Genomic DNA, 72,089 nt, shown 5'->3' on the forward strand with positions numbered 1-72,089 from the left:
GCTTAAATCACTGTTATGGATCAACACATTGCATTCTCTCTTAGGGCATATTAATGGTTTGGGTCACCGGGAGCACTTCTAAAAAGTGCAATAATACACGTCCATTCTGTATTTTGATTTGAAAAGGACATAATTTCTGTTGTTTTCCTCCTCAAATCTCCACTATTCACAATGGCGGAAGTTTTGCTGTTCTATTTCATCCTGTAGCTAATCACAATAGGATATATAACATTTACGACCTTACATGAACAATGAAGACATGTCCGACGGTCTTAACACCAATGTCCTTCCACAACGTTGCCTACTCTGCTCCGCTGGTCTAAATTTAGCCAGTCTATCTCTCAGCTCAGTTTGTGAGTCTGGTAGAACCAGCCAAGCCAGTATCCCGCCCCTCAAAATAAAATTAGCTACCAGGAAATGAAGTGGACAGCCGAGATAGACACACGTCAGTCAGCAACTGGGGCTATTTATTAACGCAAGTCCGGTGATAGTCGGCCAGAGGAGAGAGAAAGTACAGTGGCACGCAGGCTCAGTTTCACATAGCGGCAGCCAGACCACCTCACCGTCCCCAGCTCGGCCTCTCGCCTGCGGGTGAGAGATTTCCATGAGGTCAAAAGCATAAGGAACTCGTGAGTGAGGACTGTCGGAGGTGGGTCTGTGATGAAACGAGCAGATAGCATTACCCTAGTGTCGTCACTACCAGGTGTGATGGGCAGGGATGAAATCCTCACCATTGGAGAGAGGGGTGGGGTGGGAGAAGAAGCGGTTCCTGTCGCAGCTGTGGCTTGCGACCAAAATGATTATATGGGGGGTCATGTGCTTCAGGGCATCTGAAGCATGTTGATTATTCTATCTATTAGATAATAGAGGCAGGAGTTACAAACGCACAGCCTGTGTGTGTACAATAGCTTGTTTGTCAATAATGTAACCTAATCATAAACAGATAATTGATAGATTTCTAAGCTTCTATACTGTATCCCCGTGTTTTATAGATAGACTATACGAAAAATGTGAGTCGCATAATTGTGTTAGCGCAACAGTTGCATGTCGGCGGCCACATAGAATGGACTCGCGAATTTTAGACTATTCTATCGCCTGACCTAGGGACACCAGTTTTCCTCGTCAAATAATAGCATTCATTTTAAACTAACTCCGCGGAAATAAGCTTAGACCTAGTCTGCCCTTCTCCTCCTTCCCTGCACTGCCAGCTCCCCAACTACTGCATCTACATCTGGATTCCCTCAACTGCAATTTCTGTCCATCTGGTCAGACACGCTCCAACGTCATTGCGCGCTGGGGCGGCGCGGACTCCCGGAGGTGTTTCCCGACTTTAAAAGAGCAGGAGACTTCTCCTCTCTCAAGCAGTGCGTCATTCAGACCCGGAGCGACTGGGATCCCAAAAATAAAACAGTTATTTTAGAAAAAGAATTTCACGGTTTGTTTCTGTGGTTAACCTATTCAGGACACCCAACTGTATCTTTCTCTTTTTCACCACGAGCATCACTATAACTTACTGGGATTGCTTATTATATTTTTTATACAGAAATCCGTCTAATTGTCGACATTTTGGGGTCGCTGTCATTACACGGATGTAGGATAATATCGTGTCTGGATACATTGGCGTGAACTTTGGAGAGCGTTTCTCAGACTGCACGGGGAATCTCAAAGGAGCATCCGCAGCCAGCTCACCAATATGAAATCTGCCGAAGAAGGTAACCGTTATGGCATAACCTGCCATCAGACTTTGATGTTTTGTAAAACGTAAAATACTCTCATTATGACAATAATGCTGTGCGGCAGATATTCTTACAGTTGCCGCTTCTGACGTGGACTAGTCCTACTTAGGCTACAGTAGACCCTAACCTCCTTAAGCTCTTCGCCAATAGTTTATCCTAAAATGAGAGGTAGGCGGGGTTCTCATTCAGAACCCTGACAGCAGATTGAGCGTCACGGTCAGAAGTTTTAAACAGTTGAGAAGAGCAATATACAGTGTGTTGAGACCATCTGTGCTTTTAATTGGAAGAACTCAGCAGGAGGAAAAAGTTGCATGGCCGTGGACAGGACAGTTAGCTTTTGTCAGAATACTCGTTGTGGATTGTCAGTTTGGCATTTGCTGACAGTCCTATGGAGGGACCCCACCCCATTCTCACATTTTATAGGGCCACTTCAATTACAGAGACCATTATGCTTCTGAGAATAAAGTATCAGAGTTACAAAAAATGTACCAAAGAAAAAAATAACAGAAGAAAAGTGGAGTGGTGGCTCATTGTGGTGAAATGTTTATGGACCTAGTCTATTTTAGATGTAAAATTGGTATTTTAACTTCGCATAAAAAAAAACAACTTGTAAAATTGCTTTTCAAAAGAATCTCTACCACGCTTTTACAACGCACTCAAATCCAAACAGTCATTAGCCATTACAACCAGGGAGTGTCTGTCGGGTAGCTGCGTCTTACTGTCATGACAGGACAGTCCATGCTTCTGTGTCCTGAGCAACAACTGAGTACAACCTCGCTGTTACCAGTCTGCTAATGAGACAGTGTGTTTGCAAGTGCATGTTGCCTTAGAATCCAGTCTGCTCCAGGGCTCCTCGTCTTCTTTTGTGGTCGGGGTGATATTTTTACCTCAGTTATTTTTGGCACATCTCACCTTGCTCTCTGTTGGGACTGGAGGTTGGGTTTATCAGCACAAACGCGGTTTGGGGTGGAATTGATTAGTCTTTCTAGAGAGGGGACTGGGTTCAGTGTCTTCAGGAGGAGTGTGTGTGTGTGTGTGTGTGTGTGTGTTAGCACTAACCAAAAATGGGTTTGGAAATCTCTACATGAGCTTAGTCACGTGAGTCTTGTGTTACAGTGGAACTGATGTGGGTTGCCTGGTATGTTAGTGGTATGATTTCAGCTGGGCTCTTGTGATTAATGTAAGTAGTGGTGGCCTCCCAAGAGATATATCTCTCTCTCCTCCCCAGACGCATACAGCTACCCTGCCAGTGCCAGCCTCTCTCTGCCAGTCAGCAACCCATACTTGTCCCCTCAGTACCACAGTCCTCATGGCGGTCCGTCTCTATCTGTGGCCATCACACCTGCATCCAGCTATGGACATCAGGAGAACAAAGTGACCTTGGGCTTCTACACATCCCCTGGCATGCGTCCCAACAGCACCCCAACCCTAGAGAGCCCACGGATCGAGATAACGCCCTACAGCCAGTTCCCTGACGAAGAGGAGGAGGAGGAAGGTGGCAGCGAGGGTGGCACGCCGGTGGGCAACCGGATCATTTCCGTGGCAACGCTGACGCTCCCCAACGCCGACGGCTACCGCGACCCCAGCTGCCTGAGTCCGGCGAGCAGCGTGTCGTCACGAAGCTGCCACTCCGAGGCCTCGTCCTACGAGTCAGGCCTCTCGTGCACCTATGACACGTCCCCGCAGAACTCGCCTTGGCAGTCCCCCTGCGTCTCCCCCAAGGGGGGCTCTTCCTCGCTGCACTCCTGCACGCTGGCCGCCTCCCCCCAGCCCTCACCCTCCGGCTCACCCCGCACCTCCAGCCTCACCGATGACACCTGGGCCACCTCCCGCCCGGGGTCCTCCCCGCAGCCCAGCTCCCCCTGTGGCAGCAAGCGGAAGTACAGCTTCAACGGTGGAGGAGGGAGTGGCGGCGGGGCCTACAAGTTCCCGTACTCGCCCAACCAATCACCCAACCCGTCCCCCCACACCTCTCCACGCCTCAGCATGGCTGAAGAGACATGGCTGGGAAATACCAACCAGTACACCAACTCGGCCATCGTGGCAGCCATCAACGCCCTCTCCACGGACGGGGCAGTTGACATGGGGGAGAGCCTCCCGCTGAAGACCCGCAGAACCGGCCTGGAGCCCTGCCCGTCCCTCAGTATGAAGGTGGAGCCCAGAGGAGAGGAGCTGGTGTCAGGAGAATACAGCACAAGTGACTACGGCTCCCCCTCCCACATGCTCTTCAAGAAGGAGGGCTACAGTGGAGGCTTCCTGGATGTGCCACAACACACCTACTCATGGTCTAAGCCAAAGACATATATCAGGTAAGGATAAAACATACATTTAACTGTCCAATGTCCAATCTACAGACTATATCAACATATTTATCTTACAAAGTAGTTCTCCTCCTCATTTCAAAATGATTCAGTTATTTGGGTGTCAGACGTGTCAGATCATATGTGATAACAATGTAAAGTCTTTGCATTTGCAAAAACTCCTTCCACACCATAGTGCTAACTTGTATTGATTAATCTGACAAGGAAATCAGTGGTCTAAGATGCATGATCTGATCTAAGATGCGAGGTGAGAGTGCAGAAAGTTATTTTGTTATGATATCTAATTAAATGTAGACCTTGTCTAGTGAATTCCCTCTGTGATGTTCCCCAGTAGGCATCTAATGCTCCATGCTATGCCCAACATGCCCTCATCCGTCCTCTCTGTGTTCCAGTCCTTCTCTGCCCGCTCTTGACTGGCAGCTGCCCTCCAGCTCTGGACCCTACACCCTTCAGATTGAGGTGCAACCCAAGTCTCACCACCGCGCCCACTACGAGACCGAAGGCAGCAGAGGGGCAGTGAAGGCTCTTTCAGGAGGGCATCCAGTTGTGCAGGTACCCCTGCTGTACATGTAGTGTTTATTTACTGCAAATATACTTCATGGTAAAATTCCTGTAGACAAAAGTGATTTAAGTGAGACAGATTCTCCAACCTTAGTTCCCTTCCTTTTTTGACGACTCTGCCAGTGGTTGGCATGATTTTGGTGTAAGTTAAATCATATCACAATGACCTTCTAAACACATTCAGCGCATATTAAATATTCCTATAGTCAGTTTATAGTGTCACTTTACCATTTAGTCTATGAAAGAATGGCACCTGGTGAAGGGGATCTCAGCTGCTTTTTCTGCACGTTAACTCTTTGAGTGTGAGCAGTGTGGTCCCTAAATGAGCTGCTAACGCTAAATGTGGTTGTGCCAAGTCATTTCAATACACCAGCCACTCCCATATCTTAACCTACTCCCCAGAACCACGTCTTTGAGGCTTTGCATTGTTTTTGTTGTTCCTTTGTTGTACTTTTTGTTTTTGTTGTCTCGGCTTGTGTGGTTTAAAGTCTCCCTGTCTGTGGTACCAGGGTGGTTCAATCCCAAAGGGTGTTATTGTGTTCAACCCATGCAGTCATTTGTTATTATGTTCAAACCACTTTGATTTCTCATTAGTGAGATGTTCCTTTGTTAGTAAATGCCAGTCACAAAACTCTACTTGTAGGAAACTGTTCCCTTGACGATGCACATGATAATCACCTCCATCCTATACATACACCCTCTTCTTTCACCTCTGATTGAAATCCTTGTTGTCCATAATCTCCCACGAGTGTCAATACAGGCAAATCAAAAGGCTATCTGGACTTACAGACAGAGCATACTTGATAACTGATTTGGAATATAGAATTAGAAGGAATTTGCATATTAAATGTAAAAGCAATGTAAAAGCAATTTGTTAGAATTAGAATGGTCTCTGGGACTCTCGTTATGTTTGTAATTTGGACCTAATTTTTTACTTCTTAAGACCAGGTCTAGCAGGAGTTAGCATTATTTTTTTTCAGTGAAAGTTTGTATGACCTTTGCCCGCCTTTACGTTGCCCACCAGTATCTAGCATCACAGGTATTTCTTCAAACCACACTGCCTTGCTGACGCCTCAGTCCACTCTGCCAGACGCCAGTGACTAAGTGGTTTCCGCTTTGAAACTGACTCATGGAAGTTTACCATTTCAATTTGGGAGCCAAACAGGAGCTAGTCTGTGCGGAGGGTATAACTCACACTGGCCAAAAGGGGATTTAAGACAAGAAGTCAGTGTCATTTGATGTGAGTGAGGCGCTGACCGCACACAGGAGTCAAGGGATAACGATCGCTATGACAAAGTGAAAGTCTCTTCCTGAATGGTTTTGAAAGTACTTTCACAAGTTAATGCTCAAGGAATTGACATCTAAAGATGCTGACTGACTTTTTTAGAACCCCCCCCCCGCCCCCCTAAACACCTCAAGCATTTCGCCTCTCCCAGTACCTCTGAAGCATCTCCAATGTCATGCACAGATGCGTGTGTACATCTGACTTAATGAGGTGCTTACGACCCTTAACACTGGGAGCTGTACATGTGTTGCTCTCATTTTTCACTTTTTTCTCCTCGTCTGGAGCTCTGAAGTCTCTCCACCACCACCGCAGCTTCCGGTCGAGCGCACAGGCAGGCTTTTGTTCCGGAAAATTCCCAGTGCTGCTCTGACATCATTCTCTGTACCGCTCGACAGAGGCGCTCGGCCCGACCGCACACGTTTCTGGCAGACTAGCGCCGCACTCCTTCAGCCAGGCCCCAAAAAGGCACCAGCTCCTCCTGTTAACCACCAGATTACAGAGCGCTCTCCTCCACAGACTCCTTGCCCCTTAGAGGCTCCCCTTCCATTCAAACCCCAACACCACCACCACGCCCTTTTCCTCCAAGTGGTCATAACTGCAATCCCCATTCATACTCGAACGTCCCTTCAGTTTGTCGGTTTCCACCCATAATTGAATAGAATCATTAATTCAAGAAGCATTTTGTGATGGCATGACTTGCTGGTGGACAACCAACCACTCGTGCCATGAAGAAGATGGAGTCATCTTGCGCACAAAATGCCTAACTGAATGCCTGTCTGCACCACAGCTATGCACCGTGCCCGGTGCTCCTTGCGTATGTGCTTTTTCTTTGACTGGGAAAATAAATCCTGCCCAGAGAAAGGCTGAAAGACATGGTAACTTTTGTGACTGGAAAATATGATGTAATGGCTCAGTGGAGACACTTTGAGGTTTTTCTTCGGGGTTCCTGAAGAATTCGTTTGACGTTATTTGTGCAGCTTAATAAGACTGATCTGAGAAAGTCAATGTTTTTACAATCTTAGTAGCATTATGTAAATATAATTTTGCTGAATATTTCCCAAAGGGAGTGTGTCAGTCAATGAATGGAAGTTTTTATTAAACCCACAGAAGAGATTGCGCTACCAAATGGTTACCCTTTTCTGACATTAATTTATCAATAAACAAACCATTTCTTAGATACAATAATTGTAATTTCCTTTTCTTTGATTTAGCTGATATGAGGGCCCACATACATGATGGTTTCTCATTGTGCCTGTCCAAAGGAGAAATTCTCTGCCAGTGTACTAGCCGCTCAGTTGTAGGGGGTGGTGTTTGATGGGCCGTCCAGCTGAAGGGCACTGAGTGCAGCAGAGTCTTGACATTCCTCCACTGGGTGATAGTAGGACGGAGAGGGAGGGGTAGCACACTCGCTCACCCCCCTCCTCTGGAGAATATAGGGACAGCTAAGGCAGCCAGGCACATGTTTTCTCATGTAAATATAGACCCATGTTGTCCTTTCTATGTAAAGCCTCTTGTCACTATGTAATAGAGATACAGGCCACCAGGTTTTTTATTTTATTTTTTATCCTTAAAACCCTTAAATCCTATGGAGAAACATTTTCAAGTCATCTGAAGGTCAGCGTAGCTCATTCTGGTTGTCATTTTTCATTCAAAATGGCCATTGTTGGTTACCCTGTTGTGTAGGTTTGAGCATGCATGTGTGCGTGTTACATTTACATTTAGTCATTTAGCGGACGCTTTTATCCAAAGCGACTTACAAGGATGTATACACATTTTTTACATTTACACTGATGGCACACTGCACATCAGGAGCAATTAGGGGTTCAGCGTTTTGCTCAAGGACGCTTCGACAGGGAATCAAACTAGCAACCTTCTGATTACTAAACGACTTCTCTACCTCCTGTACCACTGTTTGATGTTGTTGCGTGTCTTGTTCCTCAGTTGCACGGCTACGTGGAGAGTGAGCCCCTGACTCTTCAGCTTTTCATCGGTACTGCGGACGACAGGATGCTGCGGCCGCATGCTTTCTATCAGGTCCACCGCATCACTGGCAAGACCGTGTCCACGCCCAGCCACGAGGTGCTTCAGAACTGCACCAAGCTGCTGGAGATCCCCATGCTTCCTGAAAGCAACATGAAGGCAATGTGAGTGTGTGTGTGTGTGTGTGTGTGTGCGTGTGCGTGTGCGTGTGCGTGTGCGTGTGCGTGTGCGTGTGCGTGTGCGTGTGCGTTTGCGTGTGCGCATGTGTACTTTATGTGCATATGTATGTGTCTGTCTCTCATGTGTATACATGCATCATTAGTATGTAGCACCTTCACATCTTTACATTTTTAATTAAAAGTAAAACCACATAACAAGCTAAGAAGGTTTCCCCTCAGCATCTAGCATCTCTGTATAAACCCAACCAAATGACCAAATGACCAAAGCCCCTTGATTGAGAATGGAAGGAGGGAGGATGAGGAAGGAGAATTAGTTTCACTATTTACCACTTGCTACTCTCCTGCTCAGCTCACAGCTCATAGGCTCTGTAGCATTTTCCCAAAATCGTTTAGGGTTTCTTTGGGCTTGTCCTCAAAGGAGAAAAAGGATCTTCCTGGAGGCATTAAAGATTTTAAGAACAATTCAAGAACTTTGCAGTGGGAACAACCACTCTGTTTTGGTTCTGTTTTGAAGACAAGTGGGAGTGCATGGATACAGTGTCATCACATGACTCTGATGTCTGTGCATGTCTGAGAGAGAGAGAGAGAGAGTGAGAGAGATGAATGTTGGTTTGTGTGGTTTTGTCAGTTGTTGTAGCTGGGTGGGTTTACTGTGCGCGGGAGCTCCAGAGCTCAGGTTACCGGGGGCCCCATGGATCCCCCAGAGTTTGTGGAGAGGCTGCGGGCCCTGGCCTCAGCTCTAGGCAGTAGCAGCCTGCTACGCTCAGCAATTTCTCTCTCTCTCTCTCTCCCTCTCTCTCTCTCTCTCTCTCTCTCTCTCTCTCTCTCTCTCTCCCTCAGTCTCTCTCTCTGCATTTTTAATGGATGTAACACTTCACTAAATGTTATATAACCATCAAACTTCTGTATTTGGTTTCACCCCTTTTGGGAGAACATTCCAGTCTGTGTGAAGACTGCTGGAAGTTGCTTACATTAGTAATATATCCTAAAAGGTCCTTATATTAAACGTGTATCCATTTTGCTTGAGTTTAGGGATTCTGTTTCACCATTTTGTCGGCGAGACGTTTGCGTAGATTTGAGCGGCGCAATTTTGCTTAGCCTTGACAGCCTGTAATTTATTCAAAAGGCTTAAGTTTTCATTTTCAGAGCAGTTTCACCGTTTCTGAGGCCAGTCCAACACAAGCAGTGGAGGTTTGTGGGGTTGGTTGGTTTTACAGCGTATGCCAAGTGCCATAGATCTTCAGGTTTTGCCTGTGTTCAATATAAGGGACTCAAGCTGTTCTCAGGCCCACTTCAGAGTCAGTTTTACTTCAAAAGTTAATTCTGACCAACTATTTCAATGTTGGCTCAGCCGCTGTAAGTGAATGACAGAGATCTGAAGTAGCCAGTGTTAAACCTAAAATATACAAATATGTTGTATGTACTGTAAGAAAATTACTGGATTCATAGGAACATGTGATTGAAAATTTTAGTAACTATGTAAAAAGTATTAAGATCCATGATAGATGAATGGTTTAAGCTTTAATATGGACAGGTAAACTTTGTCAGACTGGCTATTGCCCAATATGAATTTCGAATATTTTGGAGAGTTACTCATGTACTCACATCCAAACCTGTGCATACTCTCCTATCTCCATCAGAATCGACTGCGCTGGTATTCTCAAGCTGCGCAACTCGGACATCGAGCTCCGGAAGGGCGAGACAGACATCGGACGAAAGAACACCCGTGTGAGGATGGTGTTCCGAGTACACATAAGCCAGCCCAATGGAAGAACCATCTCCCTGCAAGCCTCCTCCAACCCCATCGAGTGCTGTAAGCAGACCTCCCAGCATGCACTTTTGGTCAGCTTGTCTCTTTCAACTTGAAAAGTTGAAAACTAGTGAATATTCAAAACTACTATTATTATTATTATTATTATTATAGTTATTATTATTATTCTGCATTGGCTCTATTTGGCCAACAGAGGTATAGAAATTGCTATTTTAAACTATAGTTATTTCCAATGTATTACTTCCCTAAAATGTAGAAACATATTTGTTCTGATTTCCGTTAGTGGAAGTTGCTCTTTCCACTATTCTTGGTAGTGGAAAGAGCAACTATTACTGCTTAATTCTACATATTTACATTGCTGTATTTACATTGCAGTCTGGCAGCAGTCCTACTTTATAAACGTTTTGATAGGAAAAGGTGTTTATGAAGTAACTTTATGCTGACAAGAGATTATGAACTAGCTCATAAATGTTATGAACAGGGCTAGTCTAACACAAGTCAGCACAGACACAGTCATATTTTTATGATCTAGAACACAAATATATCATTTAGTAAAAGGGGCGTTTCTCGCTCTTTCAGGAAATATTCTCCCTGCCTGGGGACAGTTTGGCCCCCACTATATCAGGGCATTACCGGGTCATTTCTTTGTGTATTTATTTTTGAGGGAATTACAGTTCTGACACTCAATAGCCAGACAGTGTGTTAGCAGAACACCCTAAAGAGAAGACAATAAATAAATAACAGATGAAGTTTCCATGTTTTAATGCTGACATAAAATTGAACAGCCATGTTCTTTTTTTTTTACAAACCTTGGCCTGGAAAACAGTGTGTGGGGAATGGTCACATCTGACCCTTGTTATGAGGATTTAGTTTTTTGCCTGACCAAAAACGCAGAAGCAGCCATCTTTCAGTAAATCTTGCGAGCTTCCAAAGGCAATCACTAAATCCCGGCAGAGTCACTACAGTTTGAGAAAGTGTTACGCTACCAAAAGGTCAGGGAGAAAAACTCACTGAACCTTGTCCTCTGATAACAATTATTCTAAAACAAATAAAGAAAATGTATTTGGGTGGCACAATGAAATAATGCTAAACAAAAGAATCAGAAGTGGGCAAGGAAAACCCACTATGGTTCGAACTGTTTGAGAGAAAGAAAGAAAGAAAGAAAGAAAGAAACAGTTCTTCAGAATTAGTGTGAACAGGTGATGTCATGATTGGAGAAGTAGGACTGGATGGTGAATAGGTCATCCAGTCTCGTCACAGTCCTCCCTGCCTCTCTCCCCCAAATACCACACAAGTTTAACTAATTACTCGTACTATGACATGTTGGCCTTGTAGATCTTCTAGGATAAAGTAAATGAATCCCCAGCCATAAATGAATCCATGAAGCCATAAATTATTTGTCCCTTTAGTGTATGTTGATGTTTCTCAGTGCGTGGAATTTGTCATTCCTCCCTGCAGCTCAGCGATCGGCGCAGGAGCTTCCCTTGGTGGACAAGCAGAGCTTGGACAGCTGTGTGGCCACAGGGGGGAAGAAGATGCTCCTGACTGGACACAACTTCCAGCTCGACTCCAAGGTCGTGTTTGTGGAGAACGCCCAAGGTAGGGGAGGCTCGCACTGCCCGCGAAAGAAGGAAGCCCTGAAATCTGGAAAGTGTCTCCAAGTGAGGGAGAGAGAGAGAGAGCGAGAGAGAGAGAGAGAGTGTGTGTGTGAGTTTGTTAGTGTGTGTTTGTGGGAGTGTGTGTGTGAGTTTGTTAGTGTGTGTTTGTGGGAGTGTGTGTGTGAGCAAAGGCACTCCTAGGTTCAGTGTGATCTACCACATGTTTATGTGAGCATATGTGTTTGCTAAAGTTTAAAAGTAGAACTACTTTCTTTACGTAACAAGGAGTTTGACAAGCGTGTGGTGTGGATGCATGTGTGTGTGCACATTTTGTCTCCCATCCAAAAAGAGAACCCCCCCCCAGAACCACTACCTCCTTCTCCTTCTCCTTCTCCTTCTCCTTCTCCCTCTTCCCTCTCCCAGCCGTCAAAATATCCCTCGATCCGCCAGCAGTCCACATGTGGTCGGCATTAACTGCAGTATTTTTAACTCCACGGATTTACATTTGCCCAACTTTCCATTGCCTGCACAGCCCAGGAATGGCTCCCAAACACAGAATCTGCCGTCTGCTGCAGTCCCCACCACTTGAGTGTTTGTTTAGATTTCTCTTTCTCTTTTTTCATAAGTCCTTTTTTCTTCTTTTCTCTCTCTCTCTCGCTCTCTCAATCTCTCTCTCTCTCTCTCTCTCTCTCTCTCTCTTTCTCTCTGGTATGGAAACAAGGAGTGCCTCTCCTTTCCCCAGATGTGTATAGAGGAGGTTTACAAACAGCAGTTTCCTTGATTGGCTTAAAAAAAAAATGTGAGCGCCGCGCGGGCCAAGGCCGAATGGAGTAAACACATTTAATAGTGTACGCGGAACACGTGGAACCGCTACAGGAAGGGCTTGCATTGTTCCACCTGTAAGGGGCGGAAGGGTGCCATTGACTATGTGTTCAAGAACAATCTAGAATCCGTTGTTGGAAATAGCCTTCTGGGTGTGAATATTAGGATGGTGGTGTTTTTTAGTTGGCCACTTATTTAGATGCCTCGCTGCTTTACGGATAAAGTGAAGTACATTTAAAAGCTTTCTGTTGAAATAAGAAGATGTCTGAAATTAGAAACAGCTCATCCAGTATTTAAGTTTTTATGCAATTTGTCAAGAGTCCATTTCACCGATGGATTGTAGCTACTGAGAGTTTAAGTTTACACCCTAATGGATTGGGGCAAATTTATGTAGGATTAACATTTGGTCATGGTTACACACTAGCTCTGGACTATACTATGCTATATAGCCCAAATTGTACAACTGCATTTACATCACAGAAAACCGGACAGCAGTTTGCTATGGTTGCAGATGACAGGATGTTTAAGACAAGCTTTGATCGAAGAGAGCTGGAGTAAGAGGACAGGCTTTAGGGCCCTGAGCTGCCTCGAGCTGGGGCATCCCTGGGTGTGTGCACTTGTTTTTGATGAGGGTTTCCCTGTGTCTGGCACTCGCCTCAAATTCTTGGGCAATCCTGCGATGGAAACTCCCCCCTCTGCCTTACCATTGGTTTCACAGAATCCCCTCTCTCCACACATACACACACACACACATGCACACTGACACACGCACACACACACACACACACACACACACACACACACACACACACACACACACACACACACACAATCCAATCAGTTTTATAGATTAACCACCTATGGACCACATCTTCAAAATTATTGAATTTACCAAACTTTTGGCATTTTTTTGTTTTTGCTATGTTGTATTTTTGACATTTCACTTTAGATGCCAACCAATTTGGAAAATATGAGTCCAACACGAAGGCAATGGAAATTTATTGAAAAACCAGCAATTATGTTTTACTTTGGATTTGTATTCTGTTGAGCCTATTAAATCAATTCAATATAAATGGCCAGAAATACCTTCCCAAAGACACAATTAATCTCATTGTCTTTTTAAACATATGCTCTTCAGCAAAACTATTACCACTTGAAAGGGAGCACACAGAAACTTCCAGAAAGAGACATTTTGACTGGACATAGGCATGGGAACTGCTTGAGACGGTGCAAGGGTAATTCTTCACACCCTGTGGGCGTTGGGCTGAGGGATGTTTATGTTATGCAGAGGGAAATGTTACCGTTGGATGATGAGTCACAGAGAGGGATTCCCTGCTTTAGTTTCCAGAGGTCAGGGGGTCACTCTTGCACCATCTTGTAAAGGCACCTCCCTACACTTACTCCAAACCGTCTCTGTACTCAACGTACTGCTGCTTAGAAATCCTTCTCCCCCAAAATATAATTTATGACTACTGGAGAAACGGGGCATTTCCTGAAAAGAAATATGTTGTACCCATGAATTATCATTACTGTAACATAAACTGATATATCCAGGGTGCGATTTGTGAAAAAATCTGAGGCAGGGGTGTTTTTGAAACATTTTTATTTAGGAAAATAAATCACAAACCACCTACAGTAGCCTATGAAGGCTGTTATTTCTTGCAGCTGTTAAAACATGCGCTGGCTTGAATAAGTAACCTAAAGGGCCAGGTGTGTATTGCCAGCACTAGCCAGCTGTTTGTTAATGTGATCACTATGAGTTAGATCTAGCACTAGAGATGGCTGAGCTGACTGAAAAAAAGTAGGTAGCTCGTTAGACAGCAACTAGACAGCAACTAAATCGAGCCTTCTGATTTGCTTACAGCAGATGTCAGACATTTCAACCATTAAAGCTAGGGTAGGAGTCCACAAGCAAGCAGTGGAAATGAACACAGAGAATCGTTGTCATCGCTAATTTCACATTTCTCATTCTCACAACTACATAAACTCACAAATAAGCTTTATCACCACATGTGTAAAACGTCCTGTTCAAAGCCAACATAGTCTAACACAAGATAAAACACCCTAAAACGACACTTGCTCACAACAACAATGTAGACACATGCAAACATATACACAGATGACGTGTACACATATGCATTAGTGCTAGGGTACAAAACTAGCAAGCTACGTTGGCTACATAGTTCAGGAAAATAACAAATTCCCCCTAAAAAAAAACAGATAATTACCTGTCCAACAGAAATACAGCAACCATGGCGTCACTTTTCAGGTCCTTCAACACCCTCAGTTGTCGCCATCCTTACCTCCTGGGGCTGCGTTAGGTTGAAGAGCAAGGTTATAGCTCATAATGCTAACTGGGTTATAGCTTGTCATGGTAACTGACACACCATCAACCACAAACCATGAAGTGGCTGGCTTCCTGTCCCTTGAAAGTACTTTCAAGTTTGGCTTCTGAACCCTTTCATCCTTATCTCCTTTGTTCCCCACAGACTTCTGAGTTTTACCCTTGTTTACTTATCTTTGTCTGTAAGTTGTTGTTGGCAATGGAGTGATGGGCAGTTTTGTCATTGTTGGCAGTTGTTTATCTGCTCCTGAAGCCACTCACTGAAGACATTGAGGTTGACCATGAGAAAACATGTGGGGGGAGGGGGGCTTCTTGCAGCGTGTGCCTGAGCAGTGATTGACACTCCATCAGACACTCCTCCTGTTAGCAAGACAGCTAATAAGTTATTACTGACTACTCCAAGAGAAAGAGGGCCAGCTCGGCTTCTGACTTGCATTGTTTTGTCTCTTTTAGCTCGTGCCAAAGAGTAAAAGCCAGTCGGAGACTCTTGTTCTGTCTCTTCCTCGCTTCCTTCGACAACGTCTTCCTCGGTTTCTCCTAGCAGAAGAGCCTTATGTAGTTCTCGTGAGAAGTGCCGCGCCCTGTCCACCAAAGTTACATAGTGCAATACCAGGCATGCTGTGGCAGTGGTACAGACACCATTCTTCATATTACAAGTCAATGTACCACCAAAATCATTTTGAAACTTTTTTTTAAAGGTACAATTTTAACATAATGTTGCTTTAATGCTACATGGACGTTTCAGGCAGATCCCTTTTTCAGCCTGCTTTTCTGGTGGATTTTTAAAAAAAAATTGTGGTTATGGTGTGTGGCATTTTTGGTCAATAGATGCGGCTGACAGTGAGACGTTTATGGCCTGTTGCTGTGAGTAATTGTTGCCTCACATACAGTATTTGCTCTGATGTGATTCGTTTCCATATAATGTTGGATGCATAACCCGGATGCATAACCCGGATGCATAAATGGAGAGACAGGAGCTATCCAGAGAGTATGGAATGGAATCAGCAAGGTATGAGCTGTGCTGGCTCTAAAGGGGAACTAAAGGAAGAAAAATACAGTACCTCCTGGAAATGAGACAGAGAGGGGGAGAGATAAAGAGCAACTCAGAGAGAGACAGAGAGAGAGAGAGAGAAAAAGAGAGAAACTTAGAGAGAGGGAGAAACTTAGAGAGAGAGAGAGAGGAAGGGAGGTTAGGAGTAATGAGATTGTTATTCTTCTGCAGGGCCTCACAGAGAGGTCACGTTAAGGGCGTTGACAGGCGAAGGCTGAGCACCACAACACTGCTGGCCTGAGCAGGTACGCTCCAAAGAGAGAGAGACAGACAAAGACAGAAAGAGAGAGACAGACAGAGAGAGATAGAGAGCAAGAGAGAGAGAGAGACAGACAGAGAGTGAGAGAGAGAGTTGTCAGGTGAACCCAGACAGGCCAGGTTATTTTTGGCCTTGGGTCATGTCTATGAGAGAACCCAAGTCTGACTCCTCCTAAGTGGCGATCAAGAGACAAGCGCTGGCTCTGTGTTAGACTGAGTCATATTGCTGGGTTAACAGATGACTGGTGATTCATTTGGTGGGAAAGCAAGCTTTAGGTTTGCTTTTCTTTCTTTAGAGCTGCATCTGTTGATATAATGTGTGATCGCAAGGATGTGTTTTTTGTTTAGTTATTATTCTCTGTGCTGTATTATTTTAAATACATATACAATGCTGTTTTATGGCAATCTATAGAAATACAAAAGTCCAACCTACACGGTAAAGTGAACGGTTGATTTCTGCACAGCATGTATGACCAAATCAGAGTGCAGCGAGGAATAGATTATTCTTAGCACCAAAGACTAGCCTGGTACAAACAGACACAAATTCAATCCATTTTATTTTATAATTCCAGCCCAAACTGAGCTCAGAGCAATGGACAGGCAGAGCCAGGTTACCAAAAAACAGCCCATTTTACTATGTTTCTTTGAAAGAAATGGTGGTATGTGGTATCTTAATGCACTTCAAAACATAAGAGGAATCTGATATGGCTGCATGATTATGACATGAAAGCACTGTTCCCTGCTTGTGCTCTAGTTCCATCTGTTGAGGAGACACGCCAATTAGGGCAAAATTACGTTACGTAAAATTTCATCCCAAAATTCCATTTGTGATGGATGAAAAAAATCAAGTATACCCTGCGCATACCTTTCCAAACAAGGTCTTAGACTGAAATTGGAGCACAGTTGCAGATTGGGCATTATTTGCAATTAGATAGTAAATATGGAATACTGTACATAGAGTTTTACAAGTTTTAGCTTAACATTTTGAGAGCCACTCTTGTTAACCGCATGTGTATCAGACTTATTCCCCCAAATCCCCACAGAAACCAGGTCAACACATTGTTTTATGCAAAAGTCACTTCAGATATTTAATTAAGAGAAAGACGGCCACAACTTAAGATGGGTTTTGTGGCTTGGCTTCCCTCTGTGTCTTTCTCAGCAGTGTCCCATTTTCATAAACAAATTACAGAAACAATAACCCAATAATGTATTTCTCCCCAGGGATGCTAGAGACGGACCGAAAACAATGTTGCTCAGATTTAACATTAGGATGAAGTGACCGCATCCCTGTCTCTGTGTCTTGTTTCTTCTCTTTTCCCCCAGTCCTGCAAAAGGAGAAAGTGGTTTGCCTGTGAATTTATTTCAGCTGTCATCACAGTGGCTTTGGGAGCCACGTGTGTGTGTGTGTGTGTGTGTGTGTGTGTGTGTGTGTGTGTGTGTGTGTGTGTGTGTGTGTGTGTTTGTGTTTGTGTGTGTTTTTTGGGTAGGTGGCATTTGACAACACACTGGCGTGCCTCTGCCTCATCTGCGTGGCATGGGCAAAGACAAAAGAGTCCATTCATAGCAACTGCCTCTCTGCTACTAGTCAAGCAGTAGTGTGTGTGTATATATACAGTATTTGTGTGCTTTTGAGTGTGTGAGTGTGCATGTAGGTGTGTTTGTGTCGTTACACACGTGTGTGTGTGTGTGTGTGTGTGTGTGTGTGTGTGTGTGTGTGTGTGTACATGTGAGCATGTGTTTATGCTCGGGCTCCATCTCCTCCATCCCCCTGCTGTTTCAGGCTGCAGCCGCACCACTCGAGCTCCGCTCTCCCCCGGTCCAATTAGACAACACAAGGGAGCGTTTCATTCCCGCTACACCCAACCCCTCAAAGCCAGGCACCCCCCACCCTGCCTCTCCACCTCCTCCACCACCACCCTGCCCCACCCGAGGGCCAGGGGATGACAAACAGCAGTCGCCGTCGCCCCAGTTGACTTACCCCAATCCCTTTACCCCCCCCCCCCCCCAACACACACACACACATACACGCTCACATACTTCAGTCCAAGCCTTGTGCCCGCCTGCCTGCCTACCACAGTGGTGCAGCACAGACTCTGTGTTGTGTCTGAACCGGGCAGGGTTATTTGTGTAGGGAGGGAGGTGTGTGGGAGAGAAAGAGAAAGAGAGAGAGAGTGAGTGGGATGCAAGAGCGAGGGAGGAGAGTTGCCAAGGGAGGAAGGAGGTTGGTGGAGGAGGAGGAGGAAGAGGAGGAGGAGAGGGCGTTGGTGAAGGGCCAAAGAAAAGGAAAGAAAAGAGGGATGTGGCACGGAATAGTGCGAGCATGAAGTGTGAGAGCATTGGCTGTGCCATGGTGTTCTGCATTAAGCCAGCCATATTAAAAGACATTATTAAACCCAAAAGCAACAAACAAACAGAGTTTGGGATTTCTGTCCCATCTTGAAAAACTTGAACTTTCTCTGACACGTATGTCTTACTTTGAAAGAGTTATATAACAAAAGATTCATTTCAGATTAATCATCAATGGCTGTTCAAAATACTTGTATTTTGCCTTGAACAGCCACTTTGAAACTGTCTGCTATTAAATCACAGCATGATAGATCCTACATGAGAAAAAAACATGTTTACCCCTGGTGTGTCAGCCTGGCCGCTCTAAGGTTTCCCTCCTGGAGGGTTTCCCAGAGCAGAGAGAGAGAGAGAGAGGGACTTGAGAGCGAGAGAGAGAGAGAGAGAGAGAGAGAGAGAGATACTAGAGAGACTTGAGAGACTTGAGTCTTGGGATCTGCCACATCACTGCCTAAGTGAACCTCAACTCCACATCTAACGTGTGGACAGCCACAAATTAAGTGGATTCACCCACAAATTACAGATGAATGTAGTGATCCTCGTCCACCACCCTCACCCAAACACTTAAGTGAAGGAAAGCCCATTACTGTACACAACAGTATGGACCGCACGCATGCAGCACACTATAGGGCATCTGTGAAAAGCTACTTTGCACATCTTTTTCTTCCTGGCAAAGATTGTCTAAAGAGTTTTTCACAACTGAAAATGGGTAACACACTGAGGAAAACAGCAAGCCCTCTTCATCTGTATTATTAGTTCAACCCCTAAGGCTTTGTCTGTGGTAAGAAGCCAAGACATCCATAGAAGTCCTTTAAAAACCATTCCTTTACAAGTTTGGAGTTTTTTGAGAGAGGGATGGCATTCTGTCACTTTATCAACTACTAACTCAGTAGGCTAACTAACATATTTTCACAAGTGTTTAAATCATTTTTACTATTATCATTGCAAGTGAAGAACAGTGGACTGTTATTGTGATTGCTACCTCCTTGTCAGCCTAGTCTTCCTGGGAGGTATTCTTAAATGGGAATTGTAATGTTTAGTTAGCCAAAAAACAAAACACCTACAGTTTAGTCGACTCCTCCAAGTATCAGCTGTCACAACAATAAGCTGTCATGCCTTTGCATCTGGAAGGGATTTATTCAGATGTCCATACATTTAGAGAGAAAGTTTTAGTTAACTGGGAAGCCCTGTTTCTCTGGAAACTCATTATGTACTTCAAAGACACTTACAACGTTGAGACTAAATATATACTGCAATTGTCTCTCACTAACATAAAAACTTAGAGTCTTACCTTGCCATTTTACTGTTTGTTCATTTAGCTTGAAACAACCAATGACATGACACATTATATCATGAGTGCCACGTCTCTGTGTTGTGGTGTTTATAAAAAAAGTGATGAAAGATGAAAAGATTTATTTCTTCCTCAACACGTGTGTCACGCCTTCCTTCACCCCAGCTGGCGCTACAGACACAACAAGCCCAAAGCCACTACGAAGCACAAGTTAGCCTGGCGTTGTTTACAGACACCCTTCATTCATATGAAAGGAATGGTTATGATGTCAGTTCTATTTAGGACGTCGCCAGCCAGTCAGTGCAGCGACCCAAAAGGCGGTGGTTTACGCGGTTTTATTAACCAGTTAAGGAGAAAAAGCCCGCCCGCTGACGAGTGACACTTAAAATAGCAAATGAGTGTTTAGTAGATCTTTTGTCTCTGGCTGTTAGTGGGCAGCTTTTGAAGGATGAAAGGGACAGTTAAAAAAAAAGGTTGCATTGAAGAATTTTATTGGGAATGACAAATGATTGATGTTTGGAAAAGAACTCAGAGAGCAAATTATTTTGCTTTATTAATTGTCTTCCATTATATTATGAACTCCTAGTTAGGGTACTGATGTTCAGATTTGTTTGTCCTGCAATCACATCTGGTTGGTGTGCACTGCGTAGGTTTGATTGAAGTTCAACTTTTCAGGATGGCCTCTTCTATGACTGCCTCCGTTAAGCTGTTTATCATCCACGTATTTCCATGGACTTGGCCTCTCTCCAAGTCACTTATTACAGAACGCTAATATTTGCTGATAAATAACCAGAGCAAATCCTGTGCATGTTTTTGTTTCTGTAGATGGCCATCATATATGGGAGATGGAAGCCAAAGTTGACAAGGAAGCCTCCAAATCGGTAAGCCCTCTGCCGTAGAGTAATTAATCATCTAGCTGAAATCTGGATTTTCTGAGAAGTTAATGTGCTGTGTCAAAGCTTGAACTTGTCAGTTACTATAAGCTCCAAGTTGAGAAGGAATTTGCTTAAGGTGTCCAAAAATCACATTCCATATTTTCGTTTCATTCTTTAGTCATGGCCTGTGAACTAGAGGAGCAAAACATTGACCTTATAGGCTGTGTGGCTAGACTGCTTATCTGTTATACCCGCATATATTAGACCTGCTGATTTGACAAAGGTATATCGGTCTTATAACCAAAGGAGGAAATCTTCTTGTGTAAAATTGACAGAACCTTTAGAGAAATTACTGTCATGGGAGCAGCTGGAAAAGAAGAGAGAGAGAAAGAGAGAGAGAGAGAGAGAAAGAGAGAGAAAAAAACACATTTTCAGTTCCTGAGGGGCTGTCTGAGGGGAAGACGTTGGGTTATGTGAGACACCTGGAGGCCAGGGCTGCCTGACAGGCTGACTCATCAGCAAGCCTCTCTCTCAGACCTGAGGGGGGAAAGACACAAGACTGGATTAGACAGTGTCTGCGCGCTAAAGTCTTTGCACCTGCTCCAAATCCCGACCCCCCTCACCCCAGTCCATATCTGTGCTGGCTGAACGTTCGCAGTTACAACATGTCTGGCTGCAAACTGTTGGCCATTCACACCTGGCTCAGGCGTGTGGGACCGGGCCCATTTTAAACATCGTAGCATCAGTCTAGCCAAAGCTAATCTCCACATTGTCCTCCCGGTCGTAAGCAGCTGGGAATCTTTGTGTGAACATATTCCTTAATGCCTTCCCCCAGGGTTGAAATAAGGTTTTCTCCCTCCATTTTAACAGTGTTTGGATAACACCTTTTCAGCCTTCACTACGTAGAGCTAATTTGTGAAGTGTTTTCTTGGCTAGTGTAATAACCTGTCCTTCTCTAACAGAGTTGTTTAACAAGGAAAAGTTAGAATTGCTCACCACTGGAAAGCCATTTTGAAGTTCATAGCATCCACCTAGTCACAGACTTGTCTGTTTGGGCTATTACATGCCTTCTTTGGGGGGAGGGGACATTCCGACAGGTACATATCAATGCCATACCCTCTTTTTGTGTCAGCAAGTATTTCGTGTCACTTTTCATCATTGAACATGAACAATGAACATTCCATTTATTATAATCATCCATGAAATGTTTGACTGCCACTAGGATAGAGAAAAGAGTTCAGCTTTGAGGCCTTCTATTCAACCAAGTTCTCAAAATACAGTCCACCATATGTCTATCATTTGCAAAGGACAGGCTTCTCATGGCTAGCTCCTACAGGTTTCAGATCAGAGTCATCTCACTGTTTTCACCTCAGAGAGTTAAGACGACCCGACAATAGCTGTGATCTGGCTCTGTCAACATCTACTCACTACTCACTATCACACTACGTGTCCATCGTTAATCTTCAATTTCCTCCAGATAGTGGACTTCACATGGCCAGCTTCTACAGCCCTTACTATATCAATCCCATCTCACTGTTTTTAGCTCCGAGTTTAAAGATGGCTTTGCACAGCTGTGACTTGCTAGGAAGTTCAGGTCTGTCTGGTGTGGGAATGACTGCTAGACAGCTGGGTGAGGAGCTGGAGAAACAAACTGTCTGGATGGTGCGGAGACAGTCTCAGAGCCAGGGAACTCAGCGTAGCAGGAAACACCAGCAGCACCTGCGGTGTGAAGAATGATTTGTGCTCTCTGTGAGGGAGCATATTTGACTAGACTTTAGACAGAGCGCAGAAGTAAAATGGAGATAAAATAGTGTAGGCACACAATGGGGGTCACAGGCCTGATTGATTTTTTTAGGTAGTCTCAGATGCCTTGATGTTTTTGTATATTTCCCCTAACTAAAAACATTGATGCACAAGTGGGATATATGTAGAAGATTAAAGGTTTCTGGGGGTGTTCCTTTTTATGATTCTAGGACAAAAACTCGCAGAGCTTTAAAGGCATATTGACAACAAGAACAAAAAAAACATTGGGAAATCGACCTCTAAGGGTTAGGGCCCTGGGTAACTGATTTATTCAGTACAACATTGTCATCGGTGGTTGGGATTTAACTGTGGGAACTTGATATTTACACAAAAATTTGAATTCAACAAATTACCAAATTATATCAAGCTATGTCTCATCAGGCACATGGCTCCAATTATTGAAACAATGGCTGACACAACATGAAACGCCTTGTGCTTAATTGGTTGCAGTTAATATTTGGTTTAAAGATGGTAATATTTTGTCATGTAATGTCATGCAATTCGATATCAGAAGTGGGAACAAATATTCAAACTCAGACAAAATATATGATCTACACAGTAAAAATCTTTTGCTTACTTTTTTGTTGCAGACAAACTTGTTGATCGAAATCCCCACATACAGGAACCAGAATATAGCCAGTCCGGTGTCCGTGAGCTTCTATGTGTGCAACGGCAAACGCAGGAGGAGCCAGTGCCAACACTTCAAGTATCTGCCGCCCAAAGGTAAACAAGAACACCACACTCACCGAGAAAGTCTTGCTTCTCTTTAAGTCTGCTTTCACAGTGCCTTACTGAGCTGAAGCGTGACTAGCTCTTCTTGTGTCAATTGTTTGTAACCTTATTTCTAGATTGTGTTCTTAAATTATTATTCTCACATCGAGACCCACTATAGTCACTTGATTAATGGGTTAATTTTTGTTGTTCCACACTTCCCATTCTACATTTCATTTGGTGTTTTTACACTGACATTCACATTTTAAGAATATCTCCATTAAGGGCTATCCTGAGCTTGAGCTTTTTAAGAAGGGAACAAAATAACAAGTGGAGAATGTTTCCATTGTTATAAAAGCACCACCGTTAAATTCCGTCTTTTCCATACCTGTTGGAGCGGCTATAGGATCATTAATAGGCCTCGGCTTGGGTGGGGTTCAAATGTGGGAATACGAATTGGATTGCCAGATGAAATAAAACCATACCCAAAGCTGGAGAGCCACCGCTAGCTTCCACAGGACAGAGGCTGCAAACACAATGGAGGGGTTCATAGGCTTGTCTGTCAGGTCAGGTCAGGTCGACTCCCATGGTGCTTGGTTTAGTATCCTGGTGGTGTCTTCTTGTGCGCCCTATGGAAGAGGCAGGGAATGTGTGAAGTCAAGTAGGAGAGATGTTGGTACTTTCCAGTTGGCCTACAAGATTCTGACATTAACCTTAGGGTATTAGGTAAGACTTTACATTAGGGTTTTTCTAGGTTGTATCCAGGATCTCTTAATTAGCACAACTCAGTCCAACAGTTAATTTGAACAAACCTTCAGCCATGGCCTGCACAAAGTAACATTAAGTACTGTGCATAAACCTTTTTGATGGTAGCTGCATTAATGAATTTATTAATTGATGGATGAAACTGCATTAGGGCAATTGTCCAGAGTAAACCGTTTTGAGCTATGTATATTGTCACAAAATGTTATTCCAGTTTGTTTGAGGAGAGTTATTGTGGTTTGGAAAAGGCTCCCTTAAAGGAGCCTCCATACAGGCTCTGTAAATACACCTACTGAAGACCCTGACTGGAGGTTCTCTGTGGTTAGTCAGTCAGTCCACACTGCAGGGAGTTAATTTGTACTTGTACTCATTGCCAGTCTTGTGCTATGGTCAATGAAAAGGATCCTATTTAGCCTGTGCTAATTCATCTCATGTGACTGATCTATTTTTCATAGCTGTCAAAAAATCTGATGACATAAACGATCATCCCTACGCTTCTGTTATCGCTGATAAAAGCTTTCATAGCCGCACGTTAGTGTCTCTACATCAGTCCTGCTCGACTTCTTCACTTCCCCTTGCTGCCACTATTAATAAGAGTCTGGTTTCTATTTTCACCGCGTGGTTAGGGTGACTGTGAGTTCCCTCATTCTCAGGTGGTGTTGACACGATACTTCATAGAACTGGAAGCTTCTGTCCCTCTGCATGTGGATGTGGTTTGGTTGGTGGTTCATGAGAGGCAAGGAAAACAGCTTTGATCTAAACGAAGGAAACAGGGAGTGTTGCGTTTTTCCGTTTTTTTTTTCTTTCTCTGAGATGTTGAGTATTACAGATAAGGGCACAGGAGATGCTTTTAAGCCTGTGTCGAAGTCTTTGCCAGTACATTTTAAACTTGGCTTCATACATGAAAAAAGTTACAGAATACAGTCCATAGTTTTTCCAATGCTGAGTATGTTGCCAAATCAGAAGCTATTTGGATTGTATATGACATGAAATTATATATAAAGCTCTGTAATTTCACGTGTATAGGATACTGATCCAAGGGAGAGAAGCCCTTTCATTTTTGGAAACAGCTACAAGCCTTGTGGTGATGATTCATACATTTTTTTTAAATCAAATGTTTTCAATTGGGCGCGGACGACTCACTGCTCTGGACACACAGGCCCATTGATGAGCGGCTGTTTGTTTGGCCGCTCGTATCCAAGCCACCAGCCCATTCCGTTGCACATGCTCACGGAGACACGCAGCAATCTCTAAACATGGGCATATTCATTAGTATTGCTTAGATTCCTAATTACTACAGTAGAATGTGACGTTTGGAAGAACAAGGCCTTTTTGTAGGGTCTGTGTTTGTGACTCAACTCAATCCACTTTAGCATTAAACCCACACATGGTATATCCAAATGATGTCCAAAATATGGTGCGCCAGATTAGTTTTCTTTTATCTTTTTTATCCTTCCTTCCATCCAACTATACATAGGTATTGTTCTTTTCTTTCTTTTGTAGTTCCAACAATAAAAACAGAGCCTCATGATGACTATGAGCTCCCTCAGCATGCACCTGGCTTCACTTTGCATTCGAAGCCTTACTACTCCCCGCAGGTGCTGTCTGCGGCGATGCCTGTTGACCCGAGGCCAGTGGGGCTGTTCGGTGGCGCCTCCTGCCCCCAGAGACTTGGAGGGAAGCCGTCCTCCATTGGCCTCCCCCACTTCTGCCTCCTCCCCCGTTGGCAGCCCCAAACTGCACGACCCGTCACCCACGCACTTCCCCAAAGGCCTGCTACTCAGTTCCCCGCAGCAGCCAACGGGGCCCCTGCCTTCAGCCACGGCCTCTGCCACACAAGTGTCGGCCATCCAAGCGACGGCCGCCTGCTACCAGCAGTCCGTCCTTTTCCATCCCAGGGTCGTCTCCACGCCACACCTCTCCACCACCACCGGGACTCCGCCGGAGCGCCCCTTCAGCAGCCTGTCCCCGTCCCATGCTCCCACACACGAGGCGCCGGTCTCAGTCTCCCCACAACCACCCAAGGGCTCGCCCAAAAGAAGCCCTTCTGCTTTCCTGCCCCAGCAGGGGAGCCCCTCCTCACTGGCCGTCAGCATCAAGCAGGAGCCTCAGGAGCTTGATCAGATGTACCTGGATGATGGTGAGTGGAACCTCGAACTCCATATCTTGCATTATACGCCATCACTGAAAGTGGGCAATGAAGACTTTATGGCTCCAATAAGCTATCAGCTACTTAACCAGCAACTACTAAAATGCTTACATGTATAGTACAGTATGCATAGCTATTTATATGATATTTAAGTTGCACTGAACTAGCTCAATAGCCATCCCAAAGTGTTTCGTAGCGGTTCACATCCCCTTGTCAAAGCTATCTCTATCAAGTCATTGTTAAGAAACATACCGGTAGGTCATTCGGTAACTTTCAAACTACAGTACCCAGAAGCTCTGGTGGAATTATGAGTCATTGTCACCCCATTCTGTATTCTACCAATCTGATCACTCAGGGGACCAAACAGAGTATTGTTTTGGAATCACCAACGACCAGCCCCTTAAAACACCCCCTCTCTTCCCCAATCATCCTTGACCAGGCCCCCCCACTGCCCATTCATCTGAAGATCTATGTCCGTTATTCTCTAAGAATGCCCTTCGAGAGACTCCTAAACATCCCACCGTATGGAAATGCTTACAAATCTTGGCCGAGGGCCTCCAGTTGAGGTCTGCTCCAGGAGCTCGCTGTGATGGAGATGGGGGACGGCGCTACCATACAGCATATATGGACTGGGGTGGGTTTGGACGTGGCCCCGGAGGCTAAAGGGCCAGAGTGGGGATCCAGGGAGTGGGAGCCAAAGCAGTAAAACCCTGCGGTGAGCTGGGGGAGATACAGGGATTACGTTCTCAGTTTACGCAGTGTTCAAGGCATGATCTAAGAGTCGCTTTTCCTCTCCCCCTGCCCCCCCCCCCCCACACACTTTTTTTCTCTCTTTTTGTGAAAGGGTCTGCAACGAAACCTTCCAGTGATTATTCTTGCACATTGCAGCGGGGATAGCTTTATTGTGTGCACAGGGAGAAGCTTTCAAGCAAAGCATAGACTTAGAAAATGACTTGGGCTCTTGTTCACAAAGTATCTGGTGTCTCTCTCCGCCAAATCTATGGTGTTTATGGGCAAGCTGGTCTCAGAAAGGGCAATGTGATGGCAATATCAATTTTTTTAGATGGTGCTGAGAAAGTTACTTTCTGTTATATATTCACCTTTCAGGTTTGTCATTACTTTCATCGAATGCCCTCAAACGAAGTACAAAAGCACTAGGAATCATTTTTATAGCCAGAGAGGGAAAGCCTACAGGAGTAGAGCAGCTACATAGTGTGATCAGTCTAAAAACACTTTCTAACTGACTTCACTGATCTTTCCAAACATGTTCTTGGGATTTATTCTTCTGCTAATCTGCTAATTCTGATACATCCTTGAAAGGGTGCCAGGGTGGTTGGGTGATCTTACAGTGGATGTAAGATTTGTTCAGATCAGGTCATGGCATAATGTAATTAATCATATAGAACCTGCATCAGGGTACGTTTCTGTGCATTAAAGTTGTCATACATGTAGTAAAAACACATACACACAGGTATCAAAATGTGTAAAGTGTCGATGTGTATTCCAAACACGCTATCTATACAAACAAGGGGAAAGAAGACTTCATCAACACCACATGCGATGACGTGAGCTAGGCATTGCAGCTCTGCAAAAAGTGTGTTATTACAAATTACAAACTCAGCAGAGAATGTGCATTGAGTTTAGCACACCACAATTGTTTGTGGTTTTAGAAATCGTGTTTTAAGAATCACTGTTAGTGTTTAAGCATGCAGAAAAAAACTATAACTGCACAGTTAAAGTTAAAGCCGAGCTGCTTGATTAGCATGTTAAACTGGAGCTATAGAGAGAATGTGAAGGCTCGGAGATTTTATCACAGATGCAGTGAGGTGGCCCCAAAGCTCAGATACCCAGTATCAATTCTAATGTGACTTTCTTGAATGAGGTCTTTGTTTACAGAGTTTTAGTTTACCATTGATTGGATTTGCTGCAGTCTAGGAGTATTTTCAGAGTGCTCATTCATGTTAACCACATGAAATGTCCAGAGTATTTGTATCTTAGATATACTGTTTATTTTTCACTTTCTTGCAAACATCTGTGGCTCATTCGAAAATGATTAGGATTGTTTTCATTCCTTTGCACACAGACATGCATCAAACGTAAGACAAATCAAGCTTGCATTTAGCCTGCCAATACACAAACTAAATTTTGTCTGTTTGACAGCAATCATTCAGAGAGATAATAGATCACAAGTAAAGTTAGAGTAAAACTGGTGGGGTGAATCCATTTGTGGGTGCACTCACCGAATTTTATGGAATCTATGCTGTCCCTGGACACAAGTTGTTAAACATATAGTGCTAAATCCTTGTAACATTCTAAATAGTAGTTATGCATCAGACAATAGTTGTCGTCTCTCCTTGAGGACCTATGATTACAGTTCTGTGCTATTAATTTAGTTATTTTCTTTGGCACCAAACCAAGGAAATTGGTTTTGGATTATTTTCCCCCTTTTTTTGTAGACATGCGGGGGGGGGGGGGGTTGACCTTGTCGACAAAGACAATTAGCTTCCACAAAACTATTGTCACTCCGGAGTGCCTAACGAGGTTAACAGTGTTCTGCTTGTGATTGTTTGGGAGTTCCTCATCTCACCACCGTTTCCTGATTGCTGAGATCAGACGGGTCCGCACCGCTCTATCGGACACAAACACCTGCTGCCTACAGCAGCCGGGCCAGAAATGCGTTTCTGGATTACTTCACTTCCACATCCGGTTGGGAGGGTACCCACAGTGCTTCAACCACAACACCATCAGGCCTTACAGTAGATTTACATGGAATGTTGGGGTCCTAGGAGTCAAAGAGAATAGGGAATGGGAAGGGTAGGATGTTGAATTTTGCCCTTGGGGTCAATGCCTTTAGGGAATTCTGGACTGTCCTCATATTCACACCATAATTCAAAACACACATACTGTATCTATTGATGAGATGAGCCTTTGAAAAGAAGATATAAGGGAGGACTTTGAGGGAAAATGTCCGACATCCTTAACAGATTAATATTTTGTGCTACACTTGAGAGACTAATTACATGAACTGAAATACAAGTAGTCATTGGTGTTCTTGTGCCATGTCTTTGTTTCTCTTCCAAAGAAGCTGTTGCTTAGCAACTTCCCCTTTGGGCAGTCTTTTACATTCACTTGTGAAATTCTTACAGACACTGGCCTAACTTATAACTAATACTCACTTGCCATTAAGCACCATCACCAAGTGCAGCTACAAATACCACTCAGGTCAAGCTAGCATAACAGAGAAAGAGGATATATTAGGTTCTGTCTCTTTAACTATGAGTAACATTTCTTGTGACTCTATTATGCTGTGCGTTTACAAAAATACATAGCTTTCTAATTAGAACTCTAATATGAAATGTTGCAGTAGCGCAAAATGTTTCCCATGGCAACACATATCAACAGATGGTTGCTCGGACAGGAAGCCCAGTGGCAATCTGGTAGTCTTACTGCAGTTAGCTCGCAAGTCTCATCCAGCTGATTTAGGATCTGCCGTCATCTCTGCTGTCAGAACTTTTTTCAATTATAAATGGGACGAGAAAGCTGGCGGTGGATCTGTGCCGTTGTTGAAACGCTGACTGCAGTTGGGCTGTTTTTGAGATTGCTGATCAGACAGCAGAAGAGACTGTCGCTAAATATGACAATACCCAAGATCAATCCAGCCAACACATGCAAACACTCATACATTCACAATGTGTTCTTCATTGTCTGGAGAAAGTGATTGTTTTATTGATTGATTGTACTTTTCTCTGGACCTAAATGATGTCTCGTCTATGTAAAACACCTTGTGTTTGCATCTCGTTTTCATTGAGAGCTTGAGCTGAGCACACACACACACACACACACACACACACACACAAACACACACACGCACACACACACACACATACACAAACACACCCTGCTGGCCTGCTGTAAACTGCCTGGTTAGTGGATGTGTCAGGCGGAGGTCACCCAGGGTGCGGCCAAGACCGCAGTCGCTGATGAAAAAAGCCAGGTCGCCATTGTTTCAGAGGGCCACTGGAAAGGGAATTCCTGCTTTTCTAATTCTCTTTCCCCACCCGCACCCCCACGTGTTGCTCTTTCTCCCTGGCCACGTCTGGGACGCGGTTCACGCGGAGGGAATTCCGCAGCAGGGGCGCTTAGACCAGGGTTCCAGCCAGGGGCCGAGTCACGGGAGAACAACTCCCTTTTTTTTTTTTTGGTGGTCGGATTATCCAACGGCCACTGGTGCTTCGAGGTCACACAGACCTTCATTTCAGTTCTGAAAGCACTGCTTAACAAGTTTTGGAAATGTCTATTGTGGAGTCCTCGTGTTGTTAGGTCCACCAGGAAATTAAATTTGGTTTGCGTGGTAGAACTAAGAAGTGAACTTAAAAGTCTGTGTACAGTGATTGAAATAATGTTGACCAGAAATATGTTGACCAGAGGTGGGTTTCCATAAAGGCCTGAATGAAAAAAGCACCCCCTTAAAGTGTGGAGAGAGTATTGATTTTACTTCTGTCAAACTTAAGCTTCAGTGATCACAGCAGTGCAACGCTTTATGAAAGCTGGAACCTGATCAGCAAGAGATTTTTAGTAGTTTGACTGAGAATACATCAATTCACACTATGTCAATGCAGATCTTATTTTCATTATGAATCACTTAGGAAGAGACTGGTGAAGCTTCATCCTTTCACCAGCAGCTCACCTATACAGAATTCCTGTTGATCTGGTGTTGTGGAAGACGGGGGCAAATGTGTTACCATACTGAACATCCTGACAGTAATTTACATCAGCGCTTGAGAATGTGACCTGCTTGCCCGCTGCTGTGAGAGCAGAGGAATGCTCTGTTTTGACATGGATATGGAGTGAAGAAGCCAGATAATAGACAACAGTAGGCTCTGGAAGAACAGTATATCAGTGATGAGTTATGTCTGATTTCATTCCACTGGAAAATATAGCAACTCTGGGCAGTTCGCTGGCAATGCCAATGTTTATCTGACAGGACCTCTGAGTGAAGGCACTCCTTTTACATCCTACCATATTCAAAATGAAATGAAAAAAGAATTCTCTCAACAGTATATCCTAACGTAACTGTAACGAAACCGGCGTCAGCGTTTCATTCCCTGTACATTCCACCTTCGGTGTGTATGGAGATGGAAGATATATCTGTGGAGACAGCTGTTTATCCACCTTTGTTTTAATTGAACAATTTCCCCCCCCCCCCCAGCTCTCCAATGGTATGCTCAGCCCCTATATGCGGAGCCTTCGCCCCATTTTAAGTGCTTATCAGGCGCCTTGTGCGGAGGAGGGCTGTTTGTCTAACGCTCGCTGGGTTCCCACTCGTGCTCCTCCAGTCCCTGGGTCATTTCCTCCCCAAGCAAGCAAAGAACACAGCGGATAGGGACGTGGTCACCGCAGCAGTGTGAGAACTCGACCAGTCACTTGAGGGCAGGAAACAAGAGAAGGGAAGGAGAGAGTGGAAGGAGTGCGTTGATAGATATAGTGGATAGTGCGTAAAAAACAAGAAAGTGTCTGTACGGGTGGATGGGCAGCAGGATGGATAGATGGGTAGATGGGTAGATGGATAAATGATTAATGCTTACAATGGCATCAAAGGCATAGGTTCCTTTATTGAATGAAGAGCAGCTCTTCAATTTCACTCCATTTTTATTCACATTTAAATATTTGTTTTGTTGCTGATTGATTAAAGTTTAAATGATGTGCCAATATCAAGTGTCAACACACTCTGTGTTGGCCTCCGTATAATGGGATTATTTGCGTTTTATTCACAGTCAATGAAATCATCCGGAATGATCTGTCGAGCATCACTGTCCACAGCCATGCATAGTGCTGGAGGGGTGTCAAAGAAAACAGGGGCTACCATGGACCCAGATGAACTCAAACTCAACCTGTCCTGCATCGCTGCGCTACCCAAGCACAAACAAGTCCAAATGCAGCCTTCACAACCAAATTCCGACCTCCTATGCAAGAAAAATGAAGTTATACTGGAAATGATTGCCTAGAAGGACACATGGGCCAAGAACTGAGTCTTATTTCTTTTTCCCCCTCCTTTTTCTCCCTTTTCTGTCATTATGGAACTTAAATTATTTTCAATCCTAAATGTTTTTGCGTCTGGATATATTATCAGTTATCCAAAGGTGTACTCATTCTGCTTTCTGTAAAAAAAAAAAAAAAAAGCGAGCTGTTTTTGAAGGATGCTTATTAAAGCATCAATTCAGGAGGAAGAGAACAGCTGAGATGTAACTGACTAGTAGAAATAACTCACTATTTGTGACTTCATGACATCATGAAACGTGATTGTAGATTGTATCTCAGTCGAAGCTTTTGCTTGAGATGACTTCATCTCAGTCCGTCCAATTCTGGTCGAATGCTTTACTCTTGCCTTTGTGTTATTAGCCATTCCATCATTACTGTTTACGTTTAAAACCTTTTCTGTTGACTTACTCATTCATACACATCTAAAGAAAAAACTGGAATTTTTGGGGGGTGGGGGCGGGGGGGGGGGGGGGGGGTGTTACATTTACTTAAAATGTAAGTTTCTTTTGAGATGTATTAATTTATTATTTCATTTAATCTTTAATCTTTTGATTTTCTTGAGAAACAAAACGGACAAAGTGTTATTAGATCCATTTGCAAGTGCACTAGACGTGCTCATTTGCTTATGGACCAGCAGGTGGCGATGTTTTGAGATGTTGAGATTGCAATGACATGGCTATTAGTAATGTGTTAGAAATGTTAGTAGGTAACTGGAATTGTCGGGTGTGATCTACATTCACAGCACAAGTGAGAGGGACACATTCAAGAAATGCGTAGATTCACAAGTGTCCTTTTGAACATTTGAGTGTTTTCAGTGAAAACCTTCTGCCAAAAAAGACAAAAAACTTTTTAAAAACCTATTTCCATCAACTGTGCCTTAACTTCTGGGCCCTGGAACAGATCAACTGGTCTTGACTCTTAAAGGGGGAATCTCAACATGTATCTACAAGGGAAGGATTGCTTTAACTATTCAAGACTGCTCAGGCCCAGGATGGTGCACTGCACAGCATATGACAGGCAAAACAAAGTTGAGGTTGTCACTGAGTGCCCTCTTGTGACTCGAACTGGTAGTGCACAAAACAGAAGGCTTAAGACTGGAAGTAATGTCTCAGACATTAAAAATGCATGTAATATGTATAGTTATTTTTTGTAGTCTAATATTTTCTTCACTAAGACTAGGTCAAAGCATATTTCCAAAGAGAGGGCTATCTGAGTCTTCTGCCGAGCTAATGTAAGCCTCTTTGATATTTTCCTACATGTTTTAATCCGTATAGAAAGCTTATTTGTAATATGTATGACCTTTATGTCTTGTTCATTTTTACACAATTTTGTACTATACTCTGCCTCTTTAAGTGAATACAAAGACATGAAAAAGACTCTTCGTCCTTATTACGTACCAGCAATTACTCTGTGGCAGTTATACTGTTGCTCATACTGCATCCAAGAATGTATACAATCAGTGCTCTGGTTGCACACAACCCTATATGTGTTCGGTTAATTCAAAGTACTACACGATATTATGTCTAATTGATTAAGCTTGAATTCAGTAATTGTTTAGCCTCTGCAGGTTTGGTGTGGCATAACTGAGCATCCCCAAAGTAATTTGTGACATCCATAATAATGAAAGCTGTAGAGTACCATGGGATCAAAGAAATACTTACCAAAATGTCTATATCAGTTTTCTTTTCTCCTTTACCAAACAGTGCAGCTGACTTATAAAACGGATGCCTTTCACAATACCAAATATATCACAGGTTGACATCTTTGAAAAGATTGTTTGCACTTTAAATTGTAAAAAAGGAATCTGTCTTTCTATCTCACGCCTTGTAAAATAGCGACATTTTATCATTTGACATGAATAATAAAATCAATATACTCTAACGGAGAGATATTAATGTGTGTATTACTTATTACTATTTGTGTCTCACAACTTGCTTTGAATGTCATCTGTCTACAGAAGTACAGCTCATGAAATTCAGACCTGTATGAATCCTGTTCTAGCGGGAAAGGATTCCTTAAGGTTGACATGTATCAGGCTTGACAGTGCAGGATTATAACTCCATCTGTGATCAATGCTTTTTGCTTGGTTTCGTTTATATTTAGGGATCTTGCGACATACCAACAAATGTAGCACAAATGAAGGATAAGTGTCCGCCTAAGGTCCCCTTAAGTGCATTAAAGGGGTCCTGAATGGTTTCAGGGTAAATCCTGATTAATATAAAAATGTTTTACAGAATTGTAAGGATCTCCTGTTTCCTAGTAGCACGCTTATGCAAACTAATGCAAATGAAAGCATAACAACTTGACAGCACTCTATTTAATGATGATGAGAATGGTAATTAGAAAGACAAACCAGCAGTCATCTGTTGGTTTATTGTGTAAAATATGGTTCTACAGTATATTATCTGAAGGACAGCTTCGTGAGTTCACCTGCTTCATTGCCAGAGCTCATCTATATCTGACTGACCATTTTTTGTAAGTCATCCTTGGGACACTTGTGGAACTTTATCCAGGGATTTCGCCTACTATTTGTATTCGTGTTTCGCATCACCAGTAAAACATGGATAACGATCTGAACTCAAGCGAACCAGCAAATGTAACACTGAGATGCTTTTATACAGTCGGACATTACATCTTCATGAGCATTTTTGATATAACGACCTGTATTGTGGGACTGCTAATCGTCATACGCTACCTTTGGGTCACGGTGTCCTCTTCGCCCACTAAGGTCCTCAACATCAGTATCTCCGTTTTCAACATCGTTCAGTGCTCGTTCCAGCTTGTCCACCTCCTTATCATTAATTTGTTTGGAGGTATGTTGTGGGTAGTTGAAGATATAATGTTGTGTTTTTCTATCTCTGGAGCTCCTCTGTTCATGTCCATCATCTGTGTGGAGCGCTACGTGGCTGTGGTGTGGCCAACACGTTATCCACTTCTGAAGGTTTACCGATATAGAGAAGTTTGTTGCGCAGCCGCTTGGGTAGCCACCCTCTTACTCTCCATTCTCACGTTTTGGTCCAAAGTCTTCAAAATATTGCGTAATTTAGTCGTTGCTAAATTATCGTTAGATTGTGCTGTCATTCTCGTCTGCAACATTCAAATTCTACGCACGCTGAAAAGGTCGAGTCCGGGCAGAGATGAGATGCACCCTGTCAAGTTGAAAGCCTTTCGGACCGTCCGCCGCATCTCTGCAATCATTTGCTGTTGCTATATTCCTCCGACAATGTTCTTGAAATATATGGACGAATGGCCCAATTCTGCGTGTTATATGATTCCAACAAGTGTTGGCTTATTAGTTATAGGGGGCATCTTTTATCCACTCCTCACCCTTCACAGCAAAGGGATGCTTTGGAGTTGCCTCACGAAAGGTTCCCCCGAAACATCTGCATAAATTAACTACTTGAAGCAGCCTGCAGTAGTCTACTCTACAGTAACCCATCGTTGCTTATTTGACACTAACATTGAGTCTACATACAGCATCCACTTCAGACCCACTCCTAACCCATTCCAATCCAATCTGTCGCACATAGTGTGATACGACTAGGTGGCATTTAGGCCTGTCAATCAAAATATGTATGTTGTTATGAAGGTTAATATGTCAGACTTACATTCACATTTTTATGTGTATAGATAAGCTAAATAAGCTGAACATCAACACCCATGTATCACATTACATGATTTCATCCACTTCATTGATTGAGCTATATAAAAATGTGTTCAACAGTAGATCAGTTGACTGGGTCATTATTAGCTATAGATATATAGTGATGTAGTGCTAAAGAGAATATTCTGTTTTGCTATTACGCCTGCTTGCTTGTGTTATGTTTGGCAAGGTGTATGAATGTAGATAAGACATATAAATCTTTTAACTCCCCTTTATTGATAAAGTGGACCACTGTCATTTATTCTGATGGCCTTTAGACAACACCAGAGTGCATCTGTTTGGCTGTGGTTTTAGTATTTTACTCTTAATTCACATTTTTGTAACATATCTGTTCTTGATCAAGATACAAACAGCATTTATCAGCATGCATTTATGATGTCTAAAGTAACACCAGTACTCTTTGGCTTCTCACAACCCCATGTGTCTTAGGAGTTTCTTTTCATGTTATCTTTTCTCCATCTGTAAACAATACAACTGTCTTGTAAAACTGATACCTTTCATAGTGCCAAAGACATCACAGGTTGCGACCTTTGAAAAAAAGATTGTTTGCACTATGCATTGTGAAAAATCTATCCTATCTCTTCCACTTGCAAAAGAGCAGCATTTTATCACACTACAATAATTAAACTAAAATAATAAAATCAATAAACTCTAATGGTGATATATTAATGTGTATATTATTAATTTGTGTTCAACCAACTTGTTTAGTCTTTTGTGCACTGAATTCATAAAGAAATTGTTATTAAATTCAGTAATGTAGTCTCATAGGCAGTATAATATCAATGTGGTGTGATTATTGTAGTGTTAGAAATAATGCTTATTACAAATGTTATTGTGAAAAGCATGGCATGTTAAATAATAAGAAGGACTTGGGTGGTTATTTTTTGTCCTTGAGAACATAGTGTGCTGGAACAGAGTGATACTGCACTGCCTGCTCTTCTTATCTCTGTAACTCTGTTAAATAGGCACTGCCTGTGAGAGAAATAATCTGACTCTCACAGACTGCTTGTCACTCTGTGTGTTTTTGATCCGTCTGCAGAAGACTAATAAACGTATTACTAATAACTGATTGAAAGACTGATCTTGCTTTAGATTGGTTATTTTCAGATTTCCACCACAGGTGTGATTTCATGAATTCAGTTATGTAGTTTCATAGGCAATATAATATAGATGTGGTGTGATTTAATGAATTTTATTCTTTGATATTTTACTTCAATTAAAAATGCATTACTTTCTGAACTCAAGTAATCCAGAAAATTGCTGTGGTTTGGCCGACACTTTAGATGTATCGCTTCAGAGAGATGTGCGGTCAGCTGCGCTGTCGCTATTTTGCTCTCCATCTTGTTTTGGATCATGACCTTCAACCTTGTCCTGTATGTCACCATCACTTCTGTATTATCGTTAAATCAAGCGTAGCGCTAGTTCAGCCAGACCATGGTAGTCTGCCTGCTGCATATCTCATCAGCTGATGCTCACCTGATTAACCAGCACCATCCACAGTCACTCTCTGAAACAAACGGGTCCATTAAACCAGTCCTCAGTCATTCGAAATTTCCCTGCTGAGCTTGCTAAACAAATATCAAACCACAAATCACATCATCATTGTTTATTCAGGGAGAATTGACTGAGCACAGGGCTCTTTTGCAGCAATGCCCTGATTGAGGCTACATAATACATACAACAAACCATAACAAAACAAAACAGACAAAATAAATAAACAAAACACATTAAACAACTCAGAAAGTAAGTATACAAAAAATTACATAAAGTAAAAATAATTAAATCAGAGAATCATTTAAAACAACAGCATTGAGGCACATCCTTAGCATCTAAAAGGCTCTTAAATTGGTTGACAGACAAATACTTGGTAAGTTTCAACTCCACTTGAACAGTGTTCCATTTATGGGAAGCAAAGAACTTAAAAGCTATTTTACCTATATTAGTTTTTGTAAGGGGGATTTCAAGGGAGATGAGGCTCTGTGACCGTGTGTTATGACAGATGGATTTTAATTTTAAAAGTGACATGAGATAATTAGGCAGTTTTCCCACTAAGGCTTTATAAACAAATAAAAGACAGTGTTTTTCCCTCCTGTCTGCTAGAGGGGACCAACCAACATTCTTGCATAAATTACAGTGGTGGGTCCTGAAAGCGTCTCCTGTAACAAAGCGAATAGCACTATGGTAAACAGAGTCCAGGAGTTTTAAGGTAGAGGGTGCAGCATACATGTAAACAATGTCACCATAGTCAAGAACTGACAAAATAGTTGATTGCACTATTTCCATTCGGTTTTCAAAAGTAAAACAAGATCTTATTCTATAAAGAGCGCCCAGTTTAATTTTAACCTTCTTAGCTAGGTCAAGAACATGTGATTTAAATGACAGCCTATCATCTAGCCAGATACCTAGGTATTTATAGCAAGGAACTTGCTCAATATTAGTCCCAGAACGGGTGCATATCCTATGGGTGGGGGGGACATTATTTCTACCATTGGAGAAAATCATGAATTTAGTCTTAGATTCATTCAGCATCAATTTGAGGGACTTTAGGGAATCCTGTACACAATCAAAAGCATGTTGAAGGTTTGAAACTGCTTGATCTATAGAGGGCGCTGAGGCATACAAAATTGTATCATCGGCATAAAAATGAACTTTGCAATGTTCTAGATCAGGGGTTTTCAACCAGCGGTCCGTGGCCCCCTGGTGGTCCGCGACGGCATTGCAGGGGGTCCGCAACATGAGCCTATGTTGATCAGTTCACCATTGACTTTTTTTATTTTTATAAATATACCTGGGCCCGTCGACATATTCATGTCTGAATAGCCAAGTCGCATTGCCCAAAATACTGATGTAGACCCATATTCAGCGAAGAAAATACACGTAGTATTATAGGCAGAATATGTGTGCGGGGGGAGGGGGCGTGACGGCGGCGGTTACAAACATGAAAAAGAAGGGTACGGGACTGTAAACTGTTTTGGGAATCACTGGCACATCAGTGGGCCGCGGATTACTTTCTGGTCAGAATGGTGGTCCCTGGGACAGAACCAGTTGAAAACCCCTGTTCTAGATGGTCACAGATATTATTAATGTAAAGTGAGAACAATACCGGGCCTAAAATAGAGCCCTGAGGGACACCAGAATTAATTACTAGGGCCTCAGATGTAAGGCCTGCAACATCTATACATTGTGTTCTACCCGTGAAGTAGTTTTTGAACCATCTGAGGGAGACATTATGAAATCCCAGGGAGTCCAGTTTGCCAAAAAGTATCTCATGGTTTACTGTATCAAAAGCTTTCGACAGGTCAATAAATAAAGCACCACAACATTGTTTCTTGTCTACAGAGGCTATGTCATTTACCACAAGGGTTGTTGCAGTAATGGTACTGTGGCCAGCTCTGAAACCTGATTGAAAGGGGCATAAAATTGAGTTTAAAGATAGAAAAGAGCTAATTAGCTCATTTACAAAGGATTCCAACATTTTGGCTAGGCATGGCAGCTTAGAGATCGGCCTATAATTGTTCATATCATTTGGGTCTCCACCTTTATGAAGGGGCACCACTAATGCAGATTTCCAGATGCTAGGAATGTAGCCAGCCACCACCCCAGCTCCACTTCTTGTCATTCAAATGGTCGTACTGCATGTCCACCTTGTATTTGTCATATTTAAAGGGAAACTTCTGGATTTTTTAACCTGGGCCCTATTTTACCATCTTTTTAGGTCCATATTTTTACTTGGGACAAAAACGACCGAAATCGGTTTGTTAATGAGTTAGAAGGCTATAACCAGACACGGCTATACAATGTAATCGTATGGGGCATGCAAGTGCATCAAAATAGGCCACTTGTTTTCACCACCATAATGTAATTATAAGTGTCTGACTACATGGAAAGAATCCCTACAGAGGCAGACCTATGTCTGTTTCCCTCAATAACTGTTAATAAACTATAGGAAATTTGTGTTTCTGAGACTGTTTTTAGGAAAAAAGCAGTAAACAAAAACAATGGAGCTCAATTTGAGGTCTAGAAGACCAAGAAAACTTTTCTCATAGGATTAGAACTAGCTCGTAGGATTGCCAATCAGAATCCCTGTTTGACTGCAAAAGACCTTCAGGTAGACTAGCTGACTCTAGAGTGGTGGTGCACCATCCTACTGTGCAGCGCCACCTGCACAAAAATGATCTTCATGGAGGAGTCATCAGAAGAAAACTTTTCCTGCATCCTAAACACACCTCAAAATCCACAGTGTACTACCTCAAGAGCAGGGCTGGAAAGTTACAAAGTACATTTACTTGAGTACTGTCCTAATTTTTTTGGAAACTTTTTGGAAACCGATGGGATGTGTGCCCACCAGTCTGCACCAAGGATAGATCAGCAACAGTGGTGCAGCTTCACTGTTAGAGTCCCATCAGTTTTAAATAGCACTTGCGTATGAACCAGGACAGTGTGGCCAGTGCCTTATTACGCTGGAACCTTATGATGGCCATGATCTTTGCCCATCATATCTTGGGTTGGATCACCTCCTCGAAGCTTTCATGAACCAACATAGGAATTGTGCAATAATATCAGCTGCCCGGCTGCAGGCAAGACTGACAGGTCTTGGTACTGGGTGTGAGGAAGCGCTACCTGTTCTTTTCTATCAGGAGAAAATTACTGAATTCAGCTGTGAAGTGTCACACTGAAGGCGACCCTGCAGTGGCTCATAAAAAGGAAAAGTCCCTTACTTAGAGCAGCAGGTGGAATCTCTGTCATCTGACATGAACCAAGTACAATCTCGGTAACACTTTAAGCCTACAGAGACTTACAGATGGTTTGTGATGGTTTGTGCCCACGCTGCCCTAGAGCTGAATGCAGACATACAGATGATCTCCTTACCAGAGATGGCAACACAGCAACCTGTGTAGGGTTACTGGCCAACTCCTTGGCATTCCTTCTGCTCGCCTCGCAGGCCTCGCTGCTAGAGCAGCTTTTGAACACAGCGCTTCAGACAATGGGTAACGTAGCTCAGGAACTGGAAAACTTGTAGTCACCCTGGTGCATGGTCGCCACTAGGTCTGGCTAGCACAAATACCCATGCAATGTTGTGACCTGCTGTGAATCATGTCAGCAAGAGGACACACAGAGGCCCTTTCGTTTTCGAGCCCAAGCCCCAGCCTGGGCCTCTCCAGACTACCTCGCCAAAGGGACTACCCTCTCTTGGCTCCCAAGAGCGACATACAAGACCACCCGTCCAGGCTTACAGACAACGTCCTGTACAGAACTATGCCCAGGGTCACAGTTGTTCGAGACCTAGGTCGGGGGTCAATTCAGAGATCGACTCTGTCTGGACCTCCGGCAGTTGAACAAGTTCCTAAAGATGCCGCTTTGTGACCCCTGATATTCCAAGGGTTACAAATACTGCTTTACTTAAACAACTGGCTGGTGTGCACTCCCACCGGGGAGTAGGCAGTCAGAGACACAAAGACATTGATTGCGCACACATATACACTGGGCCTCACAGTGAACAAAGAAAAAAGCGATGTTGCCATCACAAATGATGCTGTTATTAGGGATGATACTGCACTCACAAATGATGATGGTGTCACTGGCCCAGGCACAAGCCCAAGTCCATTTACATTTACATTTACATTTAGTCATTTAGCAGACGCTTTTGTCCAAAGCGACGTACAAGGGAGAGAACAGTCAAGCTAAGAGCAATAAAAAAGCATGGTGTAACAATAAATACTACTTTACATGAGAATTAGAAAAACAACAACCTAGAAAAGAGGAAAAAGAAGTGCAGGAATGTAACTGCTGAAGTGCAAGTTAAGCGCTAGTCAGGTGCCAGTTAGGAGGGGAGGTGCTCTCTGAAGAGTTGGGTCTTCAAAAGCTTCTTGAAGGTAGAGAGGGACGCCCCTGCTCTGGTAGTACTAGGCAGTTCGTTCCACCAACGTGGAACTACAAATGAAAATAGTCTGGATTGCCGTGCTTGCACGGACGGCAGTGCCAAACGACGCTCACTAGACGAGCGCAGCGTCCTGGGTGTAACATTTGCCCTTACAAGAGCATTTAGGTAGGTGGGAGCAGAACCAGTAAGCACTCTGTAGGCAAGCATAAGTGACTTGAACTTAATGCGAGCAGCTACTGGCAGCCAGTGGAGCTCGATGAGTAGCGGGGTGACGTGTGCCCTTTTCGGTTGGTTGAACACCAGACGCGCCGCCGCGTTCTGGATCATCTGTAGTGGTTTCACCACGCAAGCCGGCAGGCCCGTTAGGAGGGCGTTGCAGTAGTCAAGGCGGGAGCTCACCAAGGTTTGCACCAGCAGCTGGGTGGCATACTGGGTTAGGTACGGCCTGATTTTGCGGATGTTGTATAGCGCAAAGCGGCACGACCTGGAGACAGAGGCGATGTGGGCCGTGAAGGTCAGTTTCTTGCTGTTTTGGATGGAGCAAGAGATAAAGAGTCAGTATTGATCTTGATGTTGTGGTGGATGACCTGTTTGGCTGGGAAGACCATCAGTTCCGTTTTGGCCAGGTTCAGCTGAAGGTGGTGATTTTTCATCCATGTGGATATATCAGCGAGACAGTCCGAAATCCGCGTCGAGTCCGCGTCAAGTCCCAAGTCTTATCATCCATCAGGCATTTGAAATTGGCCTCCCAACATTACCCAACATTACTGCGACTTCAGGGCCTGTTAACAGCAGTGACACAGGTAATTGTACTGGAAAAGCTCCATGTCCCACTCCTTTTGAACATGTTCTCCCTATGTGTATGTGATTTGTGTATGTGTGTCTGTGAGTTGCTTAAGCTACTGGATGTCCTACAATTTCCCTCGGGATAAATAAGGTATCCATCTATTTATCTATCTATCTACCAGACCCTTTCAGATGTGGCTGAGAGATCTGGGGTTGGACCCTGTGCCTCACAGGCACACATCAATATGCATTTCTCAGGTATTTCTCAGGACTGCTCGACAGAGATGATAGTCAATGGATTTTCTTACATCAATGTGACAAACGTTGAACGTAATATTAACGTTAAGAACGTAATATTGATGTGATTGGTTATGTGAGTAATATAGGCTGCCAGCAGGGCAGTTTATTTGTAATGGGTATGCAGGCCGAGAGTTGTGTACCAAAAAGGTCATTCTGTGACATGGCATCTGTCTTCTTCTGGTACCTAGTCTCATCTTACACACTCCGAGTGACCAGAACTCTGGTGGTCATCCACTTCTCACATAACCACAGTTACATCCGTAACTAGCGTTTATGTGTTTTTGCTCAAAATCAGCTCAACTGATTCAATCAGCTCAACTGACTCAAAGACCAGGTTAAAAAGTTGCACACAACCCCGTGCAGTCGTACCAGACAATGCCAAAGCAGTAGATAATGAAGCATTGGTAGGGATGTTAGGAGTCAGGTATGAGTTCAAACTGAAAGTTTATTATGATTTTAGTAATTTATGCGCACAAGTATATGTGATGGGTAAGGTGAAAATTCACCATTATCTCTATCTACAAACAGTGAGCTTACTACAGTGAGCTTACACTTGACTGACTGGAAAGTGCCCCAGAATATTTATGTAATATAAAAATAATTTCCCTTTCAGGTGGCTTTATGTCCAGCTGTTCTGCAGTTGGAAACTAGGCAAATCAGTCTTATGAATCATGTCAAAACAAACACTCAGTCAATGTAGGCTATGATCTTTTGAAACCCTCAACCAAATGAGGGCCAATTATGAAGGAGAGTTGTTGTTTTAAGCATGTGCTGGCCTGTTCAGTATCTACTATTAAAACTGTGTGAAGACATAGGTGGACCTGTGGATTTGACGATGCACACCGGATGACAGCCCTTGTGTCAGCACATTACTTCGTCTCGTCTGTTTGGTGAGTGCATCAGCCAAATCACTTTCTTGATGATTACTTTGGCTGGTTCAACCTACATCCCTTAGGCTATCCATTAAACTTAATTTAGCCTCGATGATCGAATTGCCAAAGCAATATGTCCAGTGGGAATTAATGCTCATTTGCACTTCACAGAGCAGGAAAATCATGGAATTCTCCTTGAATTCGACTGCACCAGGGAATGCCTCAATTACCTGTAGTTCGGATCCTACGCATGTGCTTATTACTACCATCTTTGGCATCATCAGAATTACAGCTGGACTGCCAATGAACGCACGACTCATCTGGATCTTGCTTTCAGACTCAGCCCTCGACATGCTCAACATAAACCTTTTGATCCTTGACATAGTCCAATGTCTCCTCCTGCTTGTTGACGTCATTATCATTCATGTTTTCCCACACTATTTGGAGACAACAAGGACGGCAACGGTTGTGTTTTCCATCCTTGGATGTCCCCAGCTGATGGCTTTCATGTGTCTGGAGCGATATGTGGCCGTGGTGTGGCCAACACGCTACTCACTGCTGAAAGCATATTATTTCAGGGAACTGTGTTGTGCTGTAATGTGGGCCGGTGCCCTTTTACTCACCATCGCTGTGTTTCTGTCAAACAACTCTTACACTCTTTTCGACATATGTAGTACTTTGTTCTTTGGCAATGTAGGCATAATGATTTTCTGCAATATCAAAATTCTCCGCACACTCAAAAGATCCAGTCCAGGCAGAGATGAGATGCACCCTTTAAAAGTGAAAGCCTACCAGACAGTCCGTCGCATTATGGGTATCGTGGTTTTTTGTTATGTTCCATCCATAATTATGCTTATACCTAGACAAGTTTATACAGCCTCAACAGAATGCTATTTGATAATGGTGTGTCTAGCCTTACTCAGTTCAGCCACCATTTTAAATCCACTCATAATTCTTTACTCTAAAGGCAAAATTATGCAATGGCTCTGGAGAGCCCCTAGGGCAGCTTAACACACGATCAAACTATTTTTAGGGATTAGGCTACATTTCTACCTTTTGCCTTTGATTTGATAGCCATATGAATTCAGGAAATGTTAAAGTATACCAACTGATAAAGCAATAATTAAGTGAGCCCTTTAATGGTCCTTTCACATACTGACTGGATTTGAGCTTATTATTTGCAGTTGAGGATGACTTTTGCCAGTAATTCAATATCCATGGCAATAGCCTAGAGTAGACTATAATGCTTAATGTGTGTAAAGTGCTCTTTCTCCTCCTAGGCTATAACATAAATAACACATACCCTTGTAAGCATTTTCAGGGATGTATACAGTAAAAAAATAAAAGTGCCTTGAATATCCAATAGGGTATCCTAGCAAGCACTTTTCTTCAGCTCAAAGCTTCTGGAAGAACCCTTTTTAATTTGAGTGAGTCCTCGAGCACCTAGTTATGAATGTGGCAAAAAAGCCCTGAAACTTCTCTTTGATAAAAGGGCCCTTCAATTCCAACTTCAAGGCCCTTAAAAGTTCAACGTTGAAGGTTCCCTCAGCTTTTCCCAAGGACTTACTTTTTTTTTCTCTGTTACTTTGTTTAGCATTTATCACATTAAGACTGCAGAGGATGACATCAACCAAAATCAGCACATAACCAATATGCAGGGAGCTGTGAGTGGTCAAGTTGGCATAGGTTCATAACCAAAGGTCATCATCGTGGTTTCCCTTTTAATGCATACTTGTTTTGTATTTTTTTATTTTATATTTCTGTTTTATTTTTTTATTCATTTATGTATTTTTTTGTGTAAATTGTTAACTATTTATTTATCGTTTTTTGTTTACCATTCAATTCATTATTGTATTCTTCTTTAGGTTATCAATGTATTACAGAAAAATAACACTATCATTGAATAAAATTTGATCGGGTGTTGTAATCTTTTGGTTTAGTAGTAGTAGTAGTAGTAGAAGTAGTAGTAATAATAATAGTAGTAGTAGTAGTAGTAGTTGATGGAGATAATTTCCAAACACTGTTAATGACTTAAGAATATAATAATCAAGTGCCTTGTATTATTAATTACCTTATATGAATCATGTAATTATGTAAGCAGGAACATGGCTTTTCTGTGTTTCTGCGTGTGTGTAACTTAGATTATTAGGTGCCACTTTGTCTGCATATGTACAAGAGCATGTTTAGACCAGAGGTGATAAGAAGGGTTGAACTGTGCTTCTTCCGACCTTGCAAAACTTCCATCCTTGCCACGTCCCTACTGAACGCTAAACTTCTGTCTATATAAACCTTGTGCGATGTGTTTATCATTGCTTCACTTTCAGCCGTGCTGGGAGTGAGCCCGATTGCAATTGTTGTTGTTTGTCTAATAAATATACTTATATGCAGCTCTGGAGTCCTGAGGTAATTAGGGTGAATTTTCACCTATCAGTAGTAGTAGAAGTAGTAGTAGTAGCAGTAGCAATAAGAGGTCCCCAGTAAGTATCCCATAACAAGCTGAAGTTCCCTGAGGAACCTCAGTTGGTTGGGAAACAGTGCTTTGAAAGCCCTGCACCCAGTGCTTTCAGACCATGTTGGAGAAAAGGGTTCCTCAAGGAACCTGATAAACAACCCCAAGGTCCTCAGAGAACTGATGTGTTTAAAAGGGTTCCTGGAGGCTCCCAAAAGGGTTTGACCAGTGTGGCAAACTAAGGAACCCTAAAAGGAGCCTCAAGTGACCTTTCATTTTTACAGGCTGTATAGCCTCATCCATGTTTCCTCTCGCTAGTGAGCACCATTCATGCACATAGGTTATCTAACCTGAGGTACCTTTTTAGAGCAGCTTGAGTCATGGATCAACCTTTGTTCGACAGAAAGAGGTAAGGTTAGCCTATAGCCCATTAACAGAAGTTTTATTTAAGTTCAGTTCAATTTAATTGAATTACATTTCATGTATATAGCAACAAAACAATACAATTATTTCAAGGTGCTTACGTTAAAGTACAATGTATAATAGCCTTGATAAGGCACATGTTACATACGTGTATTCACAGAGATAATATGTAGGCTAGAGTGTGTACAACCATACTAACATAAAAACCCTTATAGACATCATATTTACACACACAAAATACACTTTCCCTCCCTCTGACCAGCATGATTTTGTTTTTTTTCTCTTTTGATAGTAGCCTAGCCAATCAAGCATCAAGGCATGTAGGGCCACTGTGCTGTAGTTGATTGACAGACTAATTGATCCACTATGGAGAAGAACCCTTCATTCTGTAATGTCTAGTGGAAATACGTTTTTTTTGCTACAATATTTACAGAATATTCTTGACAACAAAGGCACAAAAAGGCACCTTAACATGTAGATACATATAGGCACACATCAATACGCATTTCTCAGGTATTTCTCAGGGCTGTTCTACAGAGATGACAGTCAATGGATTTTCTCACATCAATGTTACAAACGTCGAACAAAATATTAACGTTACAAATGTAATTATGGTGTGAGTGGCTATGTGAGTAGTACATGGCTGTCAGGGCAGTGTATTTGTAATGGATATGTCTCTGTTGCGCTAGCTGCAGGCTGTGAGTTGTGTACATCCGTAACCAGTGTTTATGTATTTTCGCTCAAAAATCAGCTCAACTGGGCTTCCCCTGTGTATTAAAACCACCCGCCGCCATTTCCCTACACTGACCAATTTCAAATGTTATGTTGACCAATAATTAGTTTCACAATTCTACCTCTTTGAATGTATGCATCAGCAGGGTCCAACAATAGCTGTGTTAATTCATTATCTATAAAATAAAAATCTCCTCAGTTTTGGATAATGGATATTTCTAATTTACTATAAAGAATAACCATAAGGCAGTCATGAATAATACTGCATCAATGGATATATGGAAATGGTTTGCCCGATATCAAGACCAGGTTAAAAAGTTGCACACAACCTCCATGCAGTCGTACCAGACAAGCAGACCAGGCAGCAGAAAATAAATAATTTGTACGGCTGTCAGGAGTTAGGTATGAGTTAAAACTGAAATTTTATTACGATTTAGTCATTTATGCTTTTATGCGCAAACGTATGTGTGATGGTTATGGAGAAATGCATCATTATCTCTATCTACAAACAGTGAGCCTACTTGGAGACTGTTGACCAGAAAATGCCCCTGACTATGTATGTAACATAAACATAATTTCCCTTTCAGGTGGCTTTATGTCCAGCTGTTCTGCAGTTGGAAACTATGCAAATCAGTCTTCTGAATCCTGTCACACAACCACACTCGTTATTGTAGGTTATGATCTTTGAGACCCTCAATCAAATGAGGGCCTATTATATGAGGGAGTGTTGTTGTTTTAAGCATGTGTTCAGTGTCATAGGTGGACCTATGGATTTGACGATGCACACTGGATGACAGCCCTTGTGTCAGCACATTACTTCGTCTGTTTGGTGAGTGCATCAGCCAAATCACTTTCTTGATGATTACTTTTGCTGGTTTAACCTACATCCCTTAGGCTATCCATTAAACTTAATTTAGCCTCGATGATCGAATTGCCAAAGCAATATGTCCAGTGGGAATTAATGCTCATTTGCACTTCACAGAGCAGGAAAATCATGGAATTCTCATTGAATTCGACTGCACCAGGGAATGCCTCAATTACCTGTAGTTCGAATCCTACGCATGTGCTTCTTACTACCATCTTTGGCATCATCAGAAGTACAGCTGGACTGCCAATGAACGCACGACTCATCTGGATCTTGCTTTCAGACTCAGCCCTTGACATGCTCAACCTCCACCTTGTGATCCTGGACATAGTCCAATGTCTCCTCCTGCTTGTTGACGTCATTATCATTCATGTTTTCCCACACTATTTGGAGACAACAAGGACGGCAACGGTTGTGTTTTACACCCTTGGATGTCCCCAGCTGATGGCTTTCATGTGTCTGGAGCGATATGTGGCCGTGGTGTGGCCAACACGCTACTCACTGCTGAAAGCATATTATTTCAGGGAAATGTGTTGTGCTGTAACGTGGGCCAGTGCCCTTTCATTCACCATCGCTGTGTTTCTGTCGAACAACTTTGGCACTTTTTACATAGGCAGTGCTTTCATCGTTGGCAGTGTAGGCATAATGATCTTCTGCAATATCAAAATTCTCCGCACACTCAGAAGTTCCAGTCCAGGCAGAGATGAGATGCACCCTGTAAAAGTAAAAGCCTACCGGACAGTCCGTCGCATTATGGGGGTTGTTGCTTTTTGTTACGCTCCTTCCGTAATTATTATTAACGTTGCACCTTTACTGAACTTCGGAAGATGCAATTTGATAATGGCGGGTCTAGGGTTACTCACTTTAGCCACCATTTTAAATCCAATCATAATGCTTTACTCTAAAGGCAAAATTATGCAATGTCTCGTGAGAGCCCCTAGGGTGTCTTAATATACCATTTTTAGGGATTTTAAAAGAAAATATTAGGTAGGCTGCATTTCTACCTTTTGCCCTATGATTTGATAGCCATATGAATCAGGAAATGTTAGGTATACTAACTGGTAAAGCAATAATTAAGTTCATGTTTTTAATGGTCCTTTCACATACTGACCTGGATTTGAGTTTATTTTTTGCAATTGAGGATGACTTTTACCATTAATTCAATATCCATTCCAATAGCCTAGAGTAGCCTATTATGCACAATGTGTCTAAAGTGCGCTTTCTCCTCCTAGGCTATAACATAAATAACACATACCCTTGAATGCATTTTCAGGGATGTATACATTAAAAACTAAAAAGTGCCTTGAATATCCAATATGGTATCCCAGCGAGCACTTTTCTTCAACTCAAAGCTTCTGGAAGAACCCTTTTTAATTTAAGTGAGTCCTCGACCACGTAGTTATGAAGGTGGCAAAAAAGTGCTAAAACTTCTCCAAGTTGAATGTTGAAGGTTCCCCTCAGCTTTTTCAAAGGCCTTACTTTTCTGTTACTTTATTAATAATAATAATAATAATAATGCGTTTAATTTATAGCGCACTCTACATTCAGTTGAATCTCAGAGTGCCACACTACATAGTAAGAACATAGTTAAAACAAACTATAATAAAATACATTAAAAAAAACTAGTAAACATAAGTATAATACAAAAGAAATAGCTGACTTTGCTTTGCATTCATCACATTAAGCCTGCAAAGGATGACATCAGCGAAAATCAACACATAACCTAGACGCAGGTAGAATGCAGAACGAAGAAACCTAGCATTGCATTGCTTCAGGATAAAGTGAAGTGAACTGAGCAATAGAGAGAGACGGAGAGAGAGGTGTTTGTAAAAGGATGAGGAACCCACGAAATAACAAGAAAAAAAAAACCTGCACTGTGCTTTCCAGCTATTGGGTTAGATGAAATATATCTCTGCAGAGTTTTATTTTCTATCTTTTGTTATGCATTTTATGTATTCAATTTTTTTTCTCATCTTTATGCACTCTATCACTGTTTTTATGCTAATTTTAATCATTATTATATTTTTGCACTATATCCTAGTTTTTATGTTTATTTTATGTCTATTTTTATGTGAATCACTGTGCATGTAATTTCTTTGTGCACGTAATGTATTTGCTTTTAAGCACTTTGAGCTGCATTCTTTTGCATGAAAGGTGCTATATAAATAAACTTTATTACTATTATAGTGAGCACCATTCATGCACATAGGTTATCTAACCTGAGGTACATTTTTAGAGCAGCTTGAGTCATGGATCAAACTTTGTTCAACAGAAAGAGGAAAGGTTAGCCTATAGCCCATTAATAGAAGTTTTATTTAAGTTAAAGTACAATATATAGTAGCATATGGTTATACGTGCATTTACAGAGATAATACGTAGGCTAGAGAGTGTACAACCATACTAACACAACATTCATAATAGACATCATATTTACATACACACAATACATTTTCCCTCCCTCTGACCATCAAATCTGCTTGTATGTCTCTAATACATTTTGTCACAAAAATTCTAACCATCATGCTTTTGTCTTTTTCTCTTTCGATAGTAGCCCAGCCAATCAGGCATCAAAGCATGTAGGGCCACTGTGCTGTAGTTTACTGACAGACTAATTGATCCACTATGGAGAAGAGCCATTCATTCTGTAATGTCTAGTGAAAATAAGGATTTTTGCTACAATTGGTACAGAATATTCTTGACAACCGAAGCACAAAGAGGCACCATAACAGTTAGATAAATATAGAAATATAGAGGACATTTTTTTTTTTACTAATGACATGAGCAATCCTTACCATCTGTTTTAAATCTACCAGTGCACATAACTGTAACACTATTTTTTGTGTTGTAGCATCTGTTAAAGTGAAATACACAGCTGGTGGGGCAATTGTATGAGGAGGCCTTTGTGAATTTCATTGACCTATGGTTAAAAATATACCAAATACAAAATCTTACTGGGTATAATTACTTAATAGCCATGACTGTAAATCAACAGTAAGTTCATCGATATACTAGCTGCAAGACTGAACTGAGGTGATGGGACATGAAAAAGATCCCTGTTAGATCAGCATACAATGATTTGATTATAGCACAAATCTACGGACAATGGGTATTACATGGGTCACCAGATTGGAAGAGACTATATATGTTTACCAATGGGAACATTGTAAGAGCCCCAACCATGGAGCCAAACTGCACCACCGCTCCACACCACACCAGGGCGCTGTGACCCTCGTCACGCAGAATTACTCCAATGATCACCTTCACATAGGACAGGGTGAGGACAAAAAGGACCCAGGCCCCCACCTAGAGCAGCATAAAGCAGATTTATCTCAGTGATCGCATTCAGTTTGTGCCATTTTGGTGATATATCCTACAGTGAATGTAAAAACAGTACATCCTACAATACAGTCAACATTAGATAATGAATGAGTGCTCTCAGAGAATAGCAATGAATAACTGAATGGACACAGTCTACATGTGAATCTATTGTGCATGTACTGCTGTTCTTAAGCTGAAAATGAGTCTGTACTTACAATGATGACACTCCCTGCTATATCATTGACCAGGAGAGGACAGGGACTCAGCACAGCCACACCCATGATGTAAGCACCGATGGCTGTCCCAGTGATGGTGAGAGTACCCATGAGGAACAGAGACCTGATAGGGGAAAAACAAAGTCATTCTAAAATATGTAAAGACAGTTAAATGTTTCAAAACAAAGATTCAGTCAACTTGCTCCTGCAGACTCAAAGGTTAAGTGGACAATCATTGAGTTTAGTGACACTTGAAATGAAAGACTATACCATTAACAATGGGGTAATGTTGAAAAAGTTATTATTCAGAGAAATTATTCAGATTTTTATTGGCTGAGCTTGGTAAAATGCTAGATACCTATATCTATGTGACAGACATAGCTGAACAGTAAATATTTTTTACAACAATGATGTTCATAAACTACACCTGACAAATGGGAGAATGTGATGTTGAAACTGGTAAAAATGGCTAACCTTCTCGGAAAGAACATGGCAATGAAACAGGCGACCGGGTTGGCAACAGCAGCCATGGTGGCAGACCAGTGGTACGTGATATTGCCGTAGGGAAGACAGGAGTAGGCCTGTACTGACGGAAGCACAGCGTTGGTTAAAGCATTAGCCCAGGCCAAGACAAAGAAGATATAGGCAACCTCTGGCCAGCTGTAGCGACCCGTCCCGAAACGGCTGTGGCAGTGGAGCTTGGTGCTGGCTGAGGTGATCATGAACTTCTGTTCTGCCTTGCTGGCATTGTGCTCCCTGCTTCCCTTCCTGGCGGAGGATGGAGGCTCGCAAGGCACACAGGGGAGGACGTTGAGCAGCAGGAAAGAGCCCAGGCACACCAGCATCATGGTCATGAGGAAGACGAAGAAGACCTCAGTGGAGAAATTAGCAGGCTGGTAGTGTGGCACCAAACCTGCGCTTGCAGCATCCATCACCACGCTACCATTCGAAAACAGGGACGAGTCCATTTCTGTAGTGATGTTTGCAGAGTGCAGCGCGACCCCTGTTTGTGTGTCAACCTCCAAGCTGGCATTCCCTGGCAGGCTGGCATGCCCCACCGTCGTGACATTCACACAGTGCATGACTCCCACCCCTTGAGCCAAAGCAACCAGTGCAGGCAGTAGCCCGCTTAGGCCCTCACCTATGAAGTAGCTGGTGAGGTAGACGGGCGGCAAGCGGTTCATAAAAGGCAAGAAGGTGACCGAGGAGGTGCAGTCCACCGCCGACACCAGGAAGGTGAGGACGAACAGGGGCACGCTGCGGTGTGTCCCGCCAATCTCAACGGTCTCCCGCCAGAAGAAGGCCATCAGGAAGGTTGCCACTGCCCCAAGGCTCACGATGGAGTAGATGAGGGTAGCCTCATTCAGCTTGCCGGGGCAAAGACGGTGTGCAAGGGTGACACCGAGCGGGCCCACATTGGCCAGCTGGATCAGCACGGACAGATAGGAGGGCAGGTACCAGCCCTCGGGGATCTGGGGGACAATGAGGGGCAGTTCCACCCAGAGTCCACAGATGGTCACCCAGGAGCCCAAGCCAAATAGGCAGGCCAGCACATGTGTCAGAACAGACATGGTGGTCTTAAGGCACAGACACACTCAGGTTATCTGTAAAGCAGATATGTAATGCGTTAGCATTAGACAGGCTGGCAAATATACAATATGTATGTACAAACAGACGTCCTACAAATAGATCCAGTTATATCCAGTACTATATCCAGTCAGTGACACTAAAACAGTGCTCTGGTCAACAGCAAGAAGCCATGACTAACTAAAACTAAATAAAGGCATGGTATGGTTTAGACACTCTTTTGTGTGCGTGTGTATATACGTATATATAATATATAACACTTTCACCAGTATCTCAAACACATATTATCCAAGAGAAACCGCCCCTGTCATTAACCCCACAAGGACACCAAACACAACAAAGTGCTGGCTCAGTGCCCTGAGGGGAAAGTAGCTGAAAGTTGCTCAAGACACCCTCAAATGCAAGAAAACCTAGTAAATTATTCCTTCCGTAAGTTAATCTTTTCTGTTCATGGCTAGACTTAATGGCATGTCCCAAGACAATGGCATGTCCCAAGACATCTTACGTTTCCATACAATGTATGTAATTCGCAGTGGATTGCAATGTACTATGCTATACAATCATTTTCTGAGTTTGTGCTCTGAATCAACAATAACATTTCTCATTCCTCAATATAGTGTTGCATTGAGAAAATGCAGTATCCAGTCAGGAGTTAACTATGCAAAGTGAATCATTAGGAAGAAAAAGGAAGAAAAGGCTAACCTACTTGTTACACAAAACACGAAGTCTAATCCAGGTGTACCAACATCAAGCCTTTGAAACATTGCCAAAAATAATGCGTAGTACAATGTTCGGAAATCCCACACAGATTTTAAGCCAAACCCCCTAGCCGCACATTATGTAAATCTAACTTTGTTGAATGTATAGGAATCTTTGAAAATGTATATGTCCACATCTTGTGACTTACTGTAAATGCTTATATCCAATTAATCAATCAATCATTCATCAAAAACTAAAACGACAAAACCAGGAAAAACTGACAATACTCACATTTCAGATGCACCAAAGACCAGAGGAGCCTTCCAGAGTCATATGCAGTGATTTGTCCAGGGGGGATAACGGAGGCTTTTATTTTCAGGGTTAGGTGGGTGTACTTCCTCCAGCCACCCATGACAACTTCTCTCGGCTCATGTGTTATCTAAGACAAGGGTGGCCCATCTACAAGCCCCTGTGCGTGTGTCAAACGTGACCCCGGGGGCATGGATGACACCTGGTGAATCATTAGTAGATGCTGAGTCCTCCCTCATCATCTGTGGTTGTGTTGATGTCCCAGCGTTATATTTACAATACAGAGCATAACAGTAGCATTTCCTGGGTATTGGAGGCAGTTAACCACACAGACCTAAGGATGGTCTGTGGGAAACATTGAGACAGTTGAAGAGAAACATGTTCTAGACTTAATTTCAGAAGACTTTCAAGAGTTTTGAACTCAAGGATTATCTTTAGTTTGTAGGTAAATATTAACCAGGCTAAAGTGACAACCCCGGCCATCATTATATCATTCATAGCATACAAACATTCTGTAGACACATGTGTTTTACTCAATTTGAACTGCCTGGCTTCAGAAATATTGCCTTAAAGTAACACTATGTACTATTATAACACTATTTTGAGGTGTGGTTTTATAGGCAACTAGTTTTGGTACCATCCTCAAATTAATTTTGATAGCATATGGTCATGTGAAGGACAGATAAACGCCTGTGTCTTTCCACCTAGCCATCCAGGATATGCCCTATGCCTATGTAGTTCTGTGCTCCGGGCTGGAACACCCTTCAAAAAAAGAAAGAAAAGTTTTCACAGCATGACATTGCTAGCTATACTGTCAAAAGACACCAGTTAGAACACAACAGAGATAAAGTTTGGTCAGTGTTTTCCTGTATTGTTTCTTTGTGTGTTTGTTTTGTTTGGGGTAGGGGGATGGGTGGTGGGAGGTGGTGGGATTTAAATTGTATACTGTATACATGTCTTGTTTGCAATGAGATGAGAAATCAATAAAAAGACCATTGTTTAAAAAAAGACACCAGTTAGTTACTGGACAAGCTTCGATCAGTGTCAACTGGGCTGTCAGTGGTGTTTGCAAGGTTTTTGCATGCCTTCTAGGTAGTTAGCTTGATAGTTTTGGAACAGACCTCCTTATTGCTGCTTTAAGACTGAAAAATAGAACAAAGCCTCCATTGAAGAAGGCCTTCTTTATCTCTGCAGGGGCTCAGTTACAAAACTGCATGGATGTCTGACCTTTGGCTCTGGTTCTTCCCCTTAGGTTAAGAACTAAGACATATGACCACAGTTCCTGTTTAAGAGGTTGTTTCCTACACATTGTTCTCCTGCAGTGTCCAGGATCACAAGGTTATTTTCAAAGTCCTCACATATGACCTTGAAAACACAAGGCATAAAGAGGCCTGCGTGCCACAAAACATCTGTTACTGTCCTTACAGCGAAGGTTCTCAGCAAACAAAGAGGCTTTGCACAAGACAAGAGGAGACAAAAGGAGACAAGAAAACCCAACACCCAGATACTGTATATGGGCCATTCTACCGAATTGGTGCAAAGTCAGGTTGGAAATATTTAGAAAATTTGTATGTTTTATTCCCAAAACTTTGTCCGTATATATATTGTACCATATCTAAAGTACACATATCTAGTAAATGAACCGTCCATTTTTATATTGTATTTTCAGAATGTGTTGGAATGTTTTTCCTCTCCCAAAAATTGTCACTACCGAAACATAGTAATAAACTATAGTAAAAACGTATTATTATTAACCTGTTCCGATTGTGTTTCCTTCCCTTTTCTGAAGAGTATTTTTACAAATATTTCTTGAAGGTTTTCACAATGAAATCAATAAAAAAAGACATTTTTACCCAATTTTAAAGTTCAATTTATACAATTCATCCAAATCTAAGTGCAATATTTCTTTGTAAAATGCAAAATACTGATCATATTGATTCCAGAGTTGATGATTGATGAGTTTAAACATACATTAAACCAATCAGTATCATAACATTTCAATATACTTTATTTTTTACAAAACATCCAGTGTTTCGGTAGTGACTGCACTGTTTCGGTAGTGACTGCACTGTTTCGGTAGTGACCACAGTATTTTGTTTGCAAGGTTGTATCATATTTCCTCAACCTTATTGCTTAATCTTAACTCATACCATGCTTTAGGTTGAGAATATTAAAAACACAAATGTTTTGTGCTTTTGCTGTCTTTTCCTCCATGATTTTCTGACCTTCTTTTGCTCCCTGTTGGATAAATCACTGATACATTTAAATTTTCCTTCTTCCTTTCGTTTCTTATTTCTTTCTCTTTCCTTCCTTAAATATTCTTGGTGTTTTACTGGGTCATCCCTCACTCTTTGTCGGTATTCTCTCAGCCTCTCTGCTCCACTTTTTCCTTTTGGCATTTTGGTGTCTTATGATTCTTTCTCTCCTGAACAATTTCAGATAGAAATCAGCATTATCTACATGTTTACCATTTAGTCCACATAACACATTTATTTCAAAATGATGGGATAGAACTACTTACCATTCCATTTTGTCACTACCGAAACGATCATGTCACTACCGAAACTTTACCATATGTTTGGTAGTAACTGTTTCGGTAGTGACAATACTAGCTAACTTTGAGCATAAATAAATAATTCTAGCAAGCACATGGCTAGCAAACACATCTTTGAAGAGGTGTACACACAAACAAACATAATACTTTGCAAAAAACCCCAAAAAGTTTACTTAATTGAAGAAAATATGTGTTCGGTAGTGACAATTCTTAAGGTTACACACTGATTTTCAGACTTTGGAACACATTTATATCAAAAGTATGGGATCTAGCTACTTATCATTCAGCCATTAGGGATAGGGATGCAGTATCACTGCCTGGTTATAAATGCAGGGGTGTGGCTAAAAAAACAGGCTCAGCCAATGGACTAAAACTCCTGTGTTTCGGTAGTGACATGAAAACTATGGACATGATTTTTTGAGTATAGTTTTTTTTTTTTTTAAATTAAACCCACAATAAATCTAAATCTTTCAAGTTCTGTTTAAACTTAATCGTAAAAATCTTTGAAATTACATAATTGAAAAAAATCAACAAAAATCTAAAAAGTGTTATTTACAGACATTGAAATTTAGATGCCAGGGTTAGGGACAGCTACTTCCCAATAGAAAGTACCCTATAAATGATGATTTTGTATATATTTAGCTTATCCCTATCTCAATTAATGTCTTGGGTTAAATAGACCATAACATATTCTTAGTAAATATCTATGTCTGAATACTTAATTGTTTTGTAAATAGTTTTTATTGTTGTGGGACCACACTTTGCACCAATTCGGTAGAATGGCCCATATGCAAGGTTACCTTTATCACAATTTATTTCAAAAGCAGTTAACAGTACAGTACAGTACAATACAGTACATAAAAGGCATACATTCATGGCATACCACATGAGTTACCAGGCCTGCGTAAATCCCCTTTAGAGAGGAACGAAAGAAAAACTATTATGAAAATGATTGAAAATATGAAAGAAAAAAGGAACACTGGATGAAGGAACAGGCTTATGGTCTCAGCACCAAGTTAAACACAACTGTAAAGTACGGCTCAGATAAAGTCATTAAACTCCTGAGACTGAATTGGCACAGGACTTAATCATATGTAGAAATTGTATCATTGCACACTGAAATACTAAATGTCCCTTGTTTTTACAAGAAACTACATATCAACAACACATTTACATACAAGATGAATAACAGAAGTCAGCACATTTGTTTAGATGTGCTTGCCGTTATGTGCTTTGTCTAGTGTACATTTAAATAACTAATCTGATGTCAATGGAATAGCCATACAAAGCAAAACATGAGCTCCAGTTCAACTCTTGGGTCCCTTTCAATACTAAGTCTAGTGCCAAGCGGGGTGGAGCTGGAGGGATATGCAATCAGGCACCACAATGGATCCTTCAGATTCAATTTTTGCCACTATAACTACAGTAAATCTGAGCATCTGATCGCACAAGAAGAAAACGTTTTGATTTGCAAATCCCTGAGCAACAATTTATCTTCTACAGGAATATCATTTCAGAATATATATCAGGACTCAAACCGCCCAGGAACCAAATTATCTAAATAATCTCACTGGCTTCACTTGAACAACAGAGTTTTCTTGGAACACATTCCATTCGGTCCATATTAATATACAATTACATTAGAAGATTGCTGTGAAACCACAACCAGCAGCCTCTACTTATTAACATATCAGTAGAAAGTAATATCCCCGCATACCTTTAATATTACATATCATTACTTATCATTACATCAATTGAAGATTATTCATAGTTGGACAATGAACGATGCACAAACAAAACTTCCCTGGTATAGGCATGGTCAAGATATTGTTCTATCTACAAGACGGTCCACTCCTGTATTCCTGCTGACATTGTTTTTATCTTAAAAAAATGTGTCTGTTTCTATATTAGAGGCTGCAAATACTTGCAAAGCTGATCTTGCCGTTTTAGAGGCTATTTGAGGCATTTCAGTTACTGCTAACAGGCCACAATTGTTCTATTATAACTGCCATAATGTCAAACCAACATAATTATAAATTACTTAATGAGAACTTACAAAACACATAACTCCCACTATGTTCCAGTTCACAGATATAACATTAGAATTTGCATTCAAGAAAATTTCATATGCATTAAAAGTGAGTAACCTTTTTCACCGCTGGAAATCCCATTTATCAAGTGAGGATAACCAGGTGGCCCTAAACAAACAAGCGACCTTACAGGATGAAGGCACTTTGCTAGGCTTATATAACTTGTGAAATAGCATTCCTGCACTACGGTGTCATTGTTCACATGTACATTATACTGCAGTTCACATCTTACCCCAGTACCTGTCTGGGACACAACTGCAACTCTCGTCTGAGAGACAGTCAGCAGATTCTCAGCTGCAGTTGTCTACACAGTCCTGGGCACTGGTAAAGACCCCATAGACATTGACTAACGGAAAGATGGAGAGCGCCCCGAGCAGGGAGCCAGCTTGGATGAACACGCCACACCACAGCAGAGCAGCATGTCCAGCTTCGTGAAGCAGCGTCCCGATCACAACCTTCAGGTAGGAAAACAGTCCAGTGAAAATGATCCACGAGATCACCTGTGTGGAGGAGACAGGAAGTGTGTACAGAGGGGGTAAACATACAGGTGCTGACAAAATCAATCTTCTTGGGGATGAGTAAAGATAATGAAATACATTTCAGACTTTTTCGTATCAATTTAAAATTGGTCTCCCATTCTCTGCTAACACTGACTGTCTGTCAGAAGAAAAGGTTTCTTTGGAGAGCAGAGAATTGTTTACAATAAAGCCTGCTTAGTGGACATTGCTGGTCAGGAGGTTCACTCTGTTCTTTCTTTGGGTCTGTTGTTCTTTTGACTAGATAATATTGGCATTTCTATATGTCTCACATTGTGCCCTCATCACTATCAACAGATATTTTTCTAACCCAAAAGGTAATTTTTTTATACAATGTATTTCAGTTCCTGTACAGACACAAGTAACTACCACAACAAACACATCTGCCTTTGGAGTGATAACAGTTTGCATTTCACACCTCTATGGGCCTCACTTACCACTAGGGAGCTGCCACCAGGACTGCCCAGAAGTGGTGGACAAGGGCTGAGGGCGGCCAGAGCCATTAGATAGGCGGCAAACACACCACCAGCAATGGCCATCACACCAAGTCCTACACCGGACCTGCAGCACCATGACAGTGGAAAAAGTTAGCTGGTGGTTAGGAGTTTTCTGGTAATCAATATATGGTACATGCAGTATTTGTATATGTATAATGTAAGTTCTAGAGCTTTGTTAATAGTAAAAGAAAATTGAATGTGAAGCAGTGAATGCCTAATTTGTTTCAAATGGAAAAAGCTTGAATAGCTACACAAATGTGAAAAAAGGGCTCCCCATAAACCAACCTCAGGAGAACAAACATGGCCACAAAGCAAGCCAGAGGGTTGGCGATGTTGCCAAGAACGACAGAAAGGTGAAAGGTCATAGTGCCATAGGGCAGGCAGGAGAAAGTCTGAACAGATGGCAGCACCCCATTTGTCAACGCATTGGAGAGGCCCAGCAGCACTAGCAAGTAGATGTTCCTTGATGTCCAGAACGTCACAGATTCTGGGGGCAGCTCTAGCTTTGCCAGCTCCACCTCCTCCTCGGACACAACCACCCCTCCATTCTGCAGCGGCTGCGTCTCCTTCCCCTCAAGCACCACCTGCATCTGCGGTTCAGGGGTTACGACCTCCTGCTGTCCCTCCGTATCTCCTGATATCCTCTTGCTCAGCGCTACAAAACTGAGGCCCGACACAGCCAGCATGACGAACAGGAACCAGAAAAAGTTCTGGGCCGGGAAGTTCTCCTTCAAGTGGTGCGGGTGAACTGTGCCATTGACCTCAGTGCACTCGAGCTTCCCCACGCCCTGGCCTAGCGCCACCACGCAAGGGAACAGTGCGCTCAGGCCCTGGCCGATAAAGAAGGTGCGGATGTACTGGGGCGGGTAGCGGAACATGAAGGGCAGGAATGAGACGTTGGAGGTGCAGCAGACGAAGGCCAGGATGAAGCTGAGCAGCAGAAAGGCCAGCGAGTGCTTCCCCCCGGCCACCTCGGTCTCATAGTCCCAGAGCAGAGCCAGGAGAACCGCTGCCACCACCGCCAGGGCCTGGATGATGTGGATTAGCAGCCGCTCGTTCAGACGACCAGGTGCAAAGTGATGTGTGAGCGTCACCACCACAGGACCCAGGTTTCCAAAGGCTATCAGCACCGAGAGGTAGGCAGGGAGACTCCAACCTGATGAGGTGAAATGATTTCAAAAAGTTAAAGTTAAATTAAAGTGCATAATAGTCCTTTCATTAATATTTTTAATGCCTGTAAGGTTAATGGACAATCGACAAATGATGAACAATGTACGGATGACTGAAAGGTTAAACTGACTAACTGAAAGGTTAAACCTCTCAGTAGCTAACCATATTGTGTGCTGCAAATAACTCTACCTAAATGCATTTGTTTAAGCAGCCCGTAACGGTTACAAGAAATTGGAAAATAATGTACCTTCTGGCAAGACGTTCACTATGACTGGCAGCTCCACCCAAAGGGAGTTGACTGAAACCCAGGAGCCCATTCCAAACATGGCCACCAGGGTGTGCGTGACCACTGCATGGTTCCACCATGTGTCTGCCATTTAGACTCCTGTTGAGACAGAAATGGGCAAATCGATTTAAAATAGGTACAAATAGGTAGTAGGTGAGACCCTACTAAGCCCAATTTACTGATTTGAGCTGGTCTTGGACAATTATTTCCCCAGGTCACACAAATGATAAACATCCATTTTGTGTATTGTTCCATCATTGTCTATGAAAGTGTAGGTCCTTATATTAGCTCTATATCTAAAAATGTAATACAAGTGGAGGATTACTTATAACTTCTAATCATCTACTCTAATACTTACTGCAAAGGCAGTTGAGTTAGCTGTCCTTGATTTGTCACAATCTTCAAAATTGTAATATTCACTTTGCAGATATTTTTACATCATTTTCTGGGTGATGTAATGCTGTTAAACACTACTCTGAACCATACGGCTATTGATGTTACATGTAGCAGTTTTGGTTTCATATTTATGGTGAGGTGATTTCCTCTATTGTAGAAAAACCTGTGAAGAGTTTGGTGGTACAATTATTTCACAGAGGACAAGTTTCAGAGCTTAGAGAATTCATTGTTAAGGCTATCAGTACTATAATAAGACCTTATTGCCTGGTAAATTGAAATTGTGGTGCTTCCAGTTTAGCCGTTTGCCACGCGGTGGCCTTTGACTGTGTATGAAGTTGCTATTTCAGAGGTGGAGAAATTTGAGGAAGTCATGAATAAGGCAGTTAGGAAATGGCTTTGGGGTGCCACGTTGTCTAGGTACTGTAGCTTTGTATGGAAAAGGAATTTGGAGTTACCAATGACCAGCCAGAGAAAGGGCCTCCTAAGGGTTAAAGGTATTGTCCGAGGCTGCTGAAAAAGCAAGCCAGTGGTTGTGGCTGAGGCGCTCGCAGACTACTTAGGGTCGTGAATTGACCTGAGCTAACACGGATATGTGAAATCTTGTAGAGGTCTATCGTGAGGTGCATCTGTTGATTTCTCTGGTAATGGCATGTGTCCTAACTAGGGATGGGTATCGTTTGGTTTTTATCCGATACCGGTACATAACCGATACTTTTAAAACGATACCGGTGCCTAAACCGATACTTTTATAAAAAAATTAAATAAATAAATAAAAAAAATTACGATTGACGACATTTAAGAAAGGCTTTTTTTTATTGCCAAATATATGAACTGTTTAAAGTAGATTATATATATAAATAAATACAAAACACTTTTTAACTTAAATAATATATGAACTGTTAACAAAAGTTTAGACTATACTTAAATAAATACAAATAAATACAAAACACACACACACACACTCTGTACACACACTACAGCTTCAATACTTCAGCAATTCTTTTGTAGAAATATCAGCATATTTGACTTCTCCGGCAAAATGCAACACCTTTCCTGACTAATCGCATGACCTGCACAGGAGAAAACCCTCTCCGATGCTGTCGATGAGGCCTGTACACACAGATATGTATCTGAAAGTACACAATTAGGGATGGGTATCGTTTGGGTTTTTTCCGATACTGGTGCTAAACCGATACTTTTAAAAAGATACCGGTGCCTGAACCGCTACTTTTTTTTTTTAAAGCACAAAGCGACGATTGACGACATTAAAGAAAGGCTTTTTTTATTGCCAAGGCAATTTTTTTTCTTCAAATTGAACAATATATGAACTGTTTAAAGTATATTATAAATATAAATACATACAAAACACTTGGCTTCCAACTACAGCTTCAAACTTTTTAACTTCAAACTATGAACATTATATTAACTGTAAACAACAGTTTATAGTATACTTAAATAAATATAAATAAATACAAAAAACAGCTTCAAACTTCTTTTGCAAAAATATGAGCATATTGGCCTTGTTTGCATTTATTTCATGAAATTTCACCATTTTATGATTTGTTTATACCTATCTTTTCTATCTTGTTTATAGTTACTCTTGTTACTTGAACACACTGAGTACTAGAAAATGTGTACTGCTCCTTTAAGAGACTACCGTAGGTTAGCTGTCATCTCCGTATATTTTTCAGTCTTCGGTTGCTGATCTGCCGTTGACTCTTGCCTTCTCTCCCCTCTTTTCACGCAATTATTTTGTTGCATTTGCTGCACGTCGCGATGTTTGAATCTTTTTGTGCGAAATACAGCCACACTTTTGACCGTTTAGCTTTCGGTATTTTCTCTGTTAAAAGGTTGATGGCTAGTTTTGTTTGTGCTTGCCTGCTCTTCACTGTCATATCAGCACCGGTTCCAATACAACCGGTACCTACCCGGACCGAAATGCAACGCAGATTTCGGTGCTTCATTTCGGCATTTATCAGATAAGACTGTTGCTATGAAAACACCAATGAGCGTGAGCGACACAGGACAAAGTTTACATTGGGAGCTGGGGCACCGAAATGAAGCACCGAAATCTGCGTTGCATTTCGGTCCGGGTAGGTACCGTTTGTATTGGAACCGGTTCCATATTGGTACCGGTTCTCGGTACCCAACCCTAACCCATCATGTGTATGGAGGGGGGTGGGTCTGGGACACCAGACACCACTGCTGAGGCTTCTGGAGGTGTCACAGGCCTAATTAAACGAAACACTGATGAGGGAAGGCAATTGAAAACCCCACTGAAATGCTGGCAATGACAGCTTTGTTGTTGTATCCTGCTGTTCAGGTGTGTTTAGCAAATGTGGGCTACAGACAGTGCATGTTGTACTGTGAAGGAGAGCCTTACCGATCCTGGGTACAACATGCAGCACCTGTTGCAGCTGGTGCCATCAAGTTATGCATTGTTGTATCCTCTGCTCAGGATCTATGGTTGGGCAGTTTTGTTGTTCAAGTTAGGTTCTTGGGTATGAGTACTTGCATGTGACAGTGAAAGGATTGACTGCTGTGGGAAGTCCCTAACCAATACCACAAGCAATTTAACATCTTTTCCTTTGTATAAAACATTTGATTGGTTCAGGCCTTGCCTTGACTGACCTACATGTAGGCTTCATCTTTGGACTAATAAGTCACATGCCTGTATTAAGCATTGTCTTCATGGACTGGTGTTAGGAATGTGATCCCTTTATACTGCTCTTCTGATTCCAGTCTTCATTTATAACAGCTTTGGTGAAATTGCACAATTAACTCAAATTCAAATTAAAGCTTTCATTTAAATGGTGTTCTTTAACGCAATTACGAAAAATGAGTCTGTTTGTTTTACATGAGTACTACTAAACACAAAAAATCACTTTTCCCAAGAATGAAAAGCATGATAGTGTGTGACAGAAAGGAGGTAGCAGCCTGTATGACAATGTTAGTGTGTGACAGCAGCCTGTTTGCTGTACAGATGAAGGACTTATGTCAGAAACCTTGTGTGCAGGATGAAAGTAATTTCAATCTTCTCTTAACCCATCTCTGTACATAGCCATCACTCCCTGGATTTTCCTTTTTATGTATGTAAAAGCAGGATGCAGAGTATGTGTAAATGTATGACCTGATATAATGGTATGCAAATATTTCAAGTTTAAGTATTTATAAAGGATAGAAAACAGGATATGAAAATCCTTTTAAATTTTTTATTGATAGTTTATCCCAACTTGTAGAAAAATATACTGGAAACATGTGGTAAACACATAATAAGACATAGTCCTAAACAAGTTTCAAGTTAGAAACTAGAAAGAAGCTTAACAGACATGATATTTGAAAGTAACACATGGACATGGACCTCCAACTTTTCCACAAGCAGTGCTTTACAATGAGGTAATAGACCAAAGCTCAGACACTAGACAGCAGCAACTGTTAACAAGGAGTACACGTTACACTGGTTACAAATTCAATGTAAAAAATATGTATATGAACAGAAAAAAACGGAATTTTGCAAAGTCTAAACCAACGTGTGGGCTCTGGACATAAGGTCTTTTCTAGTTCTTGCTATAGTGTCATCTTGCTAGTTGAACAAGTCAACTAACATTTGCTAAGTAAAAGAAGAAAAGGGGCCTGGAAATTCGCTCTGAAAGTCGTTCATCTCCCTATAATTTTGGTAAGGTGCGACTCCTATTCGTCCTAAGTTTATGTTCCGGTCGTCATTGTCCAGCGCATCTGCTTCGGTGTCTGCAATAGCTCGGCCTGAACCAAACTCCATGTCTTCTGCTTCTTCACTGTCCACCTCAATGTCTTCTTCTGGACTACTGTAGCCCATTTCATTTGGCAGCACGATTTTCAACTTGGCCACCATATCAGTGAGGGAGAAGCCAACATGAGCAAGGTTAGGGTTTCGCGACCCAAGGATTACTTTCTGGTATCCTAACTCACACCGGATGGCCTCGCGTTTCTGTGCATGAGTAGTTCCTTCTAGACGCGCCAAAAGCCTATCTACATCTTGCTTTGTTTGACAAGGTCCCCCGTTTTTCTCTATGGATATTAGTATGGTTTCTCGAGTGGCCTCTGCCACTGGGTCATTAAGTATGGGTAAAGCTTCACTTTGCTCCATTCCAAATGACATCATCGGCGGCTTCTTTTTGAGTTTCTCTTTGGGAAAATGCTTATTAGACCCTGTTTTTGACTGATGCCTTCCAGGGAGAGAGAAACGATTTTTCTGTGCCAAAGGCATCCCTCTGGAAGAGTTGGATGGTGGTGCAAGGTCAGGTCTTTGACTCTTGTAGGGGAAGGCCTGACCAAAGGGGTATTCTCCCATTAAGTGGGAGAAAGTGCAGTGCTTTAACTGATTTGACACCTCGGCAGAGGGCTCTTGGCAATAGACCCCTCCAGGAAGGAAGTCCTTTAGGTTCTCCTCCATAACAGCAGCAATGACTTTCATGACTTTTTCCAGACAAGTTCTGATCAGTATGCCATACTGATTCTCTGCATTGGTGTTGCAGAATGTGAAGACCTTGCTGAAGGTTCCTTCCTGCAGAGGGACCTGCAGGAAAACATTTGTAGCAAGCTCGGGCTCCATGAGAGTTGTGGCATCTTTCGACCACTGTAGGACCTTCTGGTAAAGGCAGTAGATGTATCTGCTATACAAAGCATACTGTGCCTTGCTCTTGAGAAGCTGCCAGTACGGACCAAGAACCTTGCAGTACACAACAGCCAAGACACACGTCAAGGCTTGAATTGCATCGTCATTGGCATCATCATTGATGCTGTCCAATATTATGTTGGGCTCATCGTTCAACACTTGTAGGTCAGAAAGGAAAAGAACAACATCTGTCCGGTGGTGGAGAAGAGCGGCAGCTGCTTCAAAGTAGTTGTTGAACCGATTGGACACATTCACTGGGAGTTTGGATGGATTCTTTCTTTCAATACAGAAGGCCAGCCAGTGCCTCCTGCAGTTGTTCTTTGTATTTTCATGAGGGCTCAAAATATCTGATGCCATGCGGATATAACGGCATGTAGCACTTTCATCAAAATTCACAAAATGACTAAAGGTGGGATTGTTGTCCCTCCCTAGTTTCTCCCCAGTTGTGTTCAAAATCTCTCGTTCAAAGGACATTATTTGTTGCTCAACCGCATCATAAATGTCCAAAAGGTAATGTGTGTTGTAATGTAGAAAATCTAATGGTGACACTAGGGAGTGTGTTTCACTGAGCGCCTCAATCTGCTCTGTCATATACATCATGCCGTCATCCTCTGCAAGCATTAGTGTGTACTGATTCTTCAGAAGATCCAAGGACACCTGCTTAGACACTTCAGTTTTTCCTCCGTACACATTTGACAGTTTCTGAACAGAGATTATGGAGACATCAAGCAGAGTGAGAGACTCTCCATCTGTGATGTTAGAGTTTCCCCTAGATCCTGCAGGAACTGGTCCCCTTTCTTGCTGATCATTATACCCATCTGAATCACATTCCTCTTTCACAGTCACAAGCTTATGTCGCTTTCCTGTCTCAGACTTAACTATTGTATAATTTGGCTGCTTCTGTGATATCGGCGTCGGCTCTGACTCCTCCTTAAGAAGCCGAGGTCTCCCTGGACCCCTCTTCTTAGGTTTCTTCTTTGAAAAGCCCTTTCGAGGTTTGTCCAGTTCAGCATCGTTAAGATCAAAAGGAGATTGAAGGAACTGATCCATAAGACCATTTGACCTGTACCTAGTCCTTTGATAATTCCGGTAGTGCGCCATGAACTTTTTAAGCTTTGCTTTGAGCAATCTGTTGGCCTTCTGAATTTTCCCATCACTACAGAACTGGGGATCAAAGTTTCTGAGCCATGACACTAAAACAATGAGGTCAATTTTTTCCCGCAATACAAAGTTACTCAACTCTAACATCAGACCGTTAGTGATTTCAGTGTACTGGGCACGTTCAGAAAAGTCAGACATTTCCAGCAAATCGGTTCTCCCAATACCAATGCTATCACATATGGGACCAACAAACTCAAAGTTGACATCTGATTCAAGAAAGTTCTTTCGTGCTTCACCAGTTAAGCTTAAAGTTGTCTCAGTGTTTCTCTCAATCAGACACTGGAAATCTGCAGACTGGAACATAGGGAAAATCTTCTGTAGCCATTTCAGGACTAACCCCCAGGGGACCTCGTTGTCCTCTCGCAACAGCCCGATTTGAACCAACAGCTGATTTTTGCATGGCTTCTCATCCAAAAGCAGTCCTTCGCCAGTCTGAGATCCCAGGAAGTCACCAACAAGTTTATCATATGTGTCATCCCCTGGAAAACACATGATTTAATAAAAAAAAAAAATTTAAAAAAAAACAGTGTTGAATTCAAACACATCTAAAGTAAACCATTATGTATTATACTCCGGAAATGAGGAGTAAAGAAACATTCCAGTGTCTTCTCACTACGTTATGCTTCCTCAAGTGTATTCATGATGACAACATCAAAGAGCACATTACATTCTAAGTAAACTGCCAATCTTCATATGGAATAACATAACAGCATAGTTGTTAGGTAACTATAGTAAATAAAAAATTAGCACTATTAATGTTATAAGTATTATGAAAAGAGACAGCAAAAATATTCTAGGGGGAGATTTCCACAAAAACACAATTCAGTATGTCTAGCTGCATAGAAATAGTGTTTACTGAGGCGCTAGACACTTCTTTTGCTAAATAGCTATATATTACTTCATGTTCACTTTGATGTTGGATACATGGGGGGGGGGGGGATGTCTGATAAACATTTCTAAAGCCTTTCTAATGCTCATAGATCCACTTTCACAGAAGGTAAACCAAAGTGTACTACCTATTCAAGGTGAAATAAATACTCACTCAATTCATTAGCAATACTGAGAAGGCTTGGGCCAGAATCTTGCTCCGTCTCCATGACTGAGGGTCCAGATGAATTTGCTTGGGGAGGACGTATTTAAAACATCTGGGGGAGCACGGGCTTCCAAATAAAGGCCAGATAAATGGTTTAGTTTTTGTTGTCACAAAATAACAGGATTCCTTAGTTAACAGGCACTGTACAAACTAGCGAGACAACTCTTGAAGATAAAGGCGCAGTATGTGGTTCTCTTCTTGTAGCCTATTTCAACAATGTGATTCTACACACACTCCCCCCACCCCCCTCTGCGGGTTGAAACAAATGCTTTGTTTTACACTCAAAAGCGTTGTGCTTTTGACGACAAAAACGTACTAGTATAACTTACTCAAACATGATTACATGATATATTTATATTATCATACAAACTTTTCCGACATCAATTGGATATTACCAAGGCAGGTACAACAGTACATTGTGCAAAAGGTCTATGTAAAACTGGGCTAAAGGTTAGATTGAGGTAGCTCCGTCTACCGTCGGTTTCATTAGCGTTACTCACATTTCCGTTGCTAAATCATTTCAAATGGGTCAAATGGAGGTTAGATAGCCAAGATTGGTCAAAATAAGTTATGCATTCAACATTCTTAAAATAACTTCGGATGTAAAATACAGTGATGCATTCATATTAGCAGCTATAACTTGTAGCCGTTTCACCCTCGAGACTGAGTATACACTTACATCCGGTTAGATACTCATAATTCAAATTATCTGACAAATTCCGTGATACAGTGACACTTATTTAGACTAATGTGCAAGGTAAGAGAGACACATTAGCCAGCTAGCAAGCTACCTACCCAGGGCAGCTAACACAAGTTACATCATGGCGATTGCCCTTGCCTTCTAACGCGCGAAAAGCACACTGTGCTTGCATGAAGTCAGGGTGGGTAGCGAACAACCTGGTTCGTCCAAATTGTTTTCAAGCTTACAAAATAACAATTCAGGTTGTCCTTAATGAGTTTACGGGTTTAGCGTTCACCTAGAATACGTCTAGACAAAACCATTTAAAAGAATGGTGGCTTACATTAGATGGATCTTTGAAGCATGCTATTCTAGCTTGTTTGGTAACGTTAACGTTACATAGGGAGGCAGTTCTGTAACTTAATGTTTTCTTCAGGTTTTCACACATTCTGTTTAAAAATAGCATTGCCTTCGAGTCTTTAAATCCAACAAAGTGAAGTTAAATCACTGCTTACCGTTAGTACAATTATAAGTTATCTGAGTAGGAACAACCAGGATAACTTAACGTAATGTCCAGAGGTTAACGTATTATCAACAAACTTCCACTTGTATCACCCCAGATAATCTTCCGGCGAATACATAGTAAGTTATCTTCTTAACCAAATGTACTTCTCTCCTACAGCTCTCCGTTGAGTAATTGCGGGAGCAGTTCCTGTCGGTAGGAAAACTGTATGATCAGGGAAAGTGTATTAAAACCGGATGTCGTCACTTTAAGCCGGTCTCTGGTTGGATAAAGCTTTTCAGCAGAAATGGACAAGGACCTTTACTTTTTAGTTGAGAAGTTGTGTTGATCGCCTGGCATGCAAACGATCGGTTTTCTTTAAATTATTATTATTTTTGTGAAGTTATACGGCTTATGTGAATAAAGCTATCTACACAACTTTTTATATGTCTACATTGACTCGTTTAGTTGTTCATGTGGTACACGTAGGTCTTAACTGAAGCTAACGCTTAGACCAACAATCCATTGGAACACATAGTAGCTAGCTAGCCTCGCTGCTAATAAGTCTAACGTTAGCATGCTAATATGAATAGACCCATTATAGTCAGGTGGCTTAATGCTCAATTGACTTGTTAACCGAACTTTTACGAAGTCATACAACTAAACACACAAGTGACTTGTTAACCGAACTTTTACGAAGCTATATGACCAAACACAAAGCTAGCACTGTTAATTCCGCTATAGCTAGCCAGGTCAATTAGCTCGCCTAAGATACTGCAATTTAAGCTAACCAATTACCTCATTTCCCCCAAAACCCATCGATTACATGTGTTTGTGATGTGTAACATATATCCTTAATCAGTCATTCAAGTTATTAACGTTTATTTACCGCTAGCGATTACACGACACAAGGGTAATTCAATCGCTATTAATGTTGAACTTGAACTTCAACAACGTCACACAATATTAAAAGTCAGGCATCGGCATGGTTCCTACAGAATAAATCAAAGGTCCTTGTCCATTTCTGCTGAAAAGCTTTATCCAACCAGAGACCGGCTTAAAGTGACGACATCCGGTTTTAATACACTTTCCCTGATCATACAGTTTTCCTACCGACAGTTCCCACTAAACGCGCTTTGGCAGGACATTGAGTAAGTTCTCTGCAAGGCATGATGGGATTTTCGCAATATCAACAAATAGAAAAGCCCGGCCAGCCATTTTCAACATCACCAGTTGAGGGCAGTAATGACAACCCGTGCTGAGGCATTGTATACAAATCTGCTCAAGAAGAAATGTCTCGTTGAAGATGGCAGCAATAATGTCGACATGATCAAAATCTGTCGCATTATTAAATAAAAGCATGTAAATCTGCCACGCGTGAGATGTGTGTATGCTTCAATTATGTAGTCAAACCACCTGGATTGTCCAACAGACAATTGATTGTGTGACTAAATTGCTTTCTATGACTTGATACCAACTAGTGGGTCAGTACTGTACAATTTTAAGTTTTTCGCGCGAATGTCCTTATTCACGCTGTGGGCATATCACATATACACCATTTCAGTTTTATAATACAGTACCACACCTAAAATATGATACAAAAGAATGAACAAAATCAATCGACGCAATTGTGAAAAATCTTAGTTGAAAAGTCTGACCAAGTCTAAAGGCCAAGGCCCATAGACACCGACATTTTGCTCCTTATCTCGATGTTAAACCTTAATAAATACACCACTGCACTTTTATAATACACTACCACGCCTGAAATATCAATACACAACACAATCATCGCATTTTTGAGAAATCTTCGTTTAAAACTCTGCCCCGATTTCATAGACGGTGACATTTTGCGTCCTCTCTTGAGGGGAAAGCACAATACAAAGGCCTGTCTTCCTATAAACTTTAATAACAAATAATATTCGAATATTCTTCTTGCCCAGGACCAGTCCTGTGTGAAGTCGAGTCTTTATTTTAATAATTGCTGTCAATATGAAACTGTGCTTGGTGTGTTTAATGCAGAGGCCTACATCTAATGTAATTACTTCCTTTAGTAGTCTAAGCCTTAGACTCTAAGCAATATCAGTGGGATAAATCTTCATTCAAGAATATTAAAAAATACACATTGTCTTGCCTTTTACAGTATACGACGTTTTCCAAACATGGACTCCATTGACGCTATTCTAAACATCTGAAGAAGTGATTTGCACGAGTAGACTATTATTTTGACAGCAAAAGTCGGCTTCCGGGAGACTTAATTATGTTGTTGGGTTGTTGTCTCCCATTTCCCATTACACCAACAAGGACCAGACGGTCTACAATCTATTGTAGACTTCATTTAGTAAGTCAGTTGTTGTCAATTAATTCATTTAAATCAAGCTGTCTAATTGCTTACGCCAAGATATTTTAGAAGTGGATAGAAGTGAAGATGCAGCCAACATCCGATGATGATCCTCAATTGAAAATATAGCTAGGTGTTTAATTGATGTTTATTG

The 72,089-nt window shown here is 42.1% G+C and overlaps 4 protein-coding genes across 9 annotated transcripts in view; 2 read left to right on the top strand and 2 right to left on the bottom strand.

Annotated features, from left to right (window-relative positions):
• The first annotated feature begins 919 nt into the window (after positions 1-919).
• On the top strand, positions 920-32,320 carry nfatc1 (nuclear factor of activated T cells 1). Its single transcript, XM_012818205.3, is given in 11 exon segments — positions 920-1,712; positions 2,965-4,045; positions 4,450-4,609; positions 7,845-8,047; positions 9,703-9,875; positions 11,292-11,432; positions 20,366-20,421; positions 22,809-22,941; positions 25,195-25,385; positions 25,387-25,831; positions 31,615-32,320. Coding segments are annotated over 11 exon segments (2,658 nt in total). The 5' UTR covers positions 920-1,693; the 3' UTR covers positions 31,671-32,320.
• A 17,831-nt stretch (positions 32,321-50,151) lies between these two features.
• Positions 50,152-53,011, bottom strand: si:ch73-196l6.5 (riboflavin transporter 2). The gene is made up of 4 exons (XM_012818256.3): positions 52,412-53,011; positions 51,859-52,297; positions 51,385-51,508; positions 50,152-51,154 (listed from the first exon to the last, which is right to left on the bottom strand). The coding sequence occupies exons 1-4, from the start codon at positions 52,953-52,955 to the stop codon at positions 50,945-50,947; spliced, it is 1,317 nt and encodes a 438-aa protein (XP_012673710.1). The 5' UTR covers positions 52,956-53,011; the 3' UTR covers positions 50,152-50,944.
• A 4,318-nt stretch (positions 53,012-57,329) lies between these two features.
• The window catches only part of slc52a2 (solute carrier family 52 member 2), a 17,207-nt gene continuing 2,447 nt past the window's right edge, over positions 57,330-72,089 (bottom strand). The window contains exons 1-5 of one of the 4 annotated variants that reach the window (XM_012818255.2): positions 69,611-69,802; positions 61,074-61,211; positions 59,942-60,812; positions 59,597-59,720; positions 57,330-59,123 (exon numbers count right to left, since the gene is read on the bottom strand). In XM_012818255.2, coding sequence (XP_012673709.2) covers positions 58,914-59,123; positions 59,597-59,720; positions 59,942-60,812; positions 61,074-61,203 — 1,335 coding nt within the window. In that variant the 5' untranslated portion in view covers positions 61,204-61,211; positions 69,611-69,802 and the 3' untranslated portion in view covers positions 57,330-58,913. Of the gene's footprint in view, positions 59,124-59,596; positions 59,721-59,941; positions 60,813-61,073; positions 61,212-64,706; positions 67,803-68,365; positions 68,484-69,610; positions 69,803-72,089 lie in introns of those variants that run through there. The other 3 variants (XM_031586361.2, XM_012818254.2, XM_012818253.2) reach the window with 3 other exon arrangements.
• The window catches only part of fbxl6 (F-box and leucine-rich repeat protein 6), a 15,345-nt gene continuing 15,086 nt past the window's right edge, over positions 71,831-72,089 (top strand). The window contains exon 1 of one of the 3 annotated variants that reach the window (XM_042710667.1): positions 71,831-71,935. The gene's annotated coding sequence lies outside the window, so the exon portion shown is untranslated. Of the gene's footprint in view, positions 72,069-72,089 lie in introns of all 3 variants that reach the window. The other 2 variants (XM_031586362.2, XM_012818206.3) reach the window with 2 other exon arrangements.

Source organism: Clupea harengus, chromosome 19, assembly GCF_900700415.2.
Source record: "Clupea harengus chromosome 19, Ch_v2.0.2, whole genome shotgun sequence".
NCBI lineage: Eukaryota > Metazoa > Chordata > Actinopteri > Clupeiformes > Clupeidae > Clupea > Clupea harengus.

Coding starts and splice junctions, on each gene's coding strand:
- si:ch73-196l6.5 (XM_012818256.3), bottom strand. CDS start 52,955: ATGTCTGTTCTGACACATGTGCTGGCCTGCCTATTTGGCTTGGGCTCC. Junction 52,298..52,411: donor CAGCCTGCCAGGGAATGCCA/GCTTGGAGGTTG, acceptor CTGCAAGCGCAG/GTTTGGTGCCACACTACCAG. Junction 51,155..51,384: donor TAGCAGGGAGTGTCATCATT/GTAAGTACAGAC, acceptor ATGCTGCTCTAG/GTGGGGGCCTGGGTCCTTTT.